Source organism: Dermacentor variabilis, chromosome 3, assembly GCF_050947875.1.
Source record: "Dermacentor variabilis isolate Ectoservices chromosome 3, ASM5094787v1, whole genome shotgun sequence".
Lineage (NCBI taxonomy): Eukaryota > Metazoa > Arthropoda > Arachnida > Ixodida > Ixodidae > Dermacentor > Dermacentor variabilis.
This window is the reverse complement of record NC_134570.1, coordinates 148,186,649-148,258,737: the sequence shown is the minus strand read 5'-3', so window position 1 is coordinate 148,258,737 and position 72,089 is coordinate 148,186,649. Positions and strand designations below refer to the sequence as shown.

The following is a 72,089-nucleotide window of genomic DNA, read 5'->3' as shown; positions in this document are numbered from 1 at the left end:
GTGACTGGTGCTGACACGTTCGTGTAAGCGGAGCCAGTCGTCAACATCAGGACTGCCCACTCCGGTGAAAACACCAAGATCCCGAGGGGGAGACACGGCGACGTAGGTCGGGGCTGCAGGCGCAGACGCTTGCGTAGATGAAGTGCCGCAAGCAGGAGCCGAAATTACACTGTCAACGTTGCGACCGCTCCGAAGCTCCATGACGGGTAAGGGGAAGGTCCGCCTCGACCAATGTTACGTGTAGCTGATGTACAAGTCTGTTTACAATATATTTACACATAGACCAACGGTGGCAAAGATGGCGACGCTATATCAAGCGGGCACACGTCGTCTCCTTCCTCCTCAGTGCAGCCACACTGTGGCGGCTGTTCTGTATCAATATGTCATTTAAGTTTTATTTTGTTTTCCTGATGTACCGGTTTTAGATTATTTTCACGCCGTCATGTAAGTGTGCATGGGTGATATCGCTGCGCACGTGGTTGTTTGGGTGTGTAAGTACGACCAACCCCGGAAGTAAATTTTCGTTGTTGATAGCGCTTCTCTTCATTTCTTCTTGTGTCCTTGTTTTGTTGCGCTATCCAGATACATTTCCATGTGTCATGTGTGACCGCTTGTGGTTTTCGAGTGACCTCACAACCATTACTGCACTACGCGACGTCGACCAAAGCACCATCGCCTTGGCTACGGTGAAGCAGTGTGTGCCCTCGGAGGTGCGCGCCTGTTCTACGTGCCGGGATTCGTTAGTAAAAGTTGTCGTGCCACACATTGCAATAATACATGGATATGTATACCACCCGGCGCCTCATGATCTTCCGAGGCTCAACATCGTGCAGGAGCGACTAGTCGTGGGCCTATACGAGGGCCTATCCCGAAGACACTGCAATACCGGGTCGACCCGCGGCGGAGGTGAAGCAAGCGTTAAGCACTCCCCATATGTTGGCCGATCCCGAAGACAGTGCAATGCCGGGCCGACCCGCGGCAGAGATGACGCAGGCGTTAAGCACTCCCCATACGTGGGCCGATCCCGAAGACAGTGCAACGCCGCGCCGACCCGCGGCGCAGGTGAAGTAGGCGTTAACCCTTTAATGTCCACTGTTGCCTTGGAGCAACAGCCCGAAAGAATTTTTTTTCGTGAATGCTGCCTCTTCCATGATAGTGTGGTGTCATCTGTGGGAAGACACCGAGCATCTTGAACTTCAAACAAGTATGTAGACATGGCAGCACAGGTTCTTTGTGTTCAAAAGCAGAGCGTTCTTGCATCTGCTGACAGGTGGCCACGTGAGTTCAGCACACATGAGTAAATTTGTTGAACCACAGCGGAATAGGACACGAGAACTATTAGAGTTAAAGCGGCTCAGAAGACGTTGTAGGACATTTGTGATTACGCTAACCGGTGTGGCCATAAATTGCACGACAGAATTTTACCCGCCAACATTGGTGTTGCTCATGAGCAACAACGGGCATATATATGCGGAGGCGCGATGAGTTATGGGGAGATACTGCTTGTAGTATTTTCCCGCTGGACTGAAGGTAAAACAAATCAATAAAATGATGTTAATTCTATGGAAAAGAACAAACATTAGTCATAGGGTAATATTTCTTGTATATTATAAATAGGTGGCGACGTCAAACGAAAGAAAGTGGCTGATTGATGAAGAAATTCGCGAGCTTACCTTCCTTCCGTATGGTGAATTGTCCAATGATGACTTTGACAGTGGCCCGGATGGCTCCAAGATCCTAGAGATAATCGAAGATAGATTGATTCCTGCTCACTTGAAATTGTGAGCAACCTTCGCGATGAAAAGTCACGCGAAAAGGAAGACGCAGAAATGCCAGGCGATACTGTCGAAGATTTGCCGGGAACTTCTAGTGCACAGGCAGAGGCTCAGCGCAGAAAGAAGAAAATTTTCTCAGAACATGGCCTGCTTCCAAGCCGTAATTGTTGCAAGGCCTTCCATGCAAAGTAGTACCATAGGTGCCCAATGTTGCTCTGAAGCTACACCTCCATTGTTCAGCAATGGATAAATATTTTTTTCTGACAGCATATTTGGCATATTTTGTCACTCCTTTATGCATGCCAAAGTTTCCGTGATGCTGCATGTTGAAAAAAGCACCCTACGCTGCAAACATTCAAAAGAAATCGCTGGGCTTTACGTAAACGATGCAGTACAGCCGGTTTCTGCTAATACATAAGTTAATCAGACCCGCCTTTTTCGTTCAACCGTGTTTGAAAATTCCAACACGTCCTCATGCATGCTGGGCACTTTTAAATTGTACAAAGAATGATTCTACGCAATGTTGCATAGAGCAGTCCACTCTTGAAGGGAACACCCAGTTCAAACTTGCAGTTGAGATACAAGAGGAAGGCACCCAAGCTACACTCTTATGCATTATTGGATCTTAGCGTTGAGTGCGGGAGTTGGCAGACGTTGAGGTGAACTTTGAGAAGAAAAGGTTTATTTACATTATATAGAGGATTAGAAACATCTAGAATAACAGTAAGTGTTAAACGACGGCCGGCCGCAAATCCTACGCTGCGGCCCATGGCAAGAAGAACGTCTTTCTTTCGATGGTTCTCTGGCCTCCAGGGTTAGAGAACCATCAGAGAACGGGGTCAGTCCATCGGGGTCACTCATTTTCAGCCAATCGTCGAGCTCGTACAGGTGTCGTCATTTTCATCTAATCGGCGAGCCCGCGCAGGTGTCGTCATTTCCATCCGATCGTAGGGCCCAGGCAAGTGGCGTCATGTTTGGCCAATGGGGACACTCCTTCGGCTCTACGCTCCGATGGCCACATCCGTCCTGCGTTGCCTCCTCGCCTGGTCGTCCTTGAACGACCTTTCAGTGCTGCAAAGCAGATTTTCTCGGGACTAAAGTCAACTACCTCGAAACGTGCCGACCTACACGTACACTTTCGCGAAACGACACGCGGGGGTAGGAGTAGAGACAAAAGCTCCACCCGTGACGCACAAGGGCGAGCTAGACAGCCTGTCTGGCGGGTCCGGTAGCATGGTTGACGCGCGCCTGCGCGCCATAGTTGGAATACGTCGGCGAGGGTTTGCGTGCGGAGGTCTTGGCCGATGCTAATTAATGGTCCGTATCTAACAGTCTGCCTGGCTATTTCCACGCGACCTTCTTTTCCAGTAAAGTTCAATAAATGTTTCCGTCATGTTCTTGAGTGTCGTTTAGGTTTTCTCTTGTAGACTGAATCGTACTGTACGTCCCCTCTTTATTAAATTAAGGGACATCGACTCCGAGAAGCGCTAGAGAGGCGCAACATCCCTTCGATGGACTCAATCGGCGAAAGGGTGAAACCGAAAATGCTGAACGTGTCACACTGAAGCTCAAGCGTGCGGTACATTGTAGCGGAGTGTTCAGCCGATAAGCACCCAGAAACGCATCGAAGAAGCTGCAGTAGTTTTTCGACAAAGGTAACAAGTGACTGCGTGCGCAAGATGTTTCACCTGCGGTATTTTCTCCCAAACAAAAACGTGGTCGCGACAGACGCAGGTTAAGCCGGTTCATGAGACACACGAGACGTGGGCGTAAAGAAGGTTGTCCGTATACCTTTGTCATCAAGATGGTTGTTTTCTTATCAAAGTAGCTAGCTCGTCTTTTCCACAACTCCAGGGGTTCAGGCGAACGCAGGCGAAGGTTAAGTAATCTTCGTTCATAATAACCCTCGAGTCGTCTCTTCGTATAGCCTGATTGTGCAGTTAACAGCCTAAAAGTGTGACCTTGAGTAAGACTTCTTCATGAAGAATGTAAGCCAGAATTTGTGGAGGTGGTGGCTCTCGCCTACACGGTGCTTTGAAAATCACGTATACGCTTTCCTGCCGGAAAGGAGAGAGAGGCAGAGAAGCTTAACCTAAAGGCGCCCGCCACCAGAAATCATGATTGTGCGGGAATTCTCGCCAAAGAGATATCGTTGTGTGCAAATGACAAGTGTGTTTAAAAACTCAACAAATAAATACGGCTTTCACAATGTAGATATCGTGCGGAGCTTGTGGTTTTACCTTTAGGAACCATAGGTGCCTCCTCAGTGTGAAAAGACTTCAGCAAGGCAACTACAAACTACTGTAAAGAGCGGGTTTCTTTCTCACGTATCGGCCGACCGTATTGAATGGAGAAGAGGTACTTTGTTTTTGTTGCTTCTTATATTGGTTTAGCTTATTGATCTGGAAAATACCATATTGAAAAGAAATTGCAAAAAAAGGTCATTCAAGAGTGCCAAAACACATGACCCGGGTCATGAGTACACATGACCCGGACTGCTTGCAAGTCTGGCCCTCCTCCCTGCCTTCGCTTACAGAAACTACAGTTCACGCGAGTCGGTCTAGCCAGCCAGAGAACTCCATCCGTCACGAAAACAAAAAGGCGGTACCACGTTCACATTTGCATTGACGTGCCTATCTCGCCGAGTTGGACCACACGTCTCGGGTTCTGCGCCCACACAGCGCGTTCTAGTTCGTATTCTCCTTTACGTTCCCCCTCTGCTCGGCCGCTCAGCTCGACCCAGCGCAATGCGTACAGGCACCGTGCCGCGGCGCATTTCAATTCGCGCACGTTGCGACAGCGTGGGTGACGCGGTACTCGCCAGCAATCGGAAGAATCCCGCAACAGGTGTGCGCTGTAGGGCAGCGCGACGCGGTATCGGCGCGGCGTCCCTCCCCGCCGGGCGAACCAGTGGAAGTAAGCGCACTAAGGGCAGGCCGCTACTGCGCAGGTTCGTTGACCTCGGCATCTGCGCGCTCCTTGCCGGCCGGTCGTCGTCGTCAATCCACGTCTCCCGGGGAGACCGCAGCCGCAGGAGATCGGTGGGGCTGCCGAGGAGAAGCGCGCGCAAGTGGAACGCGGCTCGCCGAGGAAGGCCGGGATTTCCTGGCCACCGGAAGGGGTGCCGTCGACGCCGCTACTCCTTTGGAGCCATGACCCACTCCCGGCCTCCGCTGCAGGGGTCGACGACCGCCGCGCACATCACCTGGCCGCAGCAGCCGCTGCAGAAAGGCGCCGCTGTTGCTGTTTCCCCCGGGGCGTCGAATCGCCCTCCCTCCTGTTGCGCGCCCCTCTCTCCTGCCCTCGGGAGGGCAATAGCGGGCGATGTCTCTCCGGTCGGTGCAACTGGAGCGGACGTTGTTCGTTTTCGTGAGACACTCGAGTGCTCAGCTTCTGGAAGCTTTAACGAAGCCGATTCACGTGTAGATTCGTGTGGATGCTACAACGCTTCGATATGGTTCGGGTGTTCTGTCAATTGTTCAAAAACGTATTCGCTCAAGGATATTGAATCGAGCGTTGACTTCTCCGAATAAGCCGCATCTTTCAAGAAGCCATAGTCTTTTCTAAAGCCCATTTGTGCAAGGCGTAGCCACATTAAGGGATTAGTGTCTTACGTGTAGTCCTTTGAGAATTTCCAAGTTCATTGATGTCTAGGGTTGTGATCCACCTGCGAAGCCTAGATCATAGCTCGGCAAATTCACTCATGAGTCGACTCAGTCACTCTCAGGTCGATCCGTGAGTCTGAGTATATACATCAATGAGCCCGGCTAGGTACAATTTATATTTTTGAGTGAGTATGAGTGAGTCCTGTTTATCGTGGTGACATATGGTCTAGTTCGTCCGAAGTAACTTGTTAATAGAGATTGAGCACGCCAACGCTCGTAATTTATCATACACTCTGCCTCGGTGTTGCGGGTTTCTTGCTCATGGGATCAGTGCCCAGAAGATGTAATTAACTTACTGCCGCTCCTTACGAGCACGTCAGCCTCTTCCACTCATTATGCCAAGGGCATTGGAACAATTCCCCAATGCACCACCGTTGCTTGCAAATGCTGTCATGATATGCACAAGCCACTTCTTCCTCTGGTGGCGGCCCTTTATAGCAACATCATTGTTCGTGGTGTCTGTGAACTGATTTGAAGCCCCTTCGCTTATGAATTACCACACCGTAGCCAGCCTCAGCCTCTTTCGCATAGCCTCGCGAGGAGTCAAATCAATCACATCTTCTATCGAGTGCACATGGAATCGCAATGCTGTGTGAATACGTGTCGAAGGCGCGTGGTCCTTGCGCTCCTCAATTGCGCATCTCGAAAAATTAACGTCGTTCGTGACGTAAGTGAAAAATTCTAAAGCCGATAAAGCGGCCTTACGGATTTGTCAAACTAAAGCGGGAAACTCTTCTTTCCAGTGCCGAGATCGTTCACAAATGACAGACTCGCGGTTCTAACACGCCATCCCGCACCTGCTATAAGACACGCCTAATGGAAAGCTTAGAATTATTTTTTGACCCGATGCTTTCTTTATACCGTTCTCTGAAATTTCAGTGAACGGATGTCCTTGCATTCTGTTCCCTTCGCATTCAACCGTTGTGGCCAGAAATATCATGCTTAATACCAGAGCGACACAGATGCTTATGTACAGCGATGGGCATTCTTGAATGAAGTCAAGAACTGTGAACATTTGTTTCCCTGATTGGGCATATTATGGTGCATCATTCACCGCTAGTGACTTCCACCTATGTGCATAAGCCCGCCCACTCATTGTTTGACGCATCAGGTCTTTTTTTTACGTGCAATGTGCCGATAATTGCAATGCACCAGAACGTCCATACTATTAGTGAATAATGTTACTAGTTTCTAAATCTGTTGTTCACTTTGGGCAGATCTAGAACATCGGCGGTATTAGCATCGCTAATCAAAGTTCCCAAAGTCTTCCAGTACGATCAGTACAAATTATTTGCATCTTCTGTGCAATCTTTCCACGGTTCAGCAACCTGCCGTCTTCTTGCGTACATTTATATTTCCAATAGTTACTAACGGGGTGGTGACAACAAAGCATCCGAATGCGTCCTAATTTTTCTGTCATTTGTTGACAAGACCATTAGCACTGTTCAAAAAAGGGCCCGAATCGCGTCTATTTCTGTCCGACTTTGCAATATAAGCATCTACCATAAGCCTAAAGATTACAAAGAACTGGGGAACGATAACGCACTCTTCTCCGCAGACAAGTTGCAGCGTAAATCTGTGAGCGAGTGTGGAGGAATCCCCTCCGAATGTGCGGCTGTGCATCCATCCTCCGAGCTACTCTGCAATGCCGGAGAAAACGGTACAGCCGCGTAGTTCCCTTCCTCTATCTCGTTCTCCCTTGTTGCCCCCGCGACCGCTGCGCACCCGGCCGGCACTAGTAACCTTCTTCGGCAGACCTTCTCGCATGCCCGACTCTACCGCTACGCGAACAAATGTGCAGTGGCCGTACCAATACGCACTGGGTGTTGAACAGCGTACGAAGTGTGCAAGTTCCGATGTGACATTCTCCTAATGTTCTTCCAGTGCTAATGGCCGTGGCGAGACACTACTTATGTACCCCACACATTTATTACAGCGCGTGCTGCATTGGTCTAATCGTTCTGTTGTTTCCTATTTACCCTCGTTTTTCTCCTTTTTTTTCTAAGTAGTCATTAGACGGTACGTACTAAGAAATCCATTTTCCCATATTTCCTCGCTTAATTATGTAGATACGAGCAAGACAAATGTTCACACGAAGATCGCAACTTGAAAGGATACAGTGGTCGAACAAGGAATATCAATGGAGCCACCGTAGTCGTCGAAACGTTTCGACAACGTTCCAGCGTTGTCGTCCAACGTTTCGACAAGGGGACTCCTTGTCGAAACGCTGGCTTCAGCGGCATTTCTTATTGAGCGATTGTTGATCACGAATGAAACGGTTCCGAACGGTACCATCGTTTCCTGATCGACGCACGCACGCAGCGTCGTAAAACCGACTTCAGAGTAGGGTGGGCGGCAGTACAAAGCTTCCACTATGCTGCCGCAAGCACGCGGCGTATGCCCGCAGTTTTTGCAACCTCGGTTCATCAATATGAAGGCAAGTACGATATCAACAGAACGCGCCTAGTGATGATTCTTGCGCATGAATGGGTCCGAATAAAGCTCCTGGAATGTATGACATTGAACATAAATCAAAACTGCGTGCATTCTGTCTGGCTGTTTGTGGAGTAATCTGCGTCGTTCGATGAGCTAGAATCTCTGAATGTATGAAACAGCCACGTGTTCTGACGACGCCCGCTACTATAATATCATCTTCACGCAGATCAAGAAGAAACGAAAGATCGAAGTATCTGCTGAAAGTTTCTGAACTTATTGAAGCGTTCTTATGGACAAACACTTCAGTATTGTCAACTTTGAGCGCTTACGTCCCTTCAAATCTTCTTCCGAATTGTAAAGCGCACAAAATCAAAAGACCATATACGATCGAGGGCACATCCTCGTCATGTGATGACATGATTAGCATAAGGCTATAGGAGGACACTCAGAGTCATGGGCGGGTATAGGCCGTCACGACAAGATATATGGCCAAACAGCTGTTTCTGGTGAGACTCAACAGCGTAGTTTATTGCGCTTAGACGGCGTTTTCAAGAAGATTTACCTTCAGGCAGGGAATGCTGCATGCAGGCGATGCATATATGCAGATGGCGAAGCATGACGCCTGGAGTGCTCAAACGGCCAGCAGTCTTACTGCGGCCGAGTCTCTCAAGGAGAACAGGAGATTATAAAGCGGGGTGATGTCCGCGGCGTAGATGGCAGGAGAGGGTTCGCAATCTACATGTCCCGCATGAATCTTCGGCCCCGTTCATAATCGCGACTTCGTCCTTCCTGACTCCTATATTACCGGTTGCGTACCTCCACACGGCAACGCTTAGCGGGAGCACCCGACGACCCAATCGAGATACAAGCGGCGAGAAACAAAAAGAAGACAGTGAAAAAAAAAGAACGCAGCACCAATGTCAGTGCCCCCGGCAGCCGCGGCTGAAGTGGCGGTTGTGCTGGGGCGAGCGCGCGGGCTGGCCTCTCACTTCGCCCCAAGCGGCCCGGTGGCCCGTATGGCGACCGTTCAACCCGCTGCCGGCCTTGGCTGACGGCGAAAGCGAAAGTGCGCTGCCGCCCCTTGCGTCACAAGCGAAGCGGTTGTCGGGAGGGGGGAGGGAGCGCTTAACGGGCCTGCCAACGCTGTCGGCGCGCCAGTCACCCTCCCAGCCAGCCCCAGTCAGTGTCGGCAGAGTTCCGTGCAACGCAGCGATATAGCTGCGACGCCACGAAGAATGTGCTCGGAAACTGAATAAAAACGTGGAGGGCGATTTCTGGATTGTGTAATGCCACTCATATTACCCGGCATCTCCGTTGCTGTCTTTCTCAGAAAAGTCTTGCCATCGAATCTTTCAGTCACCGTAATAGGAACTCCACCAGAACGCGCGAACCTTCTTTGTGCATGCTTGCAAACTGTATTCTTACTTTTTTTTTTGCTCATGGCAGTTTTCTCGGGAAAGATTGAGAAATTTTAGACGGTCTTCGCGCAGCTGCAAACTCCATTTCAACTCCTCCTGCAACGTCGCGAGTCCTTTACATAATGCTAACGCCGCACTGGGAGAACACATGAGCACCTTGTGCTTCTCGCGATTTGTACTGTCAGTACTGCGAGGAACTAAACAGCTTACCGTCCGTTCAGAAAGCATTGCCAGTTGCCGCGGCGGTCACGCACGTCGCCTCGGGGATCTGCCGCCGGTTGCCGCTGAAGCCCGGTTGCCGCGTTTTGTGCTGACAACGACCAGCGTGGCTGCGTGGCCTCGCGGTGCGGTGATTCATACGCGTCCTTTGGCGGGGCTAATCGTGCCGGTGGTTACGCCAAACTCTAACCTTCCGGGTGAACGCAACCTTCGAGGGAACGCAACCCGGCCTCTACACAACGCCGCGCACCACAACAGTCGAGTTTACAGGCACGCCAGCCTTGCAGGAACTGGAATATAGAGAAGCAGTCGACAGTGGGCTTAGTGCGGCAGAATGCATAAGGGTGAGACCGGGACAGACCAAGGGGTGCATGGCTTAGCAGACATTATCATCACTCCAGGCTAGCACCACAACACAGTGATGATGCCGTAAGCGGACTAGTTAACAACAGCGCAGAACAGAAAAGGTATTCAACATGAAAATGCATGGAAATCGCGTCATAAAAGCCTACTCTGCCTCGCTTGAAGTGTTGAGTTGCAAAGCATCACGCTGTGGTTAGAATGATCATCAGGGCGTTCGGCGCACGCCTGCAACACTAAGAAGTCCGTCATAATCTGATTCTTGAATATGATTAGCGCTAAAAACGTTGACTTGTTTACAGAGTGGGTTGTTCATGTTTCAGGTCTGATGAAACCCTCACGAACCTTGAGGGCAAAGGCTGTTTGTTGTGTCAAATTTTAGGTTGTCGATGCTGTAATCACGCTGAAATAGCGAAAATGACAAGCACCATATGATGTGCATTGCTTAGAAGAGTGACCCCCTCCCCCCCTCCCGCTGGATGAACTAAATTCTCGCTTCAACTCAAATCCTGAGCACAAAATTTTGTGCGAGAAGTGTCGGTTGTTAATGATGGAGACTCGCTGAAACTTTATGAGCTCTGAACACTAAAGATATGAATTAGATATGGATTGTCGATGCTCGTGTCTCATTGAAACACTACAGATTTTCGCGGGCGATCCATTGTCACTAAAACTTCACAACCCCTGAGCTCAAACGGCTGTACATTGCCTTACAAGGTGGATGGGTTGTCAAAGCGTGTCAAAGCATAAATCTAGCTAACGCCGTAGAGACACTGACTTTGCATAGGAGAGAAGAATGGACTATCAGGGCTCGTGCCTTACTGAAGCCCTACAAACTATGAGAACAACAGGCTTGAATTTTCCACACGATTGGGATATCTAAGCTGTAATCTCCCTGAAACCTTACAAATTGGTTCATCGCGAGAGGTTGTCCATTGCCAAATGTCGGTTGTCAACACTGCCAACTCACTCAAACCTTGCAACCCTTGATTAAACTCTTGAAGCTGTGCATTGTTTAGAAGGGTGGGTTGTCGACGCTCAAGTGTTCTCAATGCCCTAGAAATCCTGAGCGTTAAAGATCGCGTGTAGGCTAAAAGAATGGGTTGCTGCCTCAGTGACGGCTTGCAAGCACCAAGGCGCCTACTCTTGCATTACCTGCAAGAGTAGGCGCCAGCGCTCGAATCTGACAGAAACCCTATTAATTCTGGCATTAATAGTGATGCATTGTGAGAAAGTGTGAGTTGTCTACGAGGTAATTTCATTGAGACCTTAGACGCTGCAACGTTAAAGGCTGTGGATTGCCTAACAGAATGGATTCCCAATGCTCTAATCTGACCGAAATTCTGCGGACTTTGATCAGTAAACGCTGTGTATTACCTTGAAGAGTGAATTGTCAGCGCTATCCATACTCTGAGCACTAGGTACATTGCCCGGAAGAGTGGACTGTTGATGCTCTATTTTCTCTGAAATCTTACAATCCCCGAGCACATGGTGTTGTTCACTGCCAAAAAGTGCAGATTGTAAGTGTTAGGCCGCTCATCTCTCGAACATGCAGAATGGGCGGTGTAGGGCTGCGTGATTGTTTTGTATATACTTTCGCAGTGCCGCGAGTTGCCCATAGGGAGGCGTCCACTCCCCAGCGCGTCAGGGCAGAAACCGTTTCTGTTTTTGAGGGGTCGGACGGCCAGCGTGGTGTCGGTCACGAGCCGCGGAGCACGCCGGGCGGGGGTGGGGGGGGGCGGATGCGGCGAACGGATTCGGAGAATGCGCGCACTGGGTTGGCATTCCGCCGACGGTCATAACAGGTCCACGCAGACAAGCCTCGAGTGGGACGGCTGTACGCGACGTCATGGCGCCGGCTCCCGAGTCCCCTGCTGGTTAGAGACGCCGCCGGGGTTTACAGGGGCCTAGCAATGTTGACCACGTGTTGCGCGTACGGAGCGGGGGTCCACTCCCCTACGCGTCCGGGCGGCAACCACGTGTATCTTGTTTTGAGCACTGAGAAGAGCCCGCGTGGTATCGAGTGACAAATTGCAGTGCACGCCGTAGATAGAGGCGCGGTGCGCATGCGGAGATCGCGTTCGCAGAACGTCGTCTTGAGAACGCCGAGTCCGGATGCCGCCAACGATCATTATTTTTCCACGCGGAAAAACTTTCAGGGGGGACTGCGGTACGCGGTGTTGTGACACCAGCACCCGAGCCCCCTGCTGGCTAGAAACGCCGCTGAGGTTCGAGATGGCCTCAATAAATCGTGCGTGCCTGGCGTGTTTGCTGAGGCCGTCACTGACCACGTGCAAATAGGAGGGGGAAACGAAGTTGTGTGAAGAAAGAAAACAGGGTTGTTTTCCAATACATTTACTTTTGAGAGTAAGGCCAACCCTTTGGGTTGTGGCTTAACAGGCTTTCAACTCTCATTGGCAACTGCTTCTGTGGGATGGGCTAACGGTCCTACCGCCCTTTTTCTTTGTCTCTTTCGCCTATAACAATCGAGACGAGGCGCTTGTTCCTCAGCCTAGGCTGCAATCACTAAACCTGATAGATCAGTAAGACTCCGTACGATGCAACGCTAGTCTGGGCCGTAACCACTTAGTGGTAGAACAGGGAGACTCGGTTAGTTGTATGTAGTGACAGTTGTCCTAAGCTCTAACTTAAGGAAAAGTAGAAGAGTAAGGCACTGTTTACTTGTGTGTTTTGCATCAGTGTTCTTTTGCTAACTCTGCATTTGAGTGTGTAAATATTTTCGTTGCAATATATCTTCAAGTGTTGTTACCTCCAACATGCCTCCTGCATCATCAACGCCGATAATCACCTTGAAGAGACTTTGATCGACTTCAAGGAGAAAAGAACAAACTTAACTGTAAGCGCTGAAAAAATTACAAGCTTTATGTCACAAATGCAACTAACTTGCTATGAGAGGGACCGTAGTGAGCAGAGAAGCTCCGAATTTCTTTATATCCCATGAAGTCCTACAACAACAACAAAAAAAAAAGGATTAGGGGGTCTTACGAGCCAGAACCACGACCTCATTATGAGGCACCCCATAGGGAGGGGGGGGGGCGACTTTGGAAATTTGGACTACCTAGGATTCTTGAACATGCACCTAAATCTAAGTACACGGGCGTTTTCGCATTTCGCCTCCACCGAAATGCGGCCGCCGTTGCCGGGATTCGTTCCCACGAAAGCCATATCTGCCTAATTATAAGTACACGAGTGTTTTTTGTTTGTTTGTTTTTGTTTGTTTGTTTTTTATGCGACCACGAGCATACGGCCACTTCGGCAGGCTATCGAAAATGTGACGGTGTGCTCCAATGTGTCAAAGCTAGAGTCTCACTGAAGCTCTATAAGCTTTGAACAACAAACGCTGTGCATTTCCTATTGAAACGACTTGTCAATGCTTAAGGTTGATTCAAACACTGCAGACCCTGAATAATAAAGGGTGGTATGACTTGAAGAGTGAGATGTCAGTGCTGTCAGTGCCTTAAGTACTAAAGGCCGTACGCTGCTAGAAGAATATGATGTCTAAGGTCGATTCTCAGCGAAACCGTACAAATCCTGAGCATGAAGTCCTGATAATTGCGTACAATAGTGGACTTGCAATGCTCAAGTCTCATTAAACTCCCACAAACCCTGAGAAATAAGTGTTATGCAAAGGTTAGAAGAATAGGTTCTCAGTGCTCTAGTCTCACTGAAACTTGCAAACTCCGAACTATAAATGCTATGCCTATAAGAGTGTGCTGTCGATGCTCGAGTTTTATCGCAGATATTGAACACTAAAAGTTGTGCAGCTCCTTGGAGAGACGGCTGTCGAAGCTGAAGACTCCCTCAGCCCTTAGAGGTGACCAGCACTAAAAGCTTATGCATGGCCTGAAAAGGCTACAGAAACCCGAGTCCTCGTTGCGTTACAGTGTGTGGAAGCGAGACTTCGTGTGTAGCATAAATGGTTGTATTGCCAAAATCCCAATGCGCTTAAAATTCATGGCTGCTGCGCAGCTCAAGGCTGTGCAGCCGTTGGAAAATTCTTATGTCAATGTGCATGTCCTAACGTAAAATTTACTGGAACCCAGTGCTTAAACGCACAGCAGCGCCTGCTGAATTATGAGTCTACGTCATTTCAAATGCTCAGGGCATAAGCCAACACCAGAGCGGATAACGTAGCCCCCACGACTATACGAGAAGCCCGAGCTTCAAGTTGAGGCTAAAAACCATTCAGCACTAAGAGCTATACAGTGCCTAGATGTGTGGCCTACCGTTGTTTTAACATATGCAAACTATGCTTTAAAGGGTATATCCTATCGAATATCCTGAACAAATTAAAGGATCGTGTTTTACTTGAGCGTAATGTCATAGATTTATGAGCAAGCTTATGTCTGAGATTTAGAGTTTCATTCCTCGTGAAAATATGAATACTCGGCGCTGATTGTATATGCAAGTGAGACCAATAGAGAATGGTGATGTGCATACAAAGGAAGTCAATCTAGCTTCCACAAAAGCGATCTCGAGAAAGAGTGATCTTTATTTTAAAGGTTACACGAGACCTGCAAGTGCCAGGCAATAAGCCGAATGAAGAATCCCATCATGCAATATACCACGCAGTGCGCAAGTTACCTAGAAGATATATAACTATCACTATTCGCCTTGGATGATATTGCCTTAAACGTGCGAACCTGAAGCAAGGTAAAGGTGTCTCGTAACCTGGAAGATATGTAGCACCCTTCGTCTTATGTGCCTTATGTGCTATTGATTAAACGTGCGAATCTGAAGCAAGGTAAAATTGTCTTGTTACAAATTGCACTCGCTACAAAAGGAGAAAAAAAAAGGAAGCAAACGTTGCGATTCACACGCACCTCTCTTGACGACTGCAAGCAGCCCATTGGCCGACTAAAATGGGATGCTGGCAATACTTATCCGGTGTCGTAAAAACGCAGCCAAATTCGTCCCATCGAAGCGGCCTCGGCGTGCTACTACAGAACACACGCGCGGGACACGAAGTTAGGGTCATTGACCGTTCCGTACGCGCCTTTCCTCGCTCAGCTGATCGTACGGCCGACGAGAGCTGAGCAAGGAGAGGAGAGGCCGGTAAGAGGCAGAAAGAACCCCTGAGCGCTTATAAACACCTCCTCGTACGAAATCCACTAAGCAAAAAAAGAAAACAAGAAAGAATTACTGCCTCATTCCAGAGGCAAAGGCACTCCCGTCTCATGTCCACACACATACGCCCTCTTTGGTCGCGATGCGGACGACGTTTCCTCTTCCGTCCGGAAACAAGGAAGAGGGAACAGTTGAGCTGCGCGGCGTTGCGAGGAGCCCGAAAAAACGAGCGGCAACTCGGTGAGACGAGCTGGTTGTGGTGGCGAGCGACCGGCGCTGAAGCCAAGCGACGGCCGGTCCGGTCGCAGCGGGGAGCCCTGCAGGGTGGGAGGGAACAGCCCGCGAGGTCCTTGCACCGGGACAGTGCAACAGCGTCCTTGTTGCGGCCGGCAATGCAAAGCGCTCCAGAAAGCACGTGGCGCCTGCGCGGGCGGCTAGATCGATCTGACCGACAAAAGCCGTTGCGGCTACCAGCCCTTACGACGCAACGCCGCTTGCCTCCTCAGAAGGGGCGCCTGGCCACCGCAGTTTGCGCGACTGGGTCCTACAAGTCGTAGGCGCTGGCCGTGGCTGAAGGCTCGCCTTTAAAGGAACGGCTGGCTAGGAACGCCGTCCTAATGCAGACGGGTGGCCTTGACTTTAAAATTCGAGAGGCGTCGTTTCGAGAGTAAGAAAACGAGCATGCCATGACCGAGTCGATATCAGAAATCGGTTACGCTTAGTTACGACATATTTCAAACTGGATACTTGAGCATGATAATGCGCTAAAAATGTGTTACATTCCAAATGATGTACGCAATTTACGTATGTCTGCACAAGTCATACTGGTGCTGACACACATAGAGCACACGGGCTCTTTGAAGGCCACGCGTAGCTTCCACTGTGACTGGCACCATGCACTCAGCATGTGGCGCGTCAGTAATGACCACGCGCTTTGTGCATGCACGAACTGTTTTTCGTAATCGTGGTTACACGAGTCTGCGTATTGTAGAAAGATCTGTGAGCCCTACTTAACATTTCACCTCGAGGCAGCATGTAAAGCCAGGCTAGCATCCCCAGCTTCCTTGCTTCATATTTAAAAAATGGACATCACACTCTCTTTTCATTCGATGCACTTCAGTAAACGATTAGCCTTAACACGTTCGCTAAGACCCTGATCACCGCCACCACTGCAATTCTAGCGCGTATAGTCCACAGCATTGTAAAACACTGGATAACATACCTGTTGTGCAGCCGATCTTACAAAGAAATATCTAGTTGACCTTCCTTTATTTCCTTTTTACTGCCATTACCATTCCTTGGGACTTCTCCCAGTTTTCGTTGCGTCTCCATACATCTATGTCCATGCCTAACCTGCTTAGCGCCAAACTGCGTCACAGGGTAGCCCACGATCAAATGTAGCCGGTCGCTGCTTTTCTGATGAGACCAGGTTCAGAACCAACCGTCGAACCAACTTGTGCCATTGGCTGTGTACGTTTGGTCATGTGGCGCTCTTCAGTGAAAATCTTTGATGCCAACTTGGGTCACTGCGCATGCGCCATTGGATATGTGCCACTCTTAACCCCACGGAGTTCCTTCGTACAATAAAGTTTATTCTCTCTCTCTCTCTCCAATGATCCTCTTTGACACCAACTTAGGTCACAGAGCATTTTACACTGGGTATGTGGCAGTCTTTTAAAAAATTCAAGGTCATTCCGCCCTGCGCAGGTGGATGACCGGCACAGCTGCAAACATCGTGATAAGAAAACTTTTAACCAAGGCTTTATTGCATCACCATGCAACTTTTACTTAGTAACGACGGTCACAATGGGTTTGTTCTCGCTATGACATACACTGATCGGCATACTCGCAACTGCGGATACATTCTTTGACAATGTCAAATCGATGCACGTGGTGGTCCGTTGGGCCGCATCGGTGCGGCATCGCAAGCGAAACGTCTCCAATACGAAACGTGCAAACCACTCCCTTTTCAGGCCCTACACATCCACATTGAAATCACCGACAACGACTAGAGGCGTAGTGTCATCGCAACTAATCCACGCAAAGTGAGTAGCCATGGCCCTCTCGACATTGCGTCTCGACATCAAAAAGACTTTCGCATCGCTTCGCCGCATTCTCCGGTTCGCGACGCGCGCCGTCCCACGTCCTGGCCTGCCACTGACGGTCGGCCTCTCGGGCACGGTCTTCGGCGGTGTTTGCAGCGCGCCGCCGTCGTATACGCTCGTCTAAGTTCGCGCCGTTGCGCTCCGTAAGCGAGCTGCTCTTCTGGAGTCCTAGCCACGCGTGGCCTCAGCCATCGCAACTCACACTCAACGCTACACAACTAGGCTTCTCCGAGGCAACCGATGACGGTTTTCGACATCCTGTTCAATACGTTGTATGCGTGATTCCAAGGAATGTAAGCACCGTACGCTTCGCTTTGCTCAGTGCTTGTAGCCTTTGCCCTACGGGGCTATAAACCACTGCATTTTTCGCTTGCTTACGGCAGCACCCGCCGTGGTTGCTCAGTGGCTATGGTGCTGGGCTGCTCAGCTCGAGGTCGCGGGATCGAATACCGGCCACAGCGGCCGCATTTCGATGGGGGCGAAATGCGAAAACGCCCGTGTACTTAGATTGAGGTCCACGTTAAAGAACCCCATGTGGTCGAAATTTCCGGAGTCATCCACTACGGCGTGCCTCATAATCAGGAAGTGGTTTTGGCGAGTAAAACCCCATAATTTAATTTTTTTTTTCTTACGGGAGTATTAGTGCTTACGCGAGTATGAGCCATTGATTACGCGGGTATGAGGCATTGTTGATGATATTTTTTGTGTGAGGACACAAAAATTGATAGTACCCTGTCCGTATACAGCTCCGCTGTAAAAAAAAAAAAACCTATTTGTTGCCAACTTGGGTCACTTGGAATGTGCCGCCTTTCACACTCTTTCACTTCAACGTAGGCGACTGGACATGTGCTACTGTGTGTGTGCGGCTCTTCAATTAACCTTTTTACAAACCAAATTAGGTCAAAGGGTATTTGCCATTGGGTATGTACCACCTGTCATAATAATCATCATATAAGACATAACATCACCATTTGCTCATCAACCATAATATAGATTGCTAATAACATGAAAGGCTCCAGTAATTTCTTATGGATGGATGCGTCGCCAATTTCTTTCGTTACCTTCGCTGTGCTTTCAGTTTTTTCACATACTAATATCCTAGAAATGTCACCTGCACCCACTCCTTTCCAGTAATGGTAGCAGATTTTTCACAAGCTTACCTAACGTGACGTACGCGGCTTAGAATAGAGCCCGAAATTAGCTTTCTTCCTGCCTGCCCTAGACTAATCTCGCAGAGTTGGTGCACGACGACAGCCTAAGCAAGGCAAACATCACCCAGTGAAAACTTAAATGTCCGAGTCGACGTCAATCTCTAAAATTTCTTATATAGGCTAAGTATAACGTGCACCCGCATTTTAAAGTGGCTTCGTGTTAGTGCAACCAGCGTACGCAATTGCTACAGCTTATTTCGCGTTAGACTGACTTAATGAACCATGCCATTTATGCAGCGGACAAGTTTGTTCCCAGTTAAGCAATGTACGTATTAAAAAATATTCTGTATGAAAGCAAACAGTGCGCGTAACCTGGTAACTGAAGTGTTATCAATTGGTCGCGATCTGCAAGGCCACACTGCATTGTACCTTTAGTGAGACATTTCATTTCGGTCAACAGAAACGTCCTTTAGCCAGCGTCTCGCTGGAAACAGTAGCTATAAAAGTTCGATAGCATTTGGCCATGGTAGCAAAGAGCATTAAAATCACCCTAACACACTCCGATTAGAGAGCATTAGTTCCGCTCATCGTCCAGTGCTGATTTTATGCGCATGAGTCAGTGAATTCTTATCTACTTGATAACATAATGCACTGAACTCTGTTTCTGTATGAAAACAAATTATCAATTATACCTAAGGCACTGAGGTTCTCCTGCAAGTTTCAAAATGGGTCATGCAGTGAAGATTACAGCATTTGTTATCCTCCCTGCTGTGGTCCAGTTCTTTCGTCGTAGTTCGATTCGTCAGTCGTCGAAAATTCGTCGAAGATCCGCGCATGGGAACGTCTGCCGTGCGAAGGAAATTTGTTTTCAAAAATCTTGTTTGTAGCCAGTCGCCAACCACGTCGTTTATGACGGTGAAGACCATCACTTGCGATTGTGAAATGTGACAGTGCACTTGCTCGTGGTACAAGCGCGGAGTTGCCGCACAACATGGCAGAATGGGCGCATGTAATTTGATACACAGGAGCATTTCAGCGTATAGATGCTCAACACATGAAGAGGATAAATATACGAGCAATCAATAGCACACGTTATGCTAAGAAGACTGAGAGGCGCGCTTTGCACGTGGCACGTCGTCACCCAAACGTTCCTGGGATATGTTCCGGCTCAGTCAAAAGTTTTCTTCGGAGATCCAAGAAGCGCCAACGAGAAGTTCGAGAGTAGTGGTTAAATGAAAAGCTCTATACTGCGTTCCATTAAGGAAGTCGTTCACTAGCGTTCGTGGCAGAAACGGAGGCAAAGATCACAGGCTAGCCACAGACCACAGACCAATATGCTAGCTGTGACAATCACACGTCGCTCATTGATAGCCACTGTGGCGACTACGACATCCACTGCCTAACAGAGTTACATAGCTTGGCGTCGGTGGTCGCATGTTTAACGACGTCAAGTTGCGGCGCACGTAACTTGCTCTAACTTCGTTGTTTATTTTTTTTGTCATCTTCGAGATGTCACGAACATTTCGCATGAAACGCTAATCAGAAACGTATAAATACATGACCCGTGATGATTTACTTTCGGAAGGTATGACACATTTCCAATGCTTCTTTTTCAAATTTAATGTGGACCTTCGACAGCTAAATTAATGTATGCAAATGGAGACGTAATCTACTTACGAATATTCCCACTGGTGTCGACGCAATAAATATCCCAAACACAACGCTGAATGTAAACGCAACCCGCTACGAAAAAGGGATACCATCAGTCAATTTAGTACGGAGAGTACAGCGAAACAATGTTATGTTAAGAAATGCGCTATCAAGTTTAAGGAGTTTCTCTGTATCACTGCTGTTGCTGCTCTTTCTTGCATTAGGAAGCGCTGAACTCAACAATAACAAGCGCATCTACGTGTAACAATCATTTCAGTTATTTTCATCATGTAACGCACCATTCGTCATCAATTATTTTTGCAATTATCACGACCGGTTTAGCGTAACACAAGTACTCACATAGCAGGTCCAAAAACTAATGTGGAAAGTTCGCGCTCTGCTGCTGCTATATATATATATATATATATATATATATATATATATATATATATATATATATATATATATATATATATATATATATATATATATATATGCAGAGAGAGAGAGAGAGAGAGTCCTTAAGCCATACTTCAGTCCATTTGGTGACTGAAGCGTGTAATGGAACGAAAGCAAAACGTCAGCTGTACAACAAGGTTTCCCGTGGCAATAGCCGCCCTGTCTACTACATGATCACTATTCTATAGTTGGCACACGACAGCGTCCATAGGCACGAGCGGCGATCGTTATCCCCGCAAAAGGACACAGGTAACGTTGTCGCTCCTAAATTAAGGCTCCCGTGGCGACACCCAGCGGAGAAATCAGCGCGAGCTCTGGAGCGATGTCGTCCCGTGCGCGCGGACGGAAGCGCCGAAAGCGAATGCTGCGGGGAAAACGATAAAACACAAAACGAAACGCAATACAGATGGATGCTCGGATTGAGAACGAAAGTGAGCGTCCGCTGCTCCAAGGTTGCTTCGCCCAGCACCCCGGGGCCAACCATGTCTTTCCACTGGCCGCACGGTACTTTTCCAGGGAAGTGTGCTACCAGGCTCACGTACCCGTCCCACAACGCCGGACCGGCGCAGCAACAACCAACGCCTAAAGTTCGTGTGTATTGGGAGGCGCGCCCTACAAAGCACTGGACGCTGCACGGCGACTCTGCGAAGTAAGAAATGGAGAAAAGGCGGGCCATGGGAGGACGGGAGGGCGACCCTAATAAGAGTGACACGCTCCAGCGTTGGTGCCTTACTTCTGGGCTCGCTTTGCTGCACGGTCGCCAGTGGTAATGACCGTCATATAGACGCTAGCAGGCACCCCTGACCCGTGTCACCGAATGCGTACTGGTGTTAAGATAATATTCTTCTGCCGGCGCTACCCGCCGTGGTTTCTTAATGGCTGTGGTGTTGGGCTGCTAAGCCCGAGGTCGCGGGATCGAATCCCGGCCACGGCGGCCGCACTTCGACGGGGACGAAATGCGAAGATACCCGTGTACTTAGATTTAGGCGCACGTTAAAGGACCTCTGGCGGTCCAAATTTCCGGAGTCCCCCACTTCGGCGTGCCTCGTATTCAGATCGCGGTTTAGGCACCCGAAACCCCATATTTTTCCTACCGGTGTTCCTCGCACCAAATGCTGCCGATTCGTCCCAGCACTGCAGAACGAAAGCCCGCGCAGCGGATGCACTCGCTGCGTTCAAGACTCAGCGCACGGAGAGGTGGATGGATGAAACGGCGAAAGTCAGGGACTTCGGGAGTGTGAAGGGACTTGAGCCGGGGGTTCACTTCGCCTACACAAACTATTTATTGTTGTTACTGTGAAACCAGTCATTAATTCACTATGTTGGACGGGGGTTGGCCCTCGACCTTGGGGGGCGAGGACAGATGGAGGACTACCCCTCTGCAACGGAACCTCCCATCGCCTTCTCCCCCTCCCTCGGTTTCAGAGGCCCTGGCAGAGTTAAATTCTGATTCGCTGATAGGAACGCCAAAGCGGACTTTTTACCGTAAATGCTGGTGTCACTACTCGGCACTGTTTATTTGTCGGAAGACAACAAAGGACCGCAAGTTTCTTCGGCTTCGCTGGGCGCACTAGGTTGGCGGAAGTTTGGTCCGAGAGGCATCGAGGTCTCTGGTGGACTACTGTGCTTTTATCGAACTGGAAGCGGCTCGTCGATTTTGATGAAGAAAATGCAGCGGCTGAAGTTCTAGTGCTCTGTTCTCTCGTGGTTTTCATCCAAAGTAGCATTTCTATCATCATCATCATCATTAGCTTATTTATGCCCTCTGAAGGAGAGAGGCCTCTCCCGGCAAACTCTGATTCCCCCTGAAGCATTTAGCCTTACGACAATTTTCTCAGTGAAGACTGCACCTGATGAAAACTAGTTCAAGACAGTGCACTGGGACTTGAATCAGAAGATTGTCGTCATCAGGAAACCGTGCACGGCTTCAACTTACACAAATATGTGTACACGGTAAGTGTGGCCTGTCGCATCAATATAACATTTTGTTGCTTGACGCCGAGCTCCGGGAAGGATCAGTGCAGTGCAGCTACGGTGACTCCTCATACACCTTTGCAAAATTGTGTTGTTGGCAGGGCGCCAATGCAGCGCGTGCTTTTCTCCTTTTCAGGCAATAACGTCGGCGTACAGAGAACACGTGCTTCGCTGGCGCAATGTCAACAATCGCGCACTGAACATCCTCGTTACTCTTCCGTGTCATTGCGTCAAGAGCTTTGCTATCACCTGACATCGCTAAGCACGTTCCGCATGTCAGAGCAACACGCCGAAGAGTACACCCGGTGCAGTGCGTACGACGGTGCTCTTACCACGGGCTCAGGACGCGCGCGCAGTTTCTCTCGGTGCGCTTTGCACAAAGCGCTGCAGAAAGAGCGAACTGGAAAGAGAGAAGAGGCAAAGAAACGCAGCAAAGTCCCAGGAGGCCCCCGCCTCTGCGAGCACCCTCCTCTTCCCACAGGAACGCGCGCGCCGATTGAACGCCGCGGGAATCAGATAGCGGCGAAAAGGTGCGCGCAAGCCAGCGAGAGAATCGCGTGCATACGCGGACGCACCGCCAACGACTGACTGGTGTGCACGCACCCTCGCCCCCACCTCGAAGGCGCACTTGTTGCGGCGGAAGGCGGCGGCACAGAAACGGAAACAAGGCGGGCACTCGGGCGGCCGACGGCGACCGCTGTGCGGCGGGGAGGTGAGACCCCCGGCAGGGGGGGCATCGACTTCCCTCCTCTCTCAGACCCTGGGGTCCCCCGCTTATATAAAAGGGGGCCGCCTCCCCATTCGGAAGCCCCCGACCAGCAGTAGTAGCAGCAGCAGCTCAGAGCAGCGTCACAGAGGCTCGTAATAGTGTTGGTCGCGGCGGCAGTACTGTGTAGCTAGAGGCAGCACACGCCTCGTCATGTCCGTCCTGTTTTTTTCGCCGTGGCTCGAAGTCACGCTGCCCACATGGCTCGCCGTGTTCGTCGCCGTGCTGTTGGTCAGCCGCCGGTTCCTAACCGGGGTCGCGAGCCAGTTACCGCTGCCCCCGGGACCGTGGGGATTGCCCCTGGTGGGCTTTCTCCCGTTCCTCGGCAAGGAGTTTCACCGCACCTTGCAGTCGTTGGCGGTCACCTACGGCCCCATATACCAGATATTCCTGGGCTCCAAGCGGGTCGTGGTCATCAGTGACCCCAAGCTGGTGCGTCAAGCCTTCAGCCAGGCCGCCTTCTCCGGACGGCCCGACACGGAACTCACCAAGCTCCTTCAGGGATACGGTGAGGACCTGCTGGATGATGGATGCGCTTCCGTGGCACCCTACGCGATAGCGTTGCGTCCACGTTGGACGGCGTCTCAAAGGGTGGCGCGGTGACAGCCGACGCGGGCGATGGGGGGCGTGGCTGGCCTCCCCAGTCGAGCACCAGGCGGTGGACCAGACTGTTCCTCCGCGTCCACGCAACAGAGCGTTCGCCGCCGCGACGTCGTGCTACCGAGCCCAAATATTCCTCATTTGACTGGTACGAACAGAAAAACGCCATCAGTTCCTAATGCCGCGAGTTTGGCGAGGTCAGACACGCCTTTCACCTTCCTGTACGGTCCAGTTTCAGGTGTTCTTTTTGGAAAAACATTACGGATCCGGAACAGTCTGATATTCGCTGAACAGCAAGCCAGGCGCACATTCCTTGCAGGCTCGATCACTTGATCTCGCGATAAGAATACGCTCGAACATGCAGTGTTAACACGCCGAGCTACACGAAATACATATACATTGATGTACACTGACGACATTTATTGGTGAAGTCACAGCTGCTCGCGCATGAAAAGTGGCATGTCGTTCCTTCGAATCGAGTAAATGTAAGGCGAAAGTACCGCTCTGTGTCTGCAATTTTCCGATTTTTTTTTTAAACACACCCTCTGGAACCAGTTCACAAGACGACCATCCTTCCGGCACTGTTGACAACAGCAACGAATACGTAGGATGCACAAAAAGAGAGGTGAGCGCTCGATCTGGCCGCGAGTATCCTCGTAACTCGCACGAACGCCACGTGCATGCATGTCCGCAGTCAGATTATTTGGCCTTTCTCGTAAAGGGGCAAAGTTGACGTCGAATAGCTAAGCAGTCACAACATCTTATGGCCCCACTTAGCGATTCGACTCGAAGTCGAATCTCACAATTGAGCGTCAAGCGCGCGCTTGTCCACTGTATTTCGATGGCACCGTCGTGCGACAAGCGTGACTTCTGTCGATCGTCGGTGGTCAGCAGTGAGGCTGCGGTTGCACGTGCTGTATATCTCGCAGTACAGACACAGTCCTTCTACTCTATGTGTGCAGCGTTTGAACGTAGCGTGCGGTATATCGGTGCTCCCGTGTATCTTCTTGACTATCGCGGGCAGGAACAGTGGCATATACTGCGTGGTCCGCGGATAGTTTTTCGTGCTTCAAAAAAAAAAAGTGTTTCAAAACGTAGCAGACACCGGCAGATATCGCCGTTGAACTCACTAGCGTGAATCGGGTTGTATACACACGAAAAACGGGATGATGAATACCTAGTCAAATGCGGCTTTATTAGACCATGGTCACGGTATAACAACGAGCTGTGTCGTCTTTCATATTAATTCTATGTTACTCGCGTATAAAAAGTATACTGAAGTCGAAAAGATAGAGCAAGGAGATCAATTTATAAAATGGCTAGAACTGGGGTTGGCGAGATTTCGCAACGCATCTGGTTACATCGCATAACTGTTATCATGCTAACAATATTATAAAGGTACGCATTCAGACAAACAAAGATGACCTTTGCTAGTTTTAATGTCTTGGTTATTTCTCTTCTTATACAAAACGATATGGGTAACTGCATGAAGTAAAATTTACAAGAAATATGCAGGCAATTGCCGGTTCAAACGTCTTTTAACGTGGCACCGACGCAGCGCCTGGGGCCGCAGTTAGCAATTAGTACGCTGCAGTATTTTTTATATACCTTTAGACGTAATCATAATTAGTCCGACGTAACATGAAAAGTCACGGCTTTTGTTGTTCTTTGAGGTAACAAGCAGCTGCTAACTACAAATGTGGAAATGTGCGCTTTTATGGAGAGTCATGATAAAAGTGCACCCACGGATCCTATATCGCATTGTTACAAATGTGACACCGTGAAGTAAAGCAGCAAGGCACCTTATATGGGATCGTTCTGCGACATCTATTGTTGTAGCAATTCCAATCACTTTCTGTATCACATGCTAGAACACTCACTCACTCATTTCATGGAGCTTAACGTGCCAATAGCTGTGTTGCAATGGCTGTGTGACGTGGGCTGCGTTACAAGCCGTGGTGGGCCAAGCACGGTGTAGGACAAGAGTGATTGGGACACTTCGCAGCGTTCGGTATGGAACGTTTGTGAATCAAAGTAATTTCATAGATTTTAAACGTCGACACACGTACGACACTTTCAACGGTTAAAGCAGAACTGTCTGAAAAAAAAAGTACTCTATATTCAATAGCAATATTTTTTTATTGTATTCAAGCAAGGCACATGTAAAAAAAAGTAGTGTGAGCAAATTAAACAGCGTAAGCAGACAGGCGTGACTTTTGTACTGCACGAACTTTGTGGCCAGATGTCTAAAGAGAAATTAACTAACCTAAGCAAAAAAAAAAAAATTCCAGGACATTTAAGCTCATCGTGAAATTTAAGGGCCTTAGCGGACTCAATGACATTTCGGTATTCAAGTGTCTCCGAAGGTACGAAAACCTACATATGAGGCCAGGCAACGAGGATCTAAATCAAGTACACACGCATTTTCCCTGCTGCCCGAGCACTTAGAAAAAAGAATGATATTACAGTAGAAATCAATAAGCTTGCTCGATCTCACTTCTTTCACTTACCAACTAAGAAACAAAAATGAACCCTGTGAGAACGTGGCACAGCATTAAATTAGTCCATCACCCTTTACTTTAGAGCGCACTTGAAACCGAGCGCGGCTTGTCATGTATGTTTGGTGTAACAAACGATTGTTTTCATGAAAACGATGAAGTAAAAAATCAACCAGATATTTTGATAATGCGGCATATACGTTCGCGCGCTTTATTTAAAAAAAATCGATCACTTATATTTCTAAAGCCTCTCGCATTGCTTTCGGTTGTCGATTATAATTGTGCTTTCTCACGTCATCTGCTGAAGCCTTGTGATTGAACTTCAGTTGACGTAGAGCCATGGTGACACAATAGTTTGGATGCTGGGTCAAGAAAAAAAATGTTGCCATCAACCACGCGCTTCCAACACAAAGGGTTTCCCAAGGCGACGCGGACTGTATATTTTTTTTTATATTTCTCCTTCTCACTTTTGTACATGTGAGGGTACGTTCAGGTAGAAACGCTAACCTGACCAACCTCACCGCCGTCTCCCGCAGGCATCATCAACTCTGCAGGCGCCCTATGGCGTGAACAGCGTGCTTTCCTGCATCGCGTGTTCAGGGACTTCGTGCCTCGACACGGAAGGCCCGGCAGCGTGGCCCTCGAGCAGAAAATGCAGGTGTGTTGCACAGCCACTCTTTACGCGCTCATCAAAATCCCACGCTCCTCGAGAGAGAGAGAGAGCGCTGCTATGTTTGTTTGTCTTTTTTCGATCGTCGAGTCGACACGGTTTAGGTTGTTCGGCGACAATCGCAGCGATCCACATTAACCAGGTCGCACTTGCCAAGCAGCGGTTACCACCGAACAACCAAAGCGACGCCAGCTCACGTGACGCTTACGGGGCCACGCGACGGCTGGCGTAGCGCGAACAAAATTCTATACTTGGGGTTGGCGCTTCACGAATATGCGCGTTCAAATGCCTCTAATAAGACTACAAATCAAAATGAATGAGCGTTTCATGTTTCTGGCTTTTTACGCCCTACACACATATATAGCACGGTGTAAGATATACATATTCTTGTATATCTTGCACGGTAACCTATCGTAAAGCGGAAACTACATGAAAAGCATCTGAGGCGTATTTTCGGCGCGGCATCAGTAAGTCTGTTTCACCTCGCTCAACGCTGGTATAATGGCTGAAGTGTGTTCCATGATGTTTCCGCTTGCAATGGCGACCGTGTGATATGCTGTCCAGGGCCTGATCAGAGTGTGGACATTGTGCGGTGTGAAAGTGACGCGATTACCAGCGCGCCCGAGACCGTCAGAAATTGCCTCCACGTGGTTATCGCTTTACTGCCGGAAGGAGGGAAGGGGCAGTATTATTCGATCGACCATCTTTCTTTTTTTGCAATATCACTAATTTCCGTGCGTGTCGCGCAACGTAAACCTGCAAAAGTGAGCGTGACGAAGTGAATGGCTCACATCACGTGACTGTTGTTTCCGTAGCTGTCGAGTGCGTCCGATGACCGTAGCTCGACGTGACGTCGAGATGCGGTCATCTTTTTTAAACTCGAGTGTGAAAGTGGGCACAATGACAAGTCTTATTTTAGAATACTTTCACGTGACATCACAGGTGAACACGTTCACGAATTTCCCGCGTTTAGTTGGTCCAGCTAAAAGGCAAAAAAAAAAAGGCCCTTGGAGAATTTTTTTTTTTCGCACAAACATCGTGCACGTTCCAGTCACAATATCATTTTTTATCATTTTTTTCCGGTTGTTATAGTTTGTACTCAAAATAACTTTCGATTTTGAGATCAACATCAAGTACTTTTCAAGAAGATTACTTCCATTGTTGCCAAAAAGTCACCTTCTGATGATCTTCAGATTAAAGTTGGCAATAAAACATTAAGGCCATACATATAGAAATACGTGAAATAGCTCATTATACGCGCAATCCTTTCAGATTGTGACCTAGAAACGTTAAGTCAGTTTTGTTAGAGAAGAGAGAAAAAATTTGAAGTTCACAACCAATCTCACCGGCAGGAACTCCCGAACTGTGTCTTTACTACAGAACACGTATGCACCGTCGGCTATTAACTGTGGCTATTTCTCAAGCGAGCACGTGCTGTGTCACTTGACACCAGTATAAATACATCGTTAACGGCGTATGTCAGGCAGTTTACGAATTATAGATTTGGGGGCAGGGGGCGGTCAGGCAGGCGAACACGCGTCTAGATGCGAGCGCTTTGCAGTGGCAGATAGTGGCTAACTTAACCCTCACACTGTGCAGGCAGAATTCTGCTGCTTCACACGAGAATGAATACGGCGCTTGACCAGGCCTAGGGACACTCACAGCAGACTATATAGACTGTGAAGTAGAAATTTCTTTACATTTGTCTCCTACGCCACAGTTGGAGCGGAATGTTGATGATCCAGGGTCGTGCCTAACACGCAATCTGCAAATCTGTAGTATTTGCAAAACAATTACTCGGCACCACGCACAATACCTCGTGTCTGATACTATCTGGTCTTGATGACTAGCTCGTGGCAGTCGTAGTTTACGTTCATCGTACTACGTACGAACGTACTATTGTAAAACGTACTTGCGGGGAGATCAGTACTTAAACAGCGTAAGCTTAGAAAAGCACGTGCCTATATTTTTTATGCATAAAGAGTTCGTAAGCCCGCCAAGAATTCAATTATGGCCCATAAGAGCTTTGCAGCGAAGACAGTTCAGTACTGCGTTTTTCTGGCCTCAAACAAAATTTACTCGAATTTCAACCTCACAACCTTGAATGCTGGTGCAGATAATGATCTATCTCAAGTGTTCTTTTTTTATCTGGAGGGTTTGAATGCTTCATTTAGGTCTGAACATTGTCAAAAAGTCACTTCTTGTGGCAAAATTCGAAGTAATCTTCTGGAAAAATACCTGACAGTCAACATTATCTTTAGCAGAAACTATAGCTACTGGAAAAAAAAGATAAAAATTACTGTGGCTTGAACATTAGCGACATTTAAGCAAAAATTTTATGAAAACGCAGAATTTTTTTGTTTTGTATTGAGACAATTCAACGCGAAAAACCATAAATGTGTTCGCCTATGGTGTCACGTGAAAGAACCACGGCAGAAGAATATTTTAAAATAAGATTTGTCATTGTACCCAGTTTCACATATCGGTCTGAGAAAATTTCACCGACGATTACTATACTCCCTAATGCCAAATTTGAGCGCAGCTCTGTACGTGTTTTCGTTTCACAATATATTGAGGCGAAGAATTTGAGAGAGACTAGTAGCAGAGGCGCCAATCGTCGAAAATGTGATTTGCGGGTCAAGCGTGTCGGCTTTATACATAACTCGTCGGAGGTTCCAGCGTAATCGCTGGTGTACGTGGGTTCCATAGAGTACTACACAATTCGCGTCGCGCATGCAATCAGATTACAAAACAATCGTAAACCATGACAATGGAAACAAGCGCGAACGAGACCAAACCAAGCAAACCAAACAAGGACGAGCGAGGGCTGACGCGAGCATACAATAGTGCGAAACGAGCGGTCCCGCTGTGATTAGATACGAGCTACTCATCGAGCGGTCGGGCGGGTCCGCATGACACCAGTTTCCAACGCACACATCACTGAAGGGGCCGCTCTCATTGGTCTCCACCATTCGCGGCTCGCGCCTTACGTCTCCCGCTCCGCATTCTCTCTTTCATCTCTCGCTGTGCTCGTTCGCTCGGTTACGCCGCCGACTCTCGTCGTAGGAACGGGCGCCTAAGAGCTGCGCTCTAGAAAATTTACCTCGAACCAACAGTTGCTTCTTCAGTATGACTCCAAAGAGCGCTCACGTCACAATTCTTTTTTTCGCGAGAAATAATTTGCTGTAACCTCATTCACACAGAGAGCTTTAGTTTAGCGGACGCAAGAACTAAGGGCGACGGTACTGCGCATGCGCAGACCGCTACGTCTACTTATGTCCTTGTGCTGTGGCGGCCGAAAACATCGCTGCCCCTAAACGGTCACGTTATCCACGTGGCTCTCGCGGTGTACGAGAACTTACGAGTAGCTACTAGCGGGTAGATAATCTTGTAAATCTTTCGCCAAGTGTCGACAGACGTCGTTTTTATATATATTGGAGAGGTATAGCTTGGTCCGGTATTCGGGTAAACGCAGGCGGACGAGATTGGGGCGAGGGAGTAAACGGGAGCGGCCTGCATGGTGCGTCTACCTGGTGGCGCAATGCTCAAACGGACAAGAAAGCTAATATTGCTGAGACCAAGTCTACTCTACTTCGCTGCTGGTGTAAATTTTCGGCACTGGCGTAATCGTGTTGCGGCCAAAAATTTACACCCGCAGCAAAGTAGAATAGACTTGGTTACAGCAACATTAGCTGTTTTTCTGTTTGAGCTTTTACTCACAGATGGGCACCGCCGTTGTTGCCCCCCCCCCCCACCCTCCGTTGAGGTGTTACAACATTTAATGCCCTGTCAGTTGCAACAAGCGTCTAAGCGCCAGCATGAGACGCCGCCACGCATGTCTTTTCCAAAGTGAGCGGCCCGTCCCGCTTAGAGTAACGTTTAACACAGCAGCAATGGTGGCCCACTGCAATAATTTGTATCGCAGTCGGTTGCAACAAGTGTCTAAGCGTCAGCACGAGACGTGTCTTTGCCAAAGTGAGTGACCCGGTGAAAAATCAATTGCGCGCAGGTGCACATCGGCGAGTTCCTGTCGTCGCTGGGGCCGTTCGAAGGCAGCTCGCTGCACGTGCGCCGATCGTTAGCGCGCGCCGTCAGCAACATCCTCGGCTCGTTCCTCATGAGCGTCACATACTCGTCGCGCGACTCCAAGTTCGAGCAGCTGCTCGCGCTCTTCGAGGAAGGATTCAGGCTGCTCACGCTCGCCGTGCCCGTGAACTTCATACCGGCGCTGCGCTACGTGCCGGGCTCCAACTGGGCCTACCGGCGCATTAAGCGCAACAGGCACCAGACGGCCGACTACTTCCGGCGCATCGCAGACGCGCACCGGTCTTCGTACGTCGAGGGCACCGTGCGCGACATCGTCGACGCGTACCTCGTCCAGCTACGAAGGGACAAGGCCAGAGGCATCCAGCGGGAGGACACGTACTTTTCCGGTGAGGAACCAGTGAGGCCTCTCTCACTCGCGCGCGCGAGAAAGCGTCGGCTTTGTTTGTAGTCACAGTTGGAGTGCATTTCGTGTCCTCCAAAACTCGCCACAGTTAGAAGCGAGGATACGGCTCGGCCTGGGCTGCCAGCGTCGCTCGAAAGCCTCGAACGCTAAGACGAACCACCACGGAAGGAAGGGGGAGGAGGAGGGTATTCTGTAAGAGTCCACCTAGTGGACTGTCCATTTCGGCCGCTGTTGATCGACCAGGGCCGCTCGTCTCCTGGTTCTTTCAGCTGCATCCAATAAGCAGCGGCCCTAGGTGGACTCTTACAGAATATCCCCTCCCCCCCTCTCAGGGCTATTGCAGCCACGTGCGTGCTTTATATGGACGAGGCTGCAACAGAGGGGACAGGCGTAGAATTTCAGGGGAATAGCCATTTCCTTGCTTGAAAACCTAATGTATCGCGTTCGTTATCTGTTGCAATCACCTCGCCTTTTAGTACATTTACTAAATAGGTCAAAATCATGCATTTTCACTTCCCCTCCATCGGCCCTCATTTTCAATAATTAGCATAAATGGCGGAGTGGCGGTTAGTTAGGAAGTCAGTGCGCACGTTTGGGGGGACGGGGTTGACACGTCACGTGGCAGTAACCATGTTATGTTATGGCTTGTATTGTTCCTGGAACCGTCGTAACAAAAACATGTTCTTTAGCGTCAGTGCCCGAACTAAATAAGCTGAGCACTACCTGTTGAGAGCCCCAGAATTATGATTCGTGCACTTATTCTTCTGCCGGAAGATTCATGCCTCGATTGCTCTCCCGTCCTTGCCTGTCGCGCTCCCCTTAATTTACTGTGTCTCCTAACCCGTTCCTTCCTGCCTCGTCTTTACCTATGCACAGAGGAGCAGTTGGTGCAAGTGCTGATGGACATCTTCAGCGCCGGCCTGGAGACCGTCACCTCGACACTAGAGTGGGCCATCCTGTTGCTGGTGCGTCACCCGCACGTTCAGCGACGCCTCCAGGAGGAGCTGGATGCCCACCTGGCGTCTGAAGGCGAAAGGCCCGCCAGCATGGCCGACCTGCCCGCCCTCCCTTATGCACAGGCTACCATCCTCGAAGTGCTGCGACGCGCAAACGTCATAGCGCTCGGAAACGCCCACGCCACAACCTGGTGAGCCCAAAACGACACTTGAACAACCAAAAGTTTTAGCTGATAAAGCATGTGTAGTGGCAAGCATAACGTACAAACATGATCGCAGTTACATGCATCCAAAGTGAAAACGATGAAAACAACTTCCTGCATGTCTTCACCGATTTGGTGGTAGGGTTCGATTTTGGAATTAGAGCGAACCATTCAGCAACAAAATTTGCAGAGGGCCAAGTGCGGCTCTCTTCACAGCAGATGCACATAGTAGGTGCATATATTAGGTGGGTGACATACATGTTCAGTTCATGCGTCACAGCTTTGCTACATAAATGTGCTACCGGAGAAAAAGAAAGGAGCACAAAGTAAACTGCATACACTTTAAAACAGCGGTACCAGGTGGTATTCTCGATGTCTAACGTGCAGGCGCTTAGACCAGGGACTTGAGCAGCGCAAATACAGCCTTCCGTGCGTAGTTTCTTTGGGAGCAGTGGCCTAAAACATGTTATTTTTCTGTTCTGATAGTGGACGATTTTCAATTATCATTATCCATTATCAGAACAGACAAGATAGGTAGGCACACTGTCATTCTCTTCTATCTTATTCTTGTCTACCGTCAAGAGACGCATGGTGAGAAAGTTTATTGATGGGAATGCGTGCAACAGCTGAAGCTGGCTTGATGAAGATAAGCAACGCAAGTGCATTGTACTCAAACCACATAATTTGTGCAGCGACGTGGAGCTGGCAGGCTACCGTATACCGGCAGACACTCACGTCGTCTCCAACCTTTGGGCCATCCACATGGACCCCGACCTGTGGGAGGACCCGGAAGAATTCCGGCCAGAGCGCTTCTTGGTGGACGGGCAAGTCCAAAAGCCAGATTACTTCATGCCCTTCTCCGTCGGTGAGCATATAGTTACTTTGAATTTGTACCTGTCCCGGTGGCCCAAGTGCTGCACATAGTGTTCTGCTGTATGCTAAGCGTGAAGTTGCCAGTTCAATTCCTGGAAACAGCAGTCACATTTCGATGGCAGGCGAAACACGAAAACGCTTGCATACTTAAATTTAAGTTCATGTTAAAGAACTCTAGGTGGTCAAAATTACTCCAGAGTCCGCTCCACTATACGGCGCACCTCATGATCAGACTGCAGTTCCGGCACAAAAACTCCAAGAATGTAATTAAATTACGACCGTCCAAAGTCAACCCCATCCTTTCTCAGCAGCAACTTGAGCCACAAGAACTGCCAGCATTGCCTAGACTGCTCATGGTGCGGTGCGGGGTCCTTGAACGCTCTGGAAGCAGAATGGGCTGGCTGAGGAGCGGGGGATGGCTATCACTCCTGCAATGGGATGTGGCGTGTTCCGCGTCTGTCGTAGAACTCTATGTGTCGTAGCATTGGTGACTAGCATGTTCTCTCATTCCGTCGCCAGGTGTCTGCTGCTGAGGCAGTGCTGTGAAGTGAACAGTGCAATCGTGGGTGGAGTGTTGTACCTCTGCGCGAAGTTAACCCGAATAAAAGTGGGCCATTTCGTCCTCGGCTAACCTCTCCCATCTCCATGCTGTGCAGGTCGACGCATGTGCTTGGGCAACCACCTGACGCAGACTGAGGTGTTCCTCTTCCTCAGCAACCTGTTGCTTCGCTACACACTCGAGCTGCCCGAAGGCGAGCAGCCGCCCTCCATGGACGGCCATGTCGCAGTGTCTCACACACCCCGACCTTTCCGGGTCAAGATCACGCCCAGGAACAATGCCGCCGAGACCACAACAGCCTTTGCCAACGTCGAACAATTCTGCAGCGACCTTGGTTGAGTGGAGCATTTCCCAATCTCGCCATTGCCCACCTACTATGTTCCTCCCCACTAGTTGACCGTTCCTATTCCTAGGGAGCACTGAACATAATCCCGGTGAAAAACAAAGAGGGCATGCCCGGCAGCTCGCGACCCCGCAAGAATCTGTGAGCTGCAGGATCCGTGCTTTGCTAGGACTAAACGTCACTGCCTACAACATCCCGTCACAGAGGGCAGCTCCTCCCAGCTGTAAATGTCGCCGTGTAGACGAGCGCTGTCACATTTATTGCTGATGCACAACCGGTGACGAAGAAAGAGGCTGCGGGGGATGAAGCCAACCAGAATGATAACTAGGCCTCAACTACTATATTCTGCAGTGAAGAGCTACCTCGTATTCATCAAAGCGTGGCCTGTCAGCCACGCAGGTGGCTACGCAGCCGTCGGAGTACTACGTGTACAGTCCTCAGAATGGGTGGCACAAGACACCATAATTTCTGTGCTCTACACGCCGATCGAGCTTGCACGGGTATGCCGTATGGCCATATTATCTCAGGATGGAGACACGACATAATCCTTGTTCGTAAAAGCAGCAGTTTCCGTGTAGCATAGTATGTACCAGCAGCCGTCCACACAGTGTCAGGCTTGAGAATGCAGAGGGCATACCAAGCAGATCGTGTAAGTCACGTCATGACCATGATTGATTGCATCGCAGCATATTTTTAAATTTGACAAAGTCAAATAGCTCCGCCACTAAGAGAAGAAAAAGAACAGAAGCGGCTTCTAGTCTTCTGATACAGGTGTCTGAAATGCAACAAAAGGCATGATCTGCAGTGAAAAGCACACATTTCTCACTGCTAAGTACAAGCTGCTTTCAATGAAGATAGCGAGACACTTATAAAGTCAGCTCTTTTTAAACGCGCTGTAAACGTCCTGAGCGAACAGCCTGTTTTCATGTCAATTACAATGTCAAATGTGCGTAACTAGCCAAGCAAGAAGGTCATTCAATACTGGTGCATTCAAGTGATACATTCATGTCTATTGGAAAATTACAAGTGCTGCGACATATAGTACACTAGAATCAATTTTATTTTTTGCATTCAAGGTAATGTGTACATAAAAAAAAACAGGGTATTCAGTTGCATAGATTAATCTCTTACACTTGCAGATAGAAGCTTGCAAGCTTAGTGCACGAAAAGTCAGAAATGAACCACCTCAAGCATGAAGCCTGTTTACCACCAGTCACATGTACTCTCATTCATTCACTTGTTGCATTTCACAAGCAAGCCATCTCCACCCATTTGAGAGCTTTGTGTTTTAGCCATAGACGCACAACCATGAGCTAGTCAGTTGCAAGCAATAGCATTCTGCCACCAGAATACCCTGGAGTGATTTAGCATAGAGCAGACACATAGTGCTACAATACTGGGATGCATAGGCGTGAGCAGCAAAATAACATTTCTAGCAGGCTAGCGGTGATCACGACATCTCAAGATGTCGCCGCCTACACCAACTGTTCTCAGATACATCTCCCGGTATTCCAGTACATATCTCCACTACCTATGTTCATTAGTAAAAACCATTATCTTGTAAGTAGTCTCAGTAGTTGTTTAACAGTGTAGCCTTTTTATTAGTCACTGAATGCTGCAGCTGCTCAACTTAAGAGGAAGGTTTAGCTCGAGCCTAACTTCGATGTCGCCTATTCAAGTACATGTAAAATGCAGAAATGCTTTTCTGAGATAACAACTGGGCCGAGGTTAATAAAATCTGTTGCATTTGAGAGAGAAAGCTTAATTCTAGTGACTATTGGAAGTGAAATTTTGATTTAGGGCCTGAACTTTCAGGATTTGCTAGGTCTGAAAAAGAAATAGATGCACAAAGTTTACAAATTCATAGCTCTGCATCTAGAATACATATCACAGTTCTGTAAACTGTATACATTAGAGCATCCAAAGTGCACAAATTTAGTATGTCAATATATATTTTATATGAGCCTGCTACATTGTTTACATGGGTTTTGCTAAAGTTCTACTTACAACTTGGCGGTCTTTTTGAATGTCATGTATAACAATATTGTCCGCTTTAAATATACTGTCAGGCGCCATTTACAGAATTGTGATATCACTTTCCCTTGCAGAGTTAGAGTTGTAAACTTTATAGTTTCGTTTTCTGGATATTAGCGTTTCTACTAATTTTTATTAATGACCTAAATCAAAAATGTGCAACCAACCGTCAGTAGATTTTAACTTTTCTTTTAAATGTAACAAACGTCATCAAATTCAGTGCAGTAGTCGCTCAGAAAAACGACTTCGCCTTTCCCATGTATTTGGATAGAAGGCCTGGAGCTAAAGCTTCCCCTTAAAGCTTATCCCAGTTTACTAAACACTGCACATGTTAAGAGTGCATGCGCATCTGCCCTGCCACTGCCATGATATCTGTAGTCCTTCCTGCTTATCCACTGTACATTAGTTCAACACAACCTTGAGCAGAAAGATAATGCACGCTCTACTGTGCATTTTGCCAGCAAATGTTTTCTTCCAGTTGTACCACTGGCAGAACCAGAGGGCAAGCCTATTCATGTCAAGGTCCACATTAAGAGAGGAAATTTGTAATATGAAAAAAAAAAAAAGTTTAGGCGCTTCAAATTCCAGTTGCCTTTCCTTCCACCAAGGTATACTACCACCACCACTGTTTGTGGCAATGGTGCAGCAAAACGAATCACAAAATTAGCCTATCGTAGTCTGAGTGGTCCAGATTACGAAGTGCTTACACCGTGTAGTGGCAGGGCTTTCCGAATGAACCTTGACAAGCAATTTTAACAGAGACAGCATTTAACAATGACTGAAACTTCTTGCGAGGCACATAAAACATTTCATTTGAAGTTAATTTCCTTTTGTAAACGTACCATCAGCCCCAGGTTTCGTCAGAAGCACTGAGTGAACCGTGGTGCATATAGGCTACAAACGCAGAACTTTTGAGCCGCTATAACGAAGGAGGAGAGTTAAAGTACTGTATCCACGACAAACCAAAACTAAAGTAACATCTGCATTGTTCAAAGCGTGGGTAGGCAATGCTACTTTGTCAGTGCAGTGGCTCAGGCAAACGCTACTGAAAAACGAACCTATAAAGCACGTGTTTATTTGGGTATTCCAACTTCACGAATACTGCCATGTTTGGACGATCTTTCTATACTGCATTCACAAGCAATTCTCTCCTATATAGATGCACTTTGTCGTACACAGCTTGTGTTACACAAACCCAGATCTCTCTCAACACACCAAGTCCTTGAGGATCTCTCATGCACCACACACGCAAACTGAACGATCTCGTGTACATAGCCGTTTACACATGTTAAGAGACTGTTACACTTTTCATTCATATATTTCCATTGTCATTTTCACATGTGTGTACATACTGTAATGCTTTTCAGTGTATATAGACAGCATTTTCACCTTGTTCTCCCCACCCCCTACCTTTTATTTTTTGCATCTGCAAAGTACAAGAAAAAGAAATCATTTCAACAAATCCATTTTGTATGTGTGTTGTGCCTTACTTCTTTTAACATGCTCAAAGCAACATCTTGCCATTATGCAAAGGAAAAACATGGTACAGTGGGCCATGTGCAGTCTACCAAGCTGTAACATCAGGCAACATCTACAAAGGGTATAGACACTGGACCATCTTATATGCCAAGCAGTTCCAATAAGACAACAGTCTCACCAACACACTCATAAAAAAAACACTGTGGTTTGGTGTTTGCTACTTCCCATGAACACCCAGGGCCACGAGGACAATGTCATGCAAAAAAAAAAAGGACAGATCTTTAACACTTATGTTGCATGTTGCCTGCAACTGCAAATCTCACTGAGCATGTAGAATACAAAGTATATAGGTTCTAGCAACAAATATATAAGTGAAGCATAAAATGGGGCTAAAGCGAGCTGGATCACAAAAAACAAAATAAACGCAGCACAACAATGCAAACAACACTACTGACAACAAAGCATCATCAACACACTGGGCGAAATATGCATATGTGAACACCAAATTTACCAAGAACTTAATGAAACACAGGCAAAGGTGACTGCCTCGAATGAAATCCTACCCTTAGGAATTCATTTCCTACAATGTCTTACGGCAGTCTTCGTAAACAAAAGATTGTCAAAATGACATCCAGCCCGGCCTGTTACCTTTATACTAATAGACTGATCTCGCCAGGCTCAAAATGAATTTGCAACGGGCCTGCCAGCACAATGATGACAGTAGTCCTTGCCATTTACTCGCTGAGCTGAGGCCCAAGAAAATGTTGAACGGAATGCCAAGAACAAGGTTACTGTTGTTTATCCAGTAAACTTTAGGGGAAGTCAAGGGGGATGGGAGGGAGGAGTATTTTCAACCAGCCACACCCCTACTGTAGAATTCTTTTGGTCCCACCTCCCTGCCTTTTTATCTCAGAGGCTAAGCTGGTTTTGCATGGTGCACACACATTTCTTATCACAGCTGCCCTTGAGCCTGCTAAGAACTTTGCCACTACTGTGGTAGCAGTGGTGCAGTGAAACTCGTGAAATCAGTCTACCCAAAACTGTACAAGCCAGCAGTTCATAGCTATTCATAGAACTGCAACATATGTCTATCACATTTCACCACACGCACAACTAGATGCAAAGTTTGGCAGGCTGTTCTCTGGCTGCATAAAATTCAGTACATTTGTGGTCACCCAAAGGTGGAAAATTTTCGTGTAACTACGGAATTCCTGTTTTAAGTACCTATGCATGTGAGGAAGCAGCATGCACCTAAAGGAGAGAAAAAGTGCATACACACGTGGAACTGCATGAAATCAAAATGTCTGCGTGGCTTCAATGACATAAATGAAGTGAATCGCATGACATGTTCCACAGGACCTTATGGCCTCCCAACATTAAGGTAAATGTACACTGATGACTAGCTGTAGAGTCACATGTTTACAAACACAATGCAAGCCAGAGAAACATGAATATTACTAGTCAAACCCAAACAACATTTTTAGGTGTGCTAAAAATTGCAAAACTGTTACCTCCCAAAAGGGCTATGATTTTTATTGATAGCAAGCAACAGTCTCACAGGCACGGGCAGAACAATTCCAACACTAGTTTTGTACAGCACATGCGAGTCGTGGCACCCTAGCGAAAATTCAAATAAAATTTGTATTAGTCTAATACAGTTTTGTATTAGATTAACAGAAATATTTATCAGTTGTATTGATTTACCTTTAAGTCCAATAGGCATTGTGCATTAGACTATAAGTCTTATAGAAACAGCGTTGCGAGTCTACTAGTTTCTCTATTAGACTAATTGGTCATATTGCTCTCACACAGAGTGTTGCTGGTCTATTAGGCAAGATGCATTGTTGGATTCTGCTGCTCTTGCTAGCTGCTTGTTCAATGCGAGGGTGAAAGGTGAAAATTAAGGGGTGCTACCTAAAAGTTCCTGGAATTTGAAAAGCGTGGGCAAAGTGAGGGTGGTACACATTTCTGCCACTAGATGTAGGTAGCAGTATACCTTGCTGATCAGTGTGCTGAATGACTTGCATCTAAGAAGTAGTGTTTCACAAGTGTAGTTTTGTAATGCAATGTTTCACTGATTTGGTGCATTTCTCAGCAACCAATATGGCAGACTTCAAATAGCAAAGGATTTGCATCAAGTTTTGTTTTAAACTTGGCAAATGTGCAACAGAAACTCATTGTATGCTAGAGGATGTTTTTAGAGTCGATGCCATGTGCGTAGGACATTTTTTTATGGTATAGATGCTTCAAAGAGGGCTGAATGTGTGTTGACAATAAATGTTCTAAACACCCGTCAACGAGGACAACCCCAGAAACGATAGCGGAAGTTCGTAAGGCTACTCTTGGAAATCGCAGGCTAACTATAAAGGACACCTGCGACATTGTAGGACAATCGAACAGCACAGTTCAGTGAATTTTGTCTTATGCTGTGAACATGAGGTGCATTGCTGCAAAATTCGTGCCAAGACTGCTCCATGATGAACAGAAGTTGCACTGTGTTTCTGTCCATATGGAACTGAAGCAAAAAGAGACAATCCTACATTCCTCTCCAGTGTAATAACTGGGGACAAGACATGGCTTTGTGGCTACGATCCTGAAACCAAACAGTAGTCGTCGCAATCAAAGTCACCAAATTCTCCGCGGCCAAAAAAGGCAAGTCAAGTTCGTGGCAATGTGAAGTCCATGCTCATTTTTTTTTTTACCTACATGGAATTGTCCACAAGGAATTCGTACCTCCTGGACAGTGAATAGCGAGCTTTACTGTGACACTTTGAGGCTCTTAACAGAGAGCATTCGATGCAAATGCCTGGAGAAGTCGAAGAACAACAACTGCCTTCTTCACGACGATGCTCTCGCTCACACATCAGTGGTTGTTCGAAATATCTTGTCTTTTTGGCTTCCAAACAAATCACAGCACTTCTGCAACCACCCTAGTCACCTGATCTCGCCCCCTTGCAACTTTTTCTTGTTCCCAAAGTTGAAGTTGAGGCTGAAAGGACGTCGACTTCACATTGTTGAAGAGGTCCAGTGAGAATCGCAGGCGGTCCTCAACACACTGTCACCTGGAGAGTTTCACGAATGCATGGAATTGTGGCAGAAATGCTGTGATCGGTATATGCATGCTCAAAGGGACTACTTTGATGGAGACAGTGTTGATTAGGCATTACAGTAAACACAATTTTTTTTACGACTGAATTCCCGGAACTTTCTGGCAGTACCTTATAGACTAGGGGACTACTTGCTTGCACTGAGAGTGTTTCTAATTAATCGCTGAATTATTGAGAATTCTGCTGTACAAATGTGCAAAGCAGACTGTGCTTGCATGTTTGCATTAGTTTCAGTGCACTAAGCTAGTGAAACATACACGAAAGCGAAGAGCACCAACGTGGTCTTCCCAATTTTTCTTTATTGATGATGTTGCCTAACTAGGCCTCTGTTCAGCCTCATTGCGATGAGTTGTTCAGGAAACAGGTAGTGTTTACAGCACAGCAAATACTTCCCCACACGAAAAAGAGAAAGAACAACCAGGTATATTCTCTAAGTCACAGTTGCGGTGCCCATTAAGCTCAAGAACAATGGCACAATAGCGGCAACCATATTTGTTTGCCACCGCAATTTGCTGCTGAAGTTTCGTTTGTCCCGTATATATTCTTGTAAAGTGCGTATATAGTATTGCTAAATTTGTAACCTAAACTGCTAACTCGTTAGTGCAAACAAACGGCCATGATACTTATTCACGTCAAAGAACTGCATCACAGAGAAGGGAACATGGCAGGAGGGAAAAGCATAAAACTGTGACCGTAGTCAGCCATACTTGTGCACAGCATCTATGCATTAGCGGCTGCCATGTCAAGGCAAGGTGCGCGCATTTGTTAATGAATTTAAGGAACCCATAGTGTCAATACCTGTGCAATCTTATTCGTGCAGTAGTGTGTTTGGATAATTTCATCTGTGGATGCTGTTGCGGCTTCAAAACAATGCAAGGCAACTGTTTCTATCTCCTTGCTTTGTGCATCCATCAGCGTACATTGATGTGCAGTGTTTTCCCCGACGCCAATTCTACCATTTGGAGGTAATTATTCGACTTATTTATGCACATAGTACAGTGTAAAGTTGTTTTCTTTCTTTATCCCAACAGTGGACTTGCTTCATACAGTGTCGTTCTCTCAATTTTCATGTGCACTGCAGCAAAGGCACGCCCGTTTCCGACAACGCTGTGCAAGATTTCTGCCTAGAATTGTTCCTTATCTTCCCACAGTTTTGACACAATACACAGAACATCTTTTATTGATTATGTGCACTTTCAGTTACTTTTTCATGTCAGAAGCCATCATTTTTCATTATGGTAAACATTTCGAGCTAGCGTATACCACTTTGCCCTAAAATTACTTGGGTAATGGCGGAGCTACATTAATTCAGCTTGGAAGCTGGCAGCTTACTATTTACTACAGTGTAAAAATAGGCTAGGTGTGCGAACGGTGGCCGCTAAACATAGAGCGGCAGTGTCCCAACACTGGTGCATGTTTTGGTCACTCTCCGACAGACGGCGGGACGATGTCACGAGCTTACATTGGCTATGTTAGCGCCGCTCGCTTCTATCTCAACGTGGCTCGGCGTTTCTTTTTCTGGTGTCAGGTGTGCACATGCAAGTGTGATGGGCAGGAAATGTTTTGATCCCCGCTGCAGAACAGGTTACAAAAGCTGTACAGAGAAATTGTCTCTCTTTTCTCCACCGAAAGACGAAGAACGCTTGAACCTTTGGCGTCGAGCTATCCCAAGGAAGGATTGAGTCCTTCAGCCGAATGATCATGTCTGCAAAAAGCACTTTGAGCCTCATCTTGTGTCCAAGACCTGGACAGCGCACTACAATGAACACGTCTTGATGAATGCTCCGCGAAAAGCATCACTGGCGAGCGATGCTGTTCCCACAAGATTTCCCGACTGCCCGGCTTGCCTATAGAAAACGGTGAAAACAAGGAAGTGTCCGGCGGAAAGACATCCGTGGTCGCAGTCAAAAAGACGATGCATTGCATCAAAAGATTGTAACGAATAAGAAGCCTCGTCTAGCAATGACAGTGGTGGCATTAATGGAAGCTCATTTCAAGCATTGTCGAATGCACCGGAGCACAACATGGATGCGTTTGAAGAGCAAACATGTGATAAAATGCCTCAATCTGCTGGTCCTAGCTCACCACTGGAATCTGTATACGCTCCATTCGCAAGTTTGTTCAGCGATTTACCACAGTCATTTCTTCCGTCAAACTCATGGGGATACAACCTGCTTGACTTTGGAGAAGTAAACAGCGTCGTCTTCTCCCAGCTGGAGCGCAACAAAAAACCTGTAAGCCGTTTACAGTCAGATGCATGCCTATTGCCAGTGAGCCCTGCATCTTCCTTGGTAACCACTAAAATTGTTGAAATTCATGAAGATGTGCTGGCAAACATAACCGCGGTGGACAGGTCAGTTTCAATGGCAGATGTGCAGTATGAAGGTAATGTAACAACTATGGATGACGTTAAGGCTTTCTTAGAGCACGTTGTTAAGACAAAACTGTGCAATGGTGGACCGAGCAATCTGGAGTACCCGCATGCTGAAACAAAATGCGCATATCTTGATAACAACCAGAAATGGCGGCACAAGAGATGCTCTATTGTTCTTGACCCTAGTGACTCGAACTTATTAGTATCAAACGTCCTGCGAATGCACCAGAAAAGAGCAGAAGAAAGAATGCGCAGGCTTAGGCCTTCAGGTACATGTCCGTTGACTTCATGCCAGAGCAAGGACAAAGTTGCAGCACTGAGTCGGGCAAATTATGCTCTGAAAAGGTCGAAAAATCGTCTGCTCAACCGCTTTAAAAAAATGTCGGAGCTTGCAGAAGCTCATATCCACATGCACAAAATGTCAGAAGAACTGGGCGAGAAACTGCACACAATAGATCTCCCTAGTGCTCAGCTGACCGTGGTAAAGGAGTGCGTAGCAGCAGCGAGGTTGACGAACAAAAAAAGCAGACAGTACACAGAGGATTGGCTTCTGATGTGCTTGCTGTTGCACATACGCAGCCCATCTGCATACTCGTTCGTGCGAGATAATGAGGTGCTCCCCCTTCCTTGCGTTACAACAGTGCACAAGTACCTGAACATGATAAGGGTCAGGTGTGGCTTTGACAAGAGGTTTTTCAGAGCCTTTAAGACGGCCACAAAAGACGATTTTCAACGCCACGTAATATTTGTTTTTGACTAAATGTGTGTCCGAAAGAAAATTCGAGTTCATTCAAAGACGATGACATACAGTGGCTTTACTGATTATGGAGATTTTTCAGGGGCCCCCGACGACCTTGCTGACCACAGGCTTGTGTTTACCTTTCGGTCATTTGGCGACAAGTACTTTCAGCCGATAGCAGTGTTTGCAAGCAAGGGCCCCACAAAGGGAGCGGTACTCGCTCAGCTTGTCTTAAAAGCAATATTTTTGCTTGAAGACGCGGGAGCCTTAGTCAATGCAGTCGTCTGTGATGGCACAACTATGAAGTGTGCGATGTGGAAGGAGTTCGGCGTCACTGGAGCATTGCAACATACCCGGAACTACTTCATCTATCCCACTGACGAAAAAAGCAATGTATATGTGTTTTCTGACGCACCCCGTCTCATGAAATGCGTTCGAAACCATTTACTTTCACAGAAAGTGTTGTGCGTAAATGGCGATCGTGTTCACTGGGCACACTTTGACAGGCTGTTTATGGAGGATTCTAAACAGCCGAGAAATTTGCGTGTTTGCCCCAAATTAACTCTGTCCCACATCAACCCTTCAACAAACGAAAAAAAAGGGGGTGAAGCTGGCCACTCAGTTGTTCAGCTTGAGTGTAGTGGAAGGCTTGGAATTCTACTTGAAGAGAGGCACAAAAGGGCTTGAAAATGTCAAGGCAACAGTAGAGTTCACACTAAGGTTTGATGGTCTTTTTGATGCTCTCAACCGAAACCATCCAAAGGAAAGCATCACTGTTGGCAGTAGAGACATTAGGGTCCTGGCCTCGTTGTTGCATTGGTTAAATAAATGGGAAAAAGAAGTCGTAGCAGGAAAAATCTCAAGAGCAAGTTTCCTAACCGAGCAAACCGCTGAGGGCCTTCATGTGACTATTTTGTCCGCACTAGAACTACTATCAAGATACCTGCTAAAGGAGTGCAGTTTCAAATACGTTTTAACAGGAAAACTTAACCAAGACAGGTTGGAACGCTTCTTTGGGATTATCCGACAGGCTGGTGGCCAAAATGACCACCCATCTATGCCAACATTTCTGTACCTTTACAGCATGTTATCAGTTTACAGTTTGATTAAACCCCTAAATTCGGAAACTCAAGTTGAAAATGAATCTCGACAAGGTGCACCTCTACTAACGCTCAAAGATTTGAAACTTGCTTTTGACGACAGTATCAAGTCAGAAGGACACCTTAAGCAACTCAAAGAGAAGCTAGATGGCCTAGTTACTGTTGAAGAGGAAGTTGACCATGTGTTCGACAACTTGCATGAAGCACCGGCAGCTGCAGACTGCATAATGTATTATTTAGCTGGTTTTATATGCTGCAAGTACTTGAAAAGCACGTGCAAAATGACGTGAAGGGTTATTTTTTGGAAGAAAGCGCACTTCATCATCAGCCGGAAAGCAGCCTCATTCTGTGTAAAACCAGGGGAGGCCTTTCGCACCCAAAGCCTTTTTCAGTTGCTTCATGCAACGGAGATGGAATTCCACAAGCATGCGGCTCTCAGAAATGCCTATGAATTAACATTGGACAACATGCTTGATAAGTACAAGTTTCAGTTCTCTTGTGCCGATCATAAAGAAGTTATGGCTGGCGTGCTACACAGTTATGTAGGCATGAGAATGAGGAAGTTCTGCAAACAACAGAAATCTGAGGCAAAAAATAACTTGCAGGAGCATTTAATTTGCTGAATTAAATTATGGGCATCATGAACTTACCCGTGTGCACGAAATGTGTGCCAGTGTCCAGTTTGTTTATGGTACATTAACACTTGTACGAATAATTCAGTTTATCACGTGCTCTCTGTACATGTCAAATAAATGTCAATCTGGACAAAACTTTACTGCTTTTGCATCCCTGGTTTTTAGATGGCAGTCGTCCACATGATTGACTCACGTGGAGCAAATGCCGACAAACCGACGCTAGTCCATCCTGTACACTAACATCACAACCACCTCTAGCAGAACATTCAACTTTGATTATTAAAAAATGGGGCCTTTGAATAGCCACATTGGAAAGTTGTTTTGCAGCACAACACAATTTAACTGCGAGCTTGTATAGGTTAAAGTACACATAAAACTAGTTATCGCACTGAGGTTTTGGCATCTCATCATGGTAAGTTCAGTGGGTGCGTTAGGTATTATAGCCACTAATATTTAACACAGTTCGCTACAGCGTCAAGGAGCCTGATCAGTATTGCCGACTACCATTGCGCTGCACTCGTCGTGCCATGCTCCTATACCGGCACGGATGAGCTCGTGAACTACACGGCTCTCGGAGCACGCTTAATCTCGTGAAATGTATGCTTCGTTCATCGCAAACAAGTTTCCGTCTCAAGCTGGAGTAACATACGCATCTAGTTTAACGTAAGAAGCGAATTCGAACATTCTATTGGCGCTTTTCACATCCGTAATGAATCTCGCCTTGCTTCTCTGGTTCAAAACCAAGGCCCTTGTGTCTGTGGCGCCATCTGCCAAGGGCGACGCGATACATGCACAACTTTTTTCCGCCTGCACGGCCTTTGTTCAGCCACCTAGCCTATTCTTACACCGTGCTATTTCCTCAGGGCACATTTAGTGGTACAACTAGCACCCCTGCTTTGAATGTTTCTATATGTGTGTATTTTCGTGCCCAGGTTTTTTTTCAACCCCCTCCTCAGAAGGACATCCTCTGGTCGAAGTGAATCAAAGGCTATGGCAGACAAGATTGCTGACTTTACGAAGATCATGAAAGGGAATTTGTAAAAATATGCTTCTAGCAATTTTTTCAATTCTACCTGTTTTTCATTATTCTGTATCTGGTGCATTCAGTACACCATAACGTAACATTCTTCAGGTTGTATTGCGCCTCAATTCACGTTATGAGCCTAAACAGCTACAGATCTTCATAATTATATATAGGTCTATTAGTGTATCCGTCTGAGGATTGATATATGTCGCAAATGCAACATTGGCTTTCACACCACTATATAAAAGAGACAAACATTAGTACTAGACCTATTAGACTAATACCCTAATAGGTGTATTAAACTAACACACTAATAGGCTATTAGACTAATATACTAACAGACCTAATAGTTCACTGTACAGTGAACTCTCATGAAGACAAACTCGGTTAAGCTGAATTCTTGCATATAACGTACAACATGAGACTGTTTCTTTGGTTTTCAATAGGCTCAATGCAACAAAAAAAAAAATCTGCTTAAGACGAACTTCCTCAGACGTGCTCTTCGGAAGATGAATATTCGGAGTGACTGCCACTGCTACCGAACCTGGAGGCAAAAGTGCCTCGATGCACCGCACCTGGGGGCACGACACATCAAGGCACCCACTGGAGGCCTGCAGTGCACATCGCTCGTGGACAGAGGCAAAAACAAGAGGAAGAAACAAAGAGACAGTGGCGTTTCACTTCGTGAGCGCAGGTGCCGTGCAAGCGTATGTGTGCTATAGTGCATACAAAGCTATCGGCCCTCGGTGTGCCCAGATTGTCCGCATCGCAGATCGTATTCAAGAGAGGGCTTGTGCGGCCACGCCATACACAGCAGCCGCCGGTGTAGAATGCCCCTTGTAAACATTCGGTTACTAACTAAATTAACAAACATGGCGTCAGTGTGCACAGGCAAACATGAACACATCACACTCAATGACCACGGATGCTTGCTGTCAGAACACAGGCACGTGGAATCGCGACAGCAGCAGCGAGCAAAGCGACCGTCACGCTGTCCGTTGCTTCGATGCAAACTGAGTGGCGAGAACACAGCGCATGCAAAGCTACGAGCCATCGGCCCACCTAGATTGTGCCCCTAAAGCAGCTCACACTCAAGATAAACCCCGTGTGACCGCGTGGCCAACGTACAAAGCCCCCCTCCCTCCCCGGTGCTATGCGCCCGAAATTAGCAAAAAAATACCCTGAAGTATTGTTTTGTGACAGCACCTATAAAGTGAACAAAGAAGGTTATATTTTGCATTCAATTCTCTATGAGGATGGAGCTAGCCATGGTAGGCCAACGTTATGCATTGGTTCAGATTAAGAGTTTCCTGGAGACAGTGCAGTGCATGAATCCTGTTGCAAAGAGCAAGTGCGAAGTCACAGTCGTGGACAAAGGTTTACCTAAATGAAATGAATATAGTTATTTAGCTTCTGCTTGAATGTAGAATCTTATGTTCATGGCATGTAGTACTAAGATATTTACGCGCCAAAGTTATGCTGCATGATTCAAACAGCCTAGATAAAAATAGTGTAAAGGTGTAATTACCAAACCTTTTTTTCACACGCTGTGGACAAGGTAAATGAAAAGCACTTGCTGAATTTGGAAACAGCACGTATAGACTTGAAACTAAACATTTAGACAGAATTACCTGTCTGGTTGGGAAATTCATTAGGACTTTCAGACTGACTTCAACCAAGTAAGTGAACAAGGCGTCTGATGTAAATTCTTTATTCAAAAGAGTCGAAACGCATTCCTCATCAGAATCAGATCAAAAGAAAGAAAAGAGAACGGTTCTCAACGAACTTAAAAGGAATGGCTACAAAGGGGACTTCATTCGAAAAACAACCCGACAACAAAAAAGAAGAAACAAACTACACAACCTTCAGCCATTTAATTCTCCTCCACCCTGGAAATAAGTGTCCATCCTATACGTCAGAGGTACCAGCGAAGCTCTCAGCCGAATGTTGAAAAAAGAAGGCCTCAAAGTTGTGCACAAAGCGACAAAGACTTTTAATATCCTTCTCCCTAAACCAAAAGATCGTCCACCAAAAGAAAAAGCTCCAGGCGCCATCTACAAAATCAGCTGTGGCGACTGTCTGGCGTCGTACATCGGGGAAACCAAAAATCTAAAAGAAAGAATCAAACAGCACATGGACGTCAGAACATTCAACCGTATAGGCAGCGCTGTCGCTGAACAATTTGAAGACGCCGACCACAACATTGCTTTCCAAGAAACCCAAATCCTTCAAACAGACGAACTCGCAAAAAAGACTACTGGAATCACGGCAAATTCAGAATGTGAGGGGTAATATAAACCGCATGAAGGGCAACATACCCTCGGTGTATATCCATGGACTTGGCGACATGATGAAAAGAAGAAAAGGATGCCCAGCCAGGTAGATTCTTGCTCGAGGTCACCAACATCAATATGTCTGCACTTTCCCATAAACCCCGCCTCCCGTTAATGGCACTCTCGCGGGTCAATCTCCCCCCAGCGCTGGTCATCCTAGCCAACCAGCACCACTGCAGCCATCTCACCCTTTCGCTTCCCCCCTTTCCCATCTATGAAGTGGCTCCCCACCTTCCGTACTCTCCCCTCCTTTTTTTACAAAAGACCCTTTAAAAGCTGCACACCGCCACCCCCGAAGAACAACCCCTGAAGAAGGAGCTGAATAGGCTCTGAAACATTGGACTAATAAAATTCACTTACTTGGTTGGAGTCAGTTTGAAAGTCTTAATCAATTTCCCAACCAGACAGGCAATTCTGTCGAAATGTTGAGCTTCAAGTCTATACATGCAGACTTAGGACTAGAGGCAATGCAACTTGCAAAGAACTATATAAAAGCCATGCAAGGAATATCCACCTTCAAGGCTCACCTAGACTTCACCCGGAAATGCAAACACGAAAACGTTGTGCCACGAAGTCCCCAGTTACACCAACCAATCAACACACCAGAAGGCCGGAACATCATCAACGAGGCCCAGTAAAGGTTGGTGACAGCACAGTTACGTGAGTGCCACATGGTGATTCAGAAGAAAGAAGTCAACGCGTTCTTCGCCAAAAGACAGCTTGAACACCAGGTACCCCTCCCTTTTCATCAATCGATTCATTTGTAAAGGCCATCGCGTCCTCAGAGGAAATGAAACACCTTGAAATGCAGAAGCAGCTCTCTTCCGTAATCAATGAAACCGAGAAATCAGGATTGTTAAACAAACACACAGTAACCAATTTATTAACAAGAACGCTCACGACTGAAGAAACTTCAATCCTGGCAACAAATTCAATGTTAACACAGATAACCCACCCTTTCCCAAGGTGATCGCCACCCTTGAGAGCGGCATCCAGCAACTGGACCCTAAAGTGTGGAAACAGGTCAGACTGAAAGCAATCGGCATAATAAGGTCCAATAACAACCGCAGAAGAGAACACAAATTGTCTTCCGACAAAATGTGAGCACTGAGAATACTGAAAGAAGATACAAGCATTGTAATCGTACCGGCGGACAAGGGGAACTCAACCATTGTTTTGAACATACATGACTATGAGGAAAAGGTGTCTGCCCTACTTAACAGCCAAGACTACGAGAAACTAAAGGACCCCACTACGAGAACCCAATTGGTGCTGAATAAGACGCTTGTTGAAATATTCCACGGCCAACCAAATTCTCGAAATCTCTACCTAAAATTAATGTGTAGGAATGGAACCGCCCCAGCTTTTTACAGCTTACCAAAACTCCATAAACCCGGAATCCCATGACGACCAATCGTACACTTTCCGTGTTGCCCACTGCGATCACTATCCACTTACTTGCAGCAGATTATATCACCACTCACCGGAAGGACAGCATCCCACATGCGCGACTCCAAGAATTTCATCAAACTCACATCAAAAGTATGTATCGATGATGAATGCCCAGTCTCTTTTGATGTGATCTCTCTGTTCACCAGAGTACCCATTAAGTTGGCTACTTCCGCAACTAGGGATGCCCTGGAATGCAACGATACACTCAGCGAGAGAACCCCCTAGAGTGTAGATGAGATCTGCCGCCTTCTCAAGGTGTGCTTGTCTGCCGCCACATATCAAGGACAGGAATACCTGGCAACGTACATCTCAACTGCCATCAAGCACGCTGACAGAGGTGGCCTGGATTGAGGCCACCTGCTCAGTAGTCCACTGAGCGATAATAAAGTTTTCTCTCTCTCTCTCCTTTTACCCGTTTACTAAATGGAACCTAGTGATTCATTTGCAACCATATACTTGCTTTGCAGAACAGAATAATATGCGGATAATGAATACCTTCTTCCACAAGTGGGACAGCCGAAAGTGGACGTGGAGGAGCCCGAATGGCGAGACTAGAAATGAAATAGACTTTATACTCTGCGCTAACCCTGGCATCATACAAGATGTGGACGTGCTCGGCAAGGTGCGCTGCAGTGACATTGGATGGTAAGAACTTGAATTAGCCTAGACCTCAGGAGGGAACGGAAGAAACTGGTACACAAGAAGCCAATCAATGAGTTAGCGGTAAGAGGGAAAATAGAGGAATTCCGGATCAAGCTACAGAACAGGTATTCGGCTTTAACTCAGGAAGAGGACCTTAATGTTGAAGCAATGAATGACAATCTTGTGTGCATCATTAAGGAGTGTGCAATAGAAGTCGGTGGTAACTCCGTTAGACAGGATACCAGTAAGCTATCGCAGGAGTCGAAAGATCTGATCAAGAAACGCCAATGTATGAAAGCCTCTAACCCTACAGCTAGAATAGAACTGGCAGAACTTTCGAAGTTAATCAACAAGCGTAAGACAGCTGATGTAAGGAAGTATAATATGGATAGAATTGAACATGCTCTCAGTAATGGAGGAAGCCTAAAAGCAGTGAAGAAGAAACTAGGAATAGGCAAGAATCAAACGTATGCGTTAAGAGACAAAGCCGGCAATATCATTACTAATATGGATCAGATCGTTCAAGTGGCTGAGGAGTTCTATAGAGATTTATACAGTACCAGTGGCACCCACGACGATAATGGAACAGAGAATAATCTAGAGGAATTCGAAATCCCACAAGTAACGCCGGAAGAAGTAAAGAAAGCCTTGGGAGCTATGCAATGGGGGAAGGCAGCTGGGGAGAATCAGGTAACAGCAAATTTGTTAAAGGATGGTGGGCAGGTTGTTCTAGAAAAACTGGCCACCCTGTACACGCTATGCCTCATGACTTCGAGCGTACCGGAATCTTGGAAGAATGCTAACATAATCCTAATCCATAAGAAAGGGGACGCCAAAGACTTGAAAAATTATAGATTGATCAGCTGTCCGTTGCCTACAAATTATTCACTAAGGTAATTGCAAAGAATCAGTAAGACCTTAGACTTCCCTCAACCAAAGGACAAGGCAAGATTCCGTAAAGGCTACTCAACAATACGCCATATTCAGGTGATAGGTGATATCGCCTGATATCAATCAGGTGACAGAGAAATGTGCAGAATATAACCAACCCTTATATATAGCTTTCATTTATTACGAGAAAGCATTTGATTCTGTCGAAACCTCAGCAGTCGTGGAGGCATAACGGAATCATGGTGTAGACGAGCCGTATGTAAAAAATACTGAAAGATATCTATAGCGGCTCCACAGCCACCATAGTCTTCCATAAAGAAAGCAACAAAATCCCAATAAAGAAAGGCGTCAGGCATGGAGATACGATCTCTCCAATGCTATTCACAGCATGTTTACAGGATCTATTCAGAGACCTGGATTCGGAAGAATTGGGGATAAGAGTTAATGGAGAATACCTTAGTAACTTGCGATTCACTGATGATATTGCCTTGCTTAGCAACTCAGGGCACCAATTGCAAGGCATGCTCACTGACCTGGAGAGGCAAAGCAGAAGAGTGGGTCTAAAAATAAATCTGCAAAAACTAAAGTAATGTTTAACAGTCTTGGAAGAGAACAGCAGTTTGCGATAGGTAGCGAGGAGCTGGAAGTGGTAAGGGAATACATCTACTTAGGGCAGGTAGTGACTGCGGATCCGGATCATGAGACTGAAATAATCAGAAGAATAAGAATGGGCTGGGGTGCGTTTGGCAGGCATTCTCAGATCATAAACAGCAGGTTGCCACTATCCCTCAAGAGAAAAGTGTATAACAGCTGTGTCTTACTAGTACTCACGTATGGGGCAGAAACCTGGAGGCTCACAAAAAGGGTTCTACTTAAATTGAGGACGATGCAACGAGCTATGGAAAGAAGAATGATGGGTGTAACATTAAGGGATAAGAAAAGAGCAGGAACAAATGCGAGTTAATGTCATCTTATTTGAAATTAAGAAAAAGAAATGGGCATGGACAGGACGTGTAATGAGGAGGGAAGATAACCGATGGTCATTAAGGGTAACAGACTGGATTCCAAGGGACGGGAAGCGTAGCAGGGGGTGGCAGAAGGTTAGGTGGGCGGATGAGATTAAGAAGTTTGCAGGGACATGGCCACAATTAGTACATGATCGGGGTAGTTGGAGAAGTATGGGAGAGGCCTTTGCCCTGCAGTGGGTGTAACCAGGCTGATGATGATGATGATGACGACGCCATGCAATCGTTCACCGTTTTGAATCAGCTGTTTTCGGCTTGCTTTTGGCTGGCGTTGTTAGGCCTAAGCAGACTGCTATCGCACCGGTCAAGTCGCACAGGCCATGCATTTGCATTCTTTCTGAAAGCGGAGGTATTTTTTCATAATAGCAACATAGCTGAAGTCGCTCGACTGATTTACCAGCTTGGCAACTGTAGTCGTGAAGTCGCGTAGACCTGTGTATCATAGGTTGGTGGTCCCCTTTGCGTTTGCGTGGCTCTACCAGTGTGAAAGCAGAGTAGGGCGAGGTGATAGCTATAGCACTTAGAGATTCTAATATTCCTAACTAAACACATTACAGGTCACAGCCTTACACAGGAGGAAGCTGCTGCCCTCTTATTTGAATTGCCTGAGAATGCAGAAGTCAGTGAAGACCACTGGGACAGCAAAAGCAATGAGTTCGTCCCAGAGTTAGCGCCTGTGGAAGAGGAAAACGCTAACGAAGGTGTCCCTTGCAGCAGTGTGGCTTCGAAGCAAAAGCGCTCATATTCGTGAAAAAGACCCACAAATAAGAAAAGCACATGCAAGTTGGTCCATGCTGCTCTTTCGGACGAAGAGGATGACGCAACGTTAGAAAGCTGGACTAGTAATCTCCCAAACAGTATTTTAGATGTACCAAAAATATGAGACCCGCTGTTCTGCTCGGAAGCTCCTTTTACCGCAAAGGAGGCCTTCTTCTTGTACACTTATGAAGAAGTGCTCGACATTCTCGTCACAGAGACGAACAGGTATGCCAAGCAGAAGCATCAACCAGGCTGGCGTGAAGTTTCTAAGCAGGAGCTTGAAGCCTTCGTATGGATGCTTCTTTTGATCAGTGTGAACCCTACTCATCACATGTACTTATATGGGAGTAGTGACAAACTTTTTCATGTGGAAGAATTAAGTGATGACTTTTAAGAGATTTCCAGCAATCCTCAACTGCCTTCATATTACTGACCTATCAAAGCGGAAGGGGCCAAGATGGCTACAACTGACTTAGAAAAGTCCATCCTCTTGTTGATACTTTGAATGAACATTTCAAGCGGCACTACATCCCTTCATGTCATCAAGTAGTGGATGGAAGTATGATACCATTGAAAGGGCGGTCCTTTTTGAAGCAGTACATGCCAATGAAGCCGATCAATCATGGGTATAAGGTGTGATGCCGGGCTGATTCTGCAACAGGCTACCTTCTACAGTTGCAGATTTCTGAAGGAAAAGATGGCAACCGGCTTGCTGATCTAACCTTAGGAGAGTATGTCATCTTGTCACTCTCCGAGGATGCCCAAGAGGGCTCTCAGTTGTTTTTTGTCAATTCTTTTACAGTAGAAACCCGCAGTAATGAAATCCCGAGGCAATGAAATTCTCGCCACAACAAAATATTTTCGGATACCCAGTGAACACCACAGGAGTCAATGCATTTTCTATCTCGCGACAACAAAACTTTCCTACAGCAATACCTCATTAAAAAAATTTTCTGAAACGACAGTCCACAAATAATCTACTCACATAACACTAATTGTGTCCAGAAACTGTTGAAATGCATTCGGTGTGCGCTAAAATTGCATGAACTACCGCCACAGCACACTTGCATGGCCGCCGTCATTATTGTTTACAATAAAAGAAGAGCCTCGCAACACCTCATGACAGGCAAAAGCGATGATGAAGATGGTGGTTGGTGACTGCACAGCGTCTGGGCCAAAAATGCAATTATTGGTATTTAAGTTACACAAATAAAAAAATGGACAAGAAGCGTAGGCAACCTCGCAGCGAGCACGTTTTATTTTCTCCTGTGTGCCATCACAGCATGTGCCAAATGCAGAGCGAAACGCCTGCGTGTGTGGCAGCCAAATCGACATCTACTACATGTGAAGGCTTGGATAACCCGGATGACACTTTATCAGTGGGCTTTGTGTACCGCCACACATGGTCGTGTGCTCAGTGTCGTAGGTGCTAGAGTGCGTGAAGGGTGTGCCTGTGTGCCAATCGGGCCATTTGTTTTGACAGCCTGCTAAGATGCTGCCTCCAGCCAAAAAGTGGAAATTTATGACACTGCAGGATAAGACTGCAATTATTGCCCAAGCTGGAAAGGGCAGGAAGAAAATGGATATCGCCGACAAATTTGGAATTGCATGCAGTTCGATATCTACGATTCTGAAAAAGAAGGCCTCCATTCTCGGCACGCTCGGAAATGGTGTGACTGCGAAAAACAAAACGGTGAGCGCTGCGGCATTTCCAGACGTAGACAAGGCAGTGTTCGCATAATTTTGTGAACAGCATGCCAACAAAGTGCCGTTGTCTGGCAGAGTGCTTCAGCAGAAGGCGCTGGACTTCGCGTGCATTCTCGGGCACACTGATCTTAAGGCTAGCCCTGGCTCTGGCTGGTTGAGCCGCTTCAAAGCCCGCCGCAACATAGTGGCCAAAGTCATTTCCAGGGAGGCAATAGCCGTTGACCCTGTGACAACGTCGTCGTGGCTGCTGACCAACAAAGAAGCATTGGACCAGTGCAAGCCCTCGGACATTTATAACGCAGATGAGACGGCCTTATTCTAAGAGATGCTGCCATCGAAGACCCTGGAGTTAAAAGGCCAGAAATGCCGGGGGGCGGAACAAAGCAAGCGGCGTATAACAATTTTGTTGTGCACTAACATGGACGGCACAGATAAACGGCCACTGCTTGTAATCGGCAAAAGCAAGAAGCCCTGCTGCTTCAAGGGAAATCGTCGGCTGCCCGTACAATACACCGCGAACCTGAAGGCATGGATGACCCAGCTGGCTCGAGGTCTTCGATACGGACATGCGGAAGGCAGGCAGGTCGGTCTGCCTTTTCTTGGACAATTGCAGTGCTTATCATGTTGACGATGTGGAGCTTGGAAACGTGCGCTTGGTTTTTTTTCCACCAAACTGCACTTCCGTGCTGCAGCCGCTCGATCAAGGCGTCATTCGTAGCGTCAAGTGCACCTAAAGGGAGAGACTGATTCAGCGTCTGCTGCTGAACCTCCAGTTGAAGCGTCCCACCGTAGTGGACATGTTCATGGCGCTTGAGATGGTGGCCGCCGCATGGGTTCTGACGTCGCCAGCCGTGACAGCTAATTGTTTTAAACATGCCGACTTCATTGCCACTCGGCAAGCATCATGCGCTGATCCAGTGGCATCACAAGATTCGCCTGAAGGCGCACTCGATGACAGTGCTGACGGCACAGTGCCACCATCTCTGGCCCACGCATGGTATGAATTTTCTGCCATGACAGAGAGTGTTCCGGATGGCCTCGACATAGATGAGTTCATTCATACAGATGAAGGTGCTGTCGTGCATGAAGAGATGACCGATGAGGTCATCATGAGTAGCGTTTGCGAAGGTGCCGACGACGCCAACGACCACCAGATACCTAATCATGGTAAGACAGCAAACCTGCCTGCTGTGTTACATGTCTTCGACGTAATTTGTTCATTTTTTGGTGAGCACGATGACGATGCTAGAGTGCGTAAACTGTGTGTCTGTGTGCCAATCGGACGATTTTTTGCCGTGCGAATACAGAGCAGTAAATTGCTGCAAGGCAAGGCTTGGCAAAGTAAGCCGACTGACTTTCGGCAATACATTTTTTTTTTTTTTGCAAGCCAATTCTCTTCCCTATCTTTTCTGCCTCATTCTCGCGCTAACGAAATTCCTGCAAAAGCAAAATTTTTTGCTTTCCCCGGCGATTTCGTTATTGCGGGTTTCGACTGTACTACGACGCGACTCCTTGAAATGCTTTCCGAGAAGGGCATTCTTGCAACTGGTACTGTGCGCATCAACTGCAAGGACTTGCCGCAGATGATCAAGAGTGACAACAAGCTCAAGAAAAGAGAGCATTTGTGGTGGTCCAAAGGTACAGTAACTGCATACCAGTGGAAGGACAGCAAATGTGGCACAGCCATGTCACACTTCCACAATCCGGAAGCAGTTGTAGAAGTCAACAGAAGGCTTTCTAGTGGCGCTCTTGTAGGAGTCACTTGCCTGAAGGCAACATGTGACTACAACACATGGATGGGCGACGTAGATAGGTTTGATCAGTAGTGCAGTGCCTACCCAGCAGACCACCGCTCTAAAAAAAGATTGGCACAGAATTTTCTATTATCTCCTGGATGCCGCTCTTGTAAATGCTTTTGTGCAGTTTTCCGTGCACCATGAGACAACGTACTTGCTCTTTCGGCTTTCCCTTGGCCGCAGGTTAATAAATGGACAAACCTTCAGGGCACAGCAAGGAATTGTAGCCCATAAGACATTTGTGTGGACATTTGGACATTTGCGTTTTCAATCAGTGCTTCGTGCCATCGGCCGTATTGTACATTTTCGCCGACGGCTTACTACCACAATGGCGGGATCTGCGTCCGCCGTCTTCACTGTTCTCTGTGCATCTTTGTACATCGCACGTTCGGATAACACTTTTTCCGGTAAGTGAAATACTTTGCAATCCGTTTTTCGTCAACAATGTGAATATCTTTAGGTGTTACCAGCGACAATTATTGATGGATGGACTCTTCTGAAGAGCCCTGCGGGTTTTCGTCATCTTTACTTCTATACGAGGCTTCTGCTTGTTAGTCTTTGTGGTTAACATAGCATGAATCAACCAAGGTGAGTGCATTCGAAGAGGATGCGCTGGCTGTAATCAAGAACCAGACTGAACTCACCCTATTTTGTGTCCTTTTGTTCTTGCATGGTTTACTGCTGTGTACTGATTCTGGCTGCTGAGTTGAGCGCATGGCATATCTTTGTCAGTCAACCCTGGTGTTGAGCGCCCTCATCCGGCCCCAAGAGTGTATATATTCCAGTTGTTATCAAGTTCCCCTTTTCTGTGTTTTGTTATGGCAATAAAAGGTTCCGATACGCCTTGTAGCGATGGTGCCTCGCAATATGACCCACGCAGCTACGTAACACTGGCGACGAAGGTGGGATTGAATGAGACCGCCGCAATGGGAAGCTAGCTCCGTCGAGTACATACTCATTCATGCCTACTAGGAGTGACTCAAGTGGAATTTTTGAGTTTCCGAGTCGATGCTAAGGTAATCCACCCCACACTGGCCAAGACACAAGCCATCCTTAATGCACCGCAGCCATTGAACAGAGCCGAGCTGCAGGCCTTCCTGGGTCTTCTAAATTTCTATCACGCATTCCTTCCACACAAGGTCACTGGCACTGTCGCTGAACCCCTGCAGCGTTTGTTGAACAAGAAGGTCCCCTGGCTGTGGGGAAACCTAGAACAAACTGTGTTCGACAATGTGAAGAAGCTACTGGCATCCAACCAGGTACTGACGCACTTCGACGAGAAGAAGCCGGTAATCCTTGCCTGCGATGTGCCCCCGTACAGAATAGGAGCGGTGTTGAGTCACAGAATGCCGGATGACACGGAAGCACCAATTGATTTTTATTCAAGAATCTTGTTCTCTACGGAGCGGAATTATGCCCAGATTGATAAGGAGGCACTCGCTGTGGTTTCCAGAGTAAAGTTTCATGACTACGTATTCGGCCATTTCAAATCCATACAGACCACAAGCCGCTCCTGGGGCTCTTCACATCAGACCGGCAAACGCCACAGATGCTTTCACCGTGAATGTTGCGTTGGTACATTTTTCTGAATGGATACCAGCGTACTCTCCACCACCGACCAGGAAAACAGGCCACGCAGATGGTCTCAGCAGACTGCCTGAAGCGGACCAGTGCCAGGACGACCCTTCGCCAGCAGAGGTCGTCACGCTTCTGGACGTGCTTCCATAATCTCAGTCCATGCAGACGATATGGCTAAGTACTCTGCCAAGGACGCTATCCTCTCCTGTGTACTCAACAGGGTGTGGAAGGGGTGGCCAAGGTGCGCTCCGAGTACCGAATTCACACCATCTGTGTCCAGGCAACACGAGCTGTCCGCCCACAAGGGATGCTTACTGTGGGGTGACCGTGTGGTGATTCCACAGAAGTTCCGTTTGCAGTCCTTAAAGCTCTGCATATTGGACACCCCGCCATCGTTGGAATGAAAGCACTTGCCCGCAGTTATGTATGGTGGCCAGGCATGGATGCAGCCATTGAGGAATGGGTCTGGCGGTGCTTTCCTTGCCAGGAAACACGGCCTGAGATGCCTCGGGCACCTGTGCACCCATGGGAGACGACCCGGACTCCATGGTCACGCCTGCACATTGATTTCGCTGGTCCATTCGAAGGACACACCTTCTTGATTGTGGTGGATTCTTATTCCAAATGGCTGGAGGTCATACCAATGTCGTCAATGAAATCGAGTGCTCTAATCACTACCTTACGAAGATTGTTTGCAACTCATGGCCTGCCAGATATCCTCGTCTCAGACAATGGCCCACAATTCACATCCAGAGAACTTCGAGGGTTCCTGGATGCCAACCTCATCCGCCAAGTGACATCTGCATCGTTCCATCCATCCACGAACGGGCAGGCTGAAAGGATGGTATGGACCACCAAAGAGGCATTACCTCGGATACTCCAAGGAAGCTGGGCACAACGCCTGGCAGACTTCACTCTACAGCAGCATGTAACTCCGCACACAGCCACGAGACGCTCCCCGTGCGAGTTGTTGATGGGCCGCCGACTGTCTACCATGCGGGACCAGCTGCACCCAGACCAGGCCCCTGACAAGTCCTCCCGGTTGGCAGAAGCTCTGCCTACGCCACGCACATTCCAGCCTGACGACCCTGTATTTGTACGTAACTACAGCCAGAGCCCACCATGGGTATCTGCTGTGATTTCCAGAGCGACTGGCTCGATCTCTTATGAGGTTGCTCTTCCGGACGGCCCTGTGTGTCGCCGGCACGTGGACCAGCTTCATCGTCGGAGCAGCATTCCCATGATGTTAGCCGAAACCGTACCTGAAGGAGGACAGCCTGAGGTCTGGCCTGCGTGAAGCCCTTCACCTGGCAGAGTGAGCAGCAGCAAGACACCAGATCTCAGTGAACCCAAGGAGCAACCAATAGTCATGCAACCTTCGGACGACATAGCACCTCAGCCAGCACCAACAGAGCAAAGTGTAGAATTGCCGAGGCCCACGCTGTTCGCAGCGCTCCTGGAAGACACCCCGACATCCTCGGGACTTTGTGCTGGCATTGGCTGACTGTTGAGTCCGAACTAAGGGGGAAGGAGTGTTGTGTACCTATTCTGGCCGCTAAGTTCAGCGAATGACATATCTTCGTCGGCTTACCCTGGTGTTCAAGAGCGCCCTCACCCGGCCCCAAGAGTGTATATATTCCAGTTGTTATCAAGTTCTTCTTTTCTGTGTTTGTCTCATGACAACAATAAAAGGTTATTACCGATACGCCTTGTAGCGATGGTGTCTCACGATATGACCCACGCAGAAATGTAGCAGGTTACAGCATTGCGTGCGTGCACGCATCAGTGACTATGCAGTTTGTAGCATTCCCACTTTATAGCAAAACAATAATCTAAATGCAACGTTTACTTAATCTATACGATTCCAAATGCAATCGGCTGCTGATGTGAAACGTTTCACTGGTTTTTTTGTTCTAAGAGCGAAATGTTTAGCCTAGTAGGTGCTTCATCTGGGAGTGCAATCACGACTGCTTGGCATTTATTAATGAATGACTGTGACTGGGTCACCTCATTTGTAATTGCAAATCTGTCTTTCAACTGACTTGATGCTCTCTTATTTTTCTCCTTTCACTCCACAGATGGCTGGACATCCTTCTTGTATCTTGGCGCTAGCTGGATGACGGGATCTCATCATGATTAGCGTAAGCCAATGTACTGCACCCTCTCGGGTCCACCCAGTGCTTTGTATATGGGTTATACGGTATACGGGGGTGTGAGGGAGACACGGCGCCTATGCACGGTGCATGTTGCCATTATGACCATTACTGCCGAGCTCTCTCTCCACTCTCTCCATCCTTCCTTCTTTTTCCTTCTCCTTTACAGCTGTATGGAGGCGCCAAAAGCCAGATCTGCGCGTGCCAGAAAGAACGCCCTTCACTTTCTCTTGTGCATGGTGAACGTTCCATGGGTGGCGTATGCGACATGCAGCTTTGTCATGTAGTGCAAGCTATGGCGGCTGCAAATGTAAAGAAGCGGAAAGCTTTTGACCTTGCAACCAAGTTGGCGATCATACAGTGTCGAAAAGGGTGAGAAGTCCTCGGTGGTTAATGCATTTGTATTCTATGGAGCTCTTTAAGTACGCTGCTCAAAACCAAGGAAGACACCAAGCTCAAAGCAGCTGAGCAAAGTCGCTCTGGAGCATGTCGTGCGTACCCTGTGGCTTTTGAGAAAGTTACAGAAGCATTGTATGCATGGTTTCTGGAGGCCTGGAGGCCATGGTTCGTCATGTGACTGAACGATAACGAAATAATTGAGCAAGTTCTCCCACCGTCAAACAGCGACTCCAACACTGATAATGATGATGATATGCTGTGTGCTACGGAGCCTACGGAGTGCTACATGAGGATCTGACTCAAACCTTTGCAGTCCTTGCATCAGCATACAGCGACAACACAACACTGGCAGAAATACAGACGGATTTGGTAGCACGTAAGTGGAAGTGCGTGCAGCAACGCATCGATAACTTCTTCTTTGCACAGGGGCCTTAACTCTTTCCTTACCGCCTCATACAGCATCAACCACTATGGATCGATAGTTTTGAATGCCCCGCCAAAAATAAAACTCAGAACTTACGGACACCTAATGCCATCTGGCCAGTAATAAGAGAACTACTGTGCATTTTCTTTATTTTTTTTCTTTCGTTTTAGCACGAGGGCTCCGTGGAAAAAATAAAGCAGCGGAGGAGATATCATGGAGTTTTCACAACATGCTGACGAAAACGCGTCGCACGCTGCTGAAGACGAAGTCTTCTCAAAGTGATTCCTGCTTCTAATGCCGACATTCTCGACATGAGCACTAGTGAGGAGTCCGTAGTGGACATTGGATCATCTGATTTCGACTCCGACAGTGATGACTCATCTACGCAGCCTGGGCCTCCAACTAGTGTGGCAAGGTAAGCATAGTTTCGGATGTCAATGTTGTTATACAGTGTGCGTGCTTTGTAAGTGACAATGCCTGTTTACATTTTTCTTTTAGGGTGTCAACTACATAGGGAGACAATATTTTGCCAAACACGCCTTGCCGAGTCAAGTTCTCATCGAAACACGCACCTGGCGTACACCTGGACGTGACAGGCCGGAGTGAGACACAGAGGTTTCTCTGTGCACTGGACATGTTCATGTTTTTTTACCGCTGACATGATTGCCACTTTCTGTGCACACACCAACAGGTATGCGTGGATGAAGAGTTTTGAGACCCCCAGCTATGCTCAGCCAGATGGCTCTTGGCTGGAGGTCACGCCCCCTCCCCCCCCTCCCCCGCGAGATGTGCGTTTCAAGTGCATTTAGTTGCACTGTTGATTTACATCTGCATCGTGAAACTACCTCGGCGGTATTTGTATTGGAACACCAGAGAGGCCATCATCAATGCACCAGAGCCACAGAATGTGAAGGAACTTCAAAGCTATCTTGGCCTGCTTAGTTTCTACAAACAGTTTCTGTTAAACATCTCAACAAGACTGCAACCCTCGCATCGGCTGCTTCTTGAAGGGAAAAGTGGAGCTGGGGAAAAGAGCAACAGCAAGCATTCATCACAAGTAAAAGGCTCTTGTCAGATGCACCTGTTCTGGTCCACTACTGTTCCAAGAAATCACTTGTGCTCAGCTGCGATGCGTCATCGTATGATGTTGGTGCAGTCTTGACACAGATTGAAGCAGATGGAATTGAAAGATCTGTAGCTTTTGCTTCACGTACTATGCTTGCTGCTGAGCAGAACTATTGTCAGACTGACAAGGAAGGTCTTGCTTTGGTTTTTGATGTCCGCAAATTTCATGAGTACCTGTGCGGAAGGCAGTTCAATGCTGTAACAAACCACCAGCCATTGCTAGGACTTTTTCGTTCAAGTCGAGGTGTGCCAAGCCAGGCATCACCGAGAGTCCTTGGGCGGGCACTCACACTATCAAGCTATCAATTCAAACTCGTCTACAAGCCAGGCAGTACGCTAGGCCATGCTGATGGACTCAGCCGGCTACTTCCCGCAACTAAGGTTCATGACACTACAGCTGCCAATGTCTTCGGGTTAGAACAAGCATACCCTGATGTCCTGTCACTTGCAGTCGTTAGATGTGCTACAGCATGGGATCCCATGCTGTCACAAGTGGCTGAAGCTGTCCTAACTGGGAGTCCTTTTTTGAAAGGTGGAGACTGGGGCCTTTATGCTACGCGTACCAATGAACTTAGTCTATTAGTGGCGAGAATTAGGAGTGGCGCCCTCTCGCGAGTGACGTCACCGCCAGGACACCGCTTGCTCCAGCTCGCTCGGCTGGCGCGCGCGCTCGTTCCCTTCGTGAATGCTTGGGGTATGGGTGGCTCGAGCCGTACTTATAGAAGGGTACGTTGGCTTCTTTCTGCTGCCATGCTTGAACCACATTTCCTTCTCATAAAATGCGTGAGTCAATAAAATTTGCGGCCTGGATTTCGCAAGCTGTGTAGCGTTGAAGGAGTCTACTGGCATTGCAATGGATATATGCGCCGTGTCTGTCCATAAATTTTGCGTAAAAGGAATGTCTGCAAATTCAACACGCGAAGTTGTGTATGATGCTTCGATAAACACTTAACATTCCCTAAGTATTTAGCTATGAGAGACATTGCATTTTACATGGCAGAAAAATATTGATAATTGGCGTCAGCATGTTATTCGTGTCAGACACTGCCCAGCGAAGCTGTCATCATGATTCTTATTACTCTGGTGAGTTGTTCTAGTCAAATATGGCCATTTATTAATATGCAGAAGGAAGAGTTACGCACACATTTCTCATGAAAAAGTTTGCTTCTACTTTCACCCCTCTCTCAAACAGGCCTCCAAAAAACAAATTGCTCATGGCTGCTAACACTATGGCGCGTCATGTAGAGTATTTACGTAGTTAATTCACAAATACCATAGTAGCAATCATCTGAGAGAAAAGTTTCGTTGTTAAGATCGAGAGCCAATCAATTGCAAGCGACGAAATGTTTCATAGTGGCCCTCAGTAGCCTTTATCGACAATATGGCACACCCCAGATCATGCAACGGTAGCAACAGACTGTCGGCATGGCGATCGAGGCACGCTTTGTTCGCGAAACCTACCAGTTCACTACAACTTCGAATTGAAACCATAAAGCATTTTTTTACAACACCAATTGGAATGGCTAAAGTATTTTCGAGCTACAACAGCGCAGCTTAGATTGCCTAGAAAAGGAAAATTCAAGCACTTTCTGTCTCACCATGTCTCGATCCAGCATTGTTTAATTATACAAACGGAGAACTATTCGCTTCGTCGGTATATAAGAGAGAACCTCGCCTAACTGCAGGCAAAATAAAGTTTGCTCCAATCCAATCGCCAACATTCATAAAGAAAGCACCACAAGCCTTACATATATTTTCACTTGATTTTTGACCCTCACACAGGGGAAATTATGATATCTTCAATATGTCCCATACTGCTAATGATTGATGCTTTGACTTCTTTCTGGCTGCAGCCATGCAGTTCAACAGGCATACCTCACTAAAAAAATTGGGCCGAGCCAGCCTGTGTCAGTTCGCCAAACAGATTCGTCATAGATATTCCTCAAGCAACAAGCACCAGTAAACTTCTCAAGTGAGTTGAAGGTGTATCACGGAAAAGGAAATACATATTGGTACATTCCTATTTGTATTCTGTAAATAGCTGTAAGCCTTCATTAACTTTACTTCAAATAGCCGCTTAAAATAAACATGTGAAGTTGACAAGCAGTTAAATAATTGGTGCTTGTAGAATCTAAACTCCAGTATTAGTTACGTCCTCGTGTTACTGCCGAGCATTTCTGTGAAGAAATGCAAAAATTCGATATTATGCCATGAACTATTCGTCGTGAGCAAACCTGTTTTAGCGGATTAAAATCAACGTAACTGTTGTAGAAGTCATATATAGCCAGCATTTGTGACATACTTGTTGCACCGCGGCAGGTATAGTATCTGTGTTCAGGACTGTCTTTTCTCAACATGGTCTGCCACACATCATTTCCAACAATGGGCCTGCATTCACCAGCAGCCAGTACGCCGACTTCCTGAACAGGAACGGCATCCGTCGCATGCTGGTGCCTCCATATCACCGTGCTTCCAAAGGGGCTGCGGAGCTGGTAGTACAGGCTATCAAAGAAAATCTGAAGAAAAGCACACCGGGTGAATTCAGTACACAAGTGGACAGGGTGCTCTTCGACTACCACTCAACACCTCATGAAGTAACAGGGAAGTTGCTCATGGGAAGAAGAATCAAGACACTCTTGGATGTCACACACCCAAGTCTTCGATTGTCTGTTCAATTGAAGCAGATACAAAAAGCGCAAGCAGATAAAGCAAAAAGTGCAGGCGGACAAAGGTTGCCGTACTGCGCCAATAATGGACCCGGGTGCCCCATTGTTCACCAGGGGCGCTAGCTTGTACAAGTCCGTTTTTCAAACGTCCGTTTGCACGAGCGACTTCACTAATGGGCCGTCTGCAGACTTTGTGAGAACGAAAGGAAGGGCACAGCCAATAGACGAGTGGGTGACACCCCGGATGTGTACGCTGTCTTTGTCGTCTGCTTGGGAACGGCGTAGTGAACTGATTGTTTCTCGCGTTTTAATAGATATGCATGTAATAAGAAACCTTAGTAGTAAAATTATTCATTAGTGGTTATATTTTTACTGGTCGCTACATCGGGTCACTAGCCACTGCCCTGTTTCAAAGCTGACGCTGTTGGCGCACATTTTAAGGTTTACTTCCACCATGTCTGTGTATGCGTGTACCCACACAAAGGGTTCTCCGCCGCAAGCTGTAAGTCCTGCCATTGCGCTCATTCTCCCCGTCCACCTGTTGCCCATGAAGCAGTTGAACGTCGTCGCACCGCAATGTCAGGTTGGGCCCACGCGAATCAGAGCATCAGAAAGAGTTGCTAATTTGTTTTATGGAGGAGCATCTGGCACGCCGGTCGTGTGCGCTTAGCCCGGACTGACAGTGGCCAACAGGCAACGGCTCTGGGGGCAACTGGCAGCGGCGCGTAATGCCGAGGGCCCCAATTCAAAGACAGTTGAGCAGTGGCAGGATTGGTGGCGGAAACAAGTGCACGAGGCACGGCACCATGCCGCCTTGGCAAGGGAGAACCAAAGGTGAGTGAACGCTTAGTTGTGTGCTTCGCCTATGTTACAAGGTACGCTTGTACTTGCATAGCACGAGCAGCGGCTGCCTCCCTGGCTGGCGGGGACGCGTCCTGGAGATTTCAGGAACTCTGGCCCTCACCAGCGTCTGCAGGATCTTATTCGAGGCTTCAGACGATGTAGTTTGTGCATGAATGTCATCGGTTTTTAACCCTTTGAGGGTCAGTGACGTAAATATACGGCACCACGAACAAGTCCGAAAATGGTCGATGCCGTATATTGCGGACTACTCCGATGCGGACTACTGCCCAAGTACCGGGTCGGAGTCAGATTCATTGGACCTGAGCCCGTCAGATGAGGAGTTACTCACCAGTTTAGACTCGGAATCTGACAAAGGAGCATCATTGCAAAAGCGTTCGCGGCATGACGATGCTGACTGGGTCTAAGGTGACTTTTCTCCCTCCTTGTTTACATTTGACACCACACATATTGGACAAGGTCCAGCTCCATGCTGCCCCCATGCTGCTCTTTTTTTTGACGAAGGTGTGTGGTTTCACAGATCATAAGCAAGCAAAGAAGTACACAAAACAGAAGGTTCACGAGCGTAGTCTGCCCCGAAAGTCGCGACTCGGGTGGTGGCAGGAGACTGACGTCTCAGAACTTTACTGCTTTCTAGCGGTTGTGCTATTGACGGGCCTGGTAAGGAAAACTACTCTCGAGGCATACTAGTCTAAAGATACAATGTTGGAAACTCTGCTTTTTCGGCCAGTCTTTTCCACCAACCGGTTTTGCATATTGACGTGAGTGCTGCACTTCAGTTCAATAACAGATAAAAAAGACTGCCTGAGAACAATCAGACCGGTGATGAAAGCAATACAAGATTTGCCACGCCTTTTGTCCTCTCCAAGGCACTGGTGCCTTGGAGAGGACGTCTTACTTTTTGACAGTATATTCCTTCTAAAAGGCATCGGTTTGGTGTAAAGCTGTTTGTGCTTTGTGACGTCAACACAGGCTACAATATGCGGTTTATCAAGTACACAGGAGCTACCACAGCTGTGACCATATTGAAAGAGCTGGGATTTCCAGGGTCTGTTGTGGTGGAGCTGCTTGGAGGCTTTCTCGGGAGGGGACATTTCCTGTCCATTGATAACTGGTATACCAGCCCAGCCCTATTCGAGTTTCTCCACAGCAGGCAGACGAGTGCTTGTGGTATGGTGCGAGCAAATAGGAGGGGGCTTCCAAAGTTCACAAAGAAGCTTCTGCAAGGACAAATTGATAGCTTTCACACGAACACAACGCTGGCCCTGAAGTGGCATGATAGAAGAGATGCGCACATGCTGTCGACAATGCATGGAGCGGAGATTGCCAAAACGGGGAAGCTGGACTGGAGGACAGGTGAAGAGAAGAAGCCAAAATGCATGTTAGAATACAACAAAAAAAATGGGACTGGTAGACAAAGTTGACATGCAGCTGAGCTTTTCTGAAATTATTAGGAAGACAATAAAGTGGAATAAGAAATGTTTTTTTTTTTCGCTTTCTTGACATTTTACTGCTCAATGCATTTATTCTCTTTCGTGAGAACACCGGGTCAACAACAATATATGCAGAGTTCAAACGGCTAATAGTGAGCCAACTCAGTGAAGAACATCACTCTGAGGAAAGCAAACGGGGAAGGCCAACTGGAGATAATCCTCTGAGGTTGACAGCGCGACACTTCGTTCAGAAGTTGCCTCCCACTGCTGCTCAGGGAAGCAGTACCCAGAGGCGATGCCACGTCTGCGCCAACACCATTCGGCAGCAAAAATGTCGCAAGGACACAAGGTACATGTGCGTTGAGTGCAACAAAGCACTCTGTGTGGAGCCATGCTTCAAGGACTACCACACTCTGAAGAAATATTAGTGCAAAAGGAGCATTTGAGGCTTGCAAAAAATTTTCGTGTGCGCATTCTTCTTGTGCGGACATTGTGTATAACAATGCACCAATTTTTTTAAAATTCTTATAACTTTATTTCCTATTTTTATTGTCTTTCATGAATAAACATCACATATATACCAACACAAAACATCTTTTTCTTACTTTACGCTCATCCTAGAAAAATCACAGTAAATTTTTTTCGAAATAGGTCCCTCTGAAGAATTTAAATGTGCAACAAAAAAATCAACCCTGGGTGGTCGCATATAGCAAGAAAAACCAACCTTCAAAGGGTTAAGCTGAACACGCAATATAATAGGGAGCGACTGAGATTTGGCACCAAAGGGGAGATGCAGTGGGGCTCATGCCCAGAAAAACAAATTTTTTGCGTCGCATTCTTTGTCTATTATTTGTGCTTCTATATTCACGAAAAGTGGCGTTTGCCAATGTGCAGTAATGGATGGGTTCATTAGTGCACATTTGCTGCGTGTCGCTCGCGAGCATTATCACCATTGCGTTAGTTGTACAGTCATTGTAACGCGTCAGCGTGCTGCGAAGCGTTGCTTTTGACACATTTTTGACACTTAGGTAGCGGAAGAAGGCCCCAGCTTGACTTTGGAGCACGCCCCGAGCGAGCAGCCCGCCGAGAGCCAGGCATGGTCAGCGTCAGTTGGCACGGCTGCGGGCACCAGTGGCCTGTCATGTGAGCTCGAATGTGTTTTCTTCGTGGTTTATGTTTTCGCAGCAGCATATAAGCAGTGTTCTAAGGTAATGCTGCGTTTACTCTTTTAAATTAACAGCAGGTGGACAGCAGCGCAGCCCGCCTTCCGGCAGAGCTCCTGTCCAAGTACAGCCTTGATCAGTTCCTCGACATGCTGGCATTGGGGAGTTGCTGTCGAGAATGTTAGGCCAGTGTTCCCGCAGCCTAGGCCACGCCGACGACATTGTCACAGCCAGCTGATCATTTTATGTCATCCCTGTGTTGCGTTTATGTAAGTAAAAGATGAAACACATTTTTTTTTTCTCACAAGTTTATCACACTGCATGCTGTAAAGGTTACATACACGTACCCACTAACTGAATAACCGTTGTACACCTAGGGAAAACTTGAACATCAAGGGTGATGGCTACACAAATGCATGAGCAACTTTGCTCCCAAGGACAGGTGACAAATGGGCAGAAAATGCTCTACCTACATCCCTACATACGAGATGCATTGAACAAATTAATAAAGGGAAGTACTTTAATAAAGTAATCCTCTCAGTTTCCAGCAAGGACATCCTGCTGCGAATGTTTTTTTCAATGACGACACATAAGTAGACGACACATACATTCAACGTAGACCGCAACTATGTTTTGCAGGCTTGAAACAAAAGGATGACACCAGTGAGGGCACTCTAAAACTTGTGGGAGTCTCATACAAGATTAAATGTTCAGTAACCATGCTCTTTTTTCTCAAAAGGGTGCACCCTGCACGAAATCAAAATTTTCTACAATGTGTCAATTCTACAAGCAAAAAAAAGTGAATCATCATGCTGTAGCAAAATAAAGTTCATCATACCATACCATCATGCTGTAGCAAACTCGATAATGGTTTGACTTGAAATATGTGTTTGAAGAGATCACAGCATACGAGTTCCAGAGCCACATTTGTGTCAGTAAACGCAGCGCATTGCTTGTCCGTGTAACTCCACACCATTTGCGGATGCTGTTGGGCCGGTGAATTTTCCAGGGAGACAAAAATGTGCGTATGTTCTGCAGAGCATAACATTTTTGACATATTTCTTGATTTCCATGTGCTTCGAGAGATCAAAGAGGCGGCTGTTCAACAGGCCACAGCTCTTGAATGTCGTGATGCGCAAGGGCCAGGCAAGCGAGCCCAAGACCCGCGATGAGGAGCCATGGTTCTCGAAGGCCAAGCACAGGATCAACTGTAGTTAACTGAGCGGAGAAGAGGTGGCGTGAGTGAGGGGAAGACAGCGGCGGGAGTGAGTGAGTGAGCGGCAGGAGAGGGGGAACGGGGGGGACTCGTAGTGTGATGTGCATGGTTGGCGTGCGGAAATAAAGGACAAGTTCGGAACGAACATGTGGCCTGTCGTCGAGCATGAAAAGTGGGCGCTCGTCCGGGATTTACGTGGACATGGAGACAGTGCACATTCTCGAAGAATTAGTGCAGCATCTGCTGGGGCAGACTAACGGATCCACCATAGAACATGAGCAAATCGCGGCAGTGGTCAGACAAAGACTGATGGTGGCCGAGGCAGTGCCTACAGGTTCTGCGACAACGGCAGTAGCAACGGTTCAACCAGCGAGCGACTGCGCTCCCCGCTCCACAGGTCAGCCAGGTCAGCCTCCAAGGTATAAGGGGTTCAACGACCCTCAGTCCCCCAAGAAATTTTTGGACCGGCTTGAAACCTTTTGTTTGGTCAGCGGTGTCGCCGCTGACAAGAGGCTTACACACATTGTGCCCACTCCGCTGGAAGGTAGTGCGAAGTTGTGGTCGCGATTTGTTAACTCATTTGCGTCGTGGGAGGAGTTCACTGCAGCATTTATTGTGGGGTTCTCCTCCACTGACACGAAGTGCCGCTTGAAACAAGATCTGGAGCTCTGGACGCAACATCCCCAAGAAAGTTTAAAAGAATTCATACATACAATTGTCGCCTACTACAACCGGATTGGCGGCGAAGTGCCCAAGTCGGAAAAGGTTGACCGCATGCTGCGGCATATGCACCTGCAATTCCAGGATTTGGTGGAGGGAAGGCAGTTCACCAGTCTCGCGAGTGGCAAAGGCCACTGACGTCCTCATGGAGCATTTCTGGAGGCGCATGCAGTACAAGCCACCACCGCCTCCGACTGACTAAGCGGTGACGGACTTGGCCTTCCAGTTAGCTATAAACGTGGCCGGCCTGCCGGGAACACAACTTTGATCACAGCGGGTGCTGCGCCATTCCAGTATCCGCCGGCAGCATCCCTCTGGCCGTTGCACCCAGCGGCGATACAGCCTTCCTACCACCGAGACCAATTGCACGAATTGGCCGCAGTCGCCACAAGGACGCCACATCTCGCAGCGCCATCAACAGCCACAAAGGTACCAACCGCTTGACCACAGAGGATTTGCCTGCCAACATTGCGGAGGCGTCGGTCACATAGCTTGGGAGTGCCCTACAGGTCGGCGTGGCAGCCCACCCCGCTGCTACCAATGCAACGGGATCGGACATATCCGCTCTCAGTGCACGGGAAACAGGGGACGGTAGGTGCTAAACTGGCAAGCACCTACAAGACTGCGCTGCAAGTAGCGGCCTTGGCCGGCAAAAAGGAGATTCTCCTGGAAGTGTAGATTCGGAAGACGACATTCCAGGCCCTACTAGACACAGGCTCGAGTGGGAGCTTGCTTAGAGCACCAGCGGCAAGGGTAGCGGTCGAGGCAGGTGCCAAACCCAAGACACAGGAACAAGCACTCCGCCTGGCAACAGGTTGGTGTCTGTCAACAACTTCCCTCAAGTGCAAAATACAGTGGGCCACAAGCAGCCGCAGTCAACGCTTCCTTCCCGGGACTTGCAAGCCTTCCTGGGACTTGCCGGCTACTATAGAAGCTTCATCCTTCACTTCTCACTGATGGTGCATCCACTGACCAACCTTTTGAAGACGAACGAGCCGTGGCAGTGGGAGGAGTGCCAAGAGCAGGCTTTCACTGC

General features: G+C 47.6%; 1 protein-coding gene and 1 pseudogene across 1 annotated transcript; both read left to right on the top strand.

Moving 5' to 3' along the window:
* The first annotated feature begins 23,219 nt into the window (after window positions 1-23,219).
* LOC142574802 (cytochrome P450 18a1-like) lies at window positions 23,220-38,009 on the top strand. The gene is made up of 6 exons (XM_075683812.1): window positions 23,220-23,637; window positions 26,701-26,822; window positions 30,826-31,267; window positions 32,161-32,431; window positions 33,136-33,308; window positions 33,973-38,009. The coding sequence occupies exons 1-6, from the start codon at window positions 23,220-23,222 to the stop codon at window positions 34,212-34,214; spliced, it is 1,668 nt and encodes a 555-aa protein (XP_075539927.1). The 3' UTR covers window positions 34,215-38,009.
* A 4,277-nt stretch (window positions 38,010-42,286) lies between these two features.
* On the top strand, window positions 42,287-55,841 carry LOC142574801 (uncharacterized; annotated as a pseudogene).
* The last annotated feature ends 16,248 nt before the right edge of the window (window positions 55,842-72,089 follow it).

Coding starts and splice junctions, on each gene's coding strand:
- LOC142574802 (XM_075683812.1), top strand. CDS start 23,220: ATGTCCGTCCTGTTTTTTTCGCCGTGGCTCGAAGTCACGCTGCCCACA. Junction 26,823..30,825: donor CCCTCGAGCAGAAAATGCAG/GTGTGTTGCACA, acceptor GTGACCCGGTGA/AAAATCAATTGCGCGCAGGT. Junction 32,432..33,135: donor AACGCCCACGCCACAACCTG/GTGAGCCCAAAA, acceptor TAATTTGTGCAG/CGACGTGGAGCTGGCAGGCT.